This window comes from Nicotiana sylvestris, chromosome 9, assembly GCF_000393655.2.
Source record: "Nicotiana sylvestris chromosome 9, ASM39365v2, whole genome shotgun sequence".
Lineage (NCBI taxonomy): Eukaryota > Viridiplantae > Streptophyta > Magnoliopsida > Solanales > Solanaceae > Nicotiana > Nicotiana sylvestris.
Genome location: NC_091065.1, coordinates 169,266,693 through 169,338,781, shown reverse-complemented (window position 1 = coordinate 169,338,781; position 72,089 = coordinate 169,266,693). Strand labels below are relative to the sequence as shown.

The 72,089-nt window shown below is 35.1% G+C and overlaps 3 protein-coding genes and 1 long non-coding RNA gene across 6 annotated transcripts; 2 read left to right on the top strand and 2 right to left on the bottom strand.

Moving 5' to 3' along the window:
• Positions 1-22,680: 22,680 nt before the first annotated feature.
• On the bottom strand, positions 22,681-27,540 carry LOC104224670 (protein AE7-like 1). Of its 2 annotated transcripts, XM_070155837.1 has the most exons (6): positions 27,333-27,540; positions 26,830-26,935; positions 25,720-25,819; positions 25,018-25,114; positions 23,636-23,681; positions 22,681-23,088 (listed from the first exon to the last, which is right to left on the bottom strand). In XM_070155837.1, exons 1-5 carry the CDS (start codon positions 27,433-27,435, stop codon positions 23,677-23,679), a joined length of 411 nt encoding a protein of 136 aa, XP_070011938.1. In that variant the 5' UTR covers positions 27,436-27,540; the 3' UTR covers positions 22,681-23,088; positions 23,636-23,676. The 2 variants fall into 2 exon arrangements, with proteins under 2 accessions (XP_070011938.1, XP_009774657.1); XM_009776355.2 differs by lacking the exon at positions 25,018-25,114.
• Positions 27,541-51,329: 23,789 nt separating this feature from the next.
• LOC138877060 (uncharacterized) lies at positions 51,330-53,603 on the top strand. 2 transcript variants are annotated; one of them, XR_011402373.1, is made up of 3 exons: positions 51,330-51,532; positions 51,633-51,785; positions 52,976-53,603. It is a non-coding gene; the product is annotated as an uncharacterized lncRNA (long non-coding RNA). The 2 variants fall into 2 exon arrangements; XR_011402372.1 differs by having other exon boundaries at positions 52,964-53,051.
• Positions 53,604-56,415: 2,812 nt separating this feature from the next.
• On the bottom strand, positions 56,416-59,545 carry LOC104224669 (embryonic protein DC-8). The gene is made up of 4 exons (XM_009776352.2): positions 59,223-59,545; positions 58,092-58,189; positions 57,781-57,975; positions 56,416-57,550 (listed from the first exon to the last, which is right to left on the bottom strand). Exons 1-4 carry the CDS (start codon positions 59,447-59,449, stop codon positions 56,715-56,717), a joined length of 1,356 nt encoding a protein of 451 aa, XP_009774654.1. The 5' UTR covers positions 59,450-59,545; the 3' UTR covers positions 56,416-56,714.
• A 4,937-nt stretch (positions 59,546-64,482) lies between these two features.
• Positions 64,483-65,818, top strand: LOC138878572 (uncharacterized mitochondrial protein AtMg00810-like). The gene is made up of 4 exons (XM_070158262.1): positions 64,483-64,589; positions 64,659-64,896; positions 65,641-65,664; positions 65,762-65,818. The coding sequence occupies exons 1-4, from the start codon at positions 64,483-64,485 to the stop codon at positions 65,816-65,818; spliced, it is 426 nt and encodes a 141-aa protein (XP_070014363.1).
• Positions 65,819-72,089: the final 6,271 nt, after the last annotated feature.

Here is a 72,089-nt window from a genome sequence, read left to right as displayed (position 1 = left end):
AACTTTTAAGACTAGGCCCAAACTGGGTGCGCATGTCATGTCCCTAGAATCGGCATTGAACAAAAATGATAAAAGGACTAAACAAAAAGATGACTGGAAATAATAAAAGACCGGATTTTGTATTAGACTACCGGTGAAATGGTTTAAATAACAAAACAAACAAAACAATCCAGAACAAAATCCTAAAACAAACTGGACAAGACAACATCCGACTTATAACCCTAATAATCCGAACAACAGAAATGACAACAAAATGAGCCACCACAAGCTTCTCTCTTGCTGACCAAGGAACAAAACGTCCTCCCACTTTATCAAAATTGGCATTTTAGCCACTGAGCTTTGCATCAATACTGCCGAGACCATTACCAGCTTCAATCTCATCAACCTCCGTCGGCAAGTTCTCGAGGGGGTTCGAGTGCTCCATGTCACTGTTATTAATCACAACCCGCCCTTCTCGGATCATTTTCTCTACTTCCCTTCTCCAACTATGACAAGCTCTCAATGTTGTGCCCTATGACATTGGAGTGGTAGGCGCATCGCGCTGCCGGATCAAAGCTCCTTGCAAGTGGATTTGGAGTACATGCGGGGAGTGGTTCAATCGAGCCAGCATGCCTTAGCCTTTCAAACAGACTGGCATAAGATACCCCGATAGGGGTGAGAGCCTTTTCTCGTTTCAGCAACCTCTTCATTCTTGCATGTTGACAGGGCCGGAAACCTGATCCAGATGGCTTTTGGTAGGCTTGTATGGGTGGGTAAGCATTTCGTGGAGTCGGGTACCTGGGAAGTGAGGTATGGCTTTTGAGGTCACGGGGAAAGAAGTGGTGTTGGGGAGCGGAGAAACATTGAAGAGTGATGGAGCTACTCGGATAGCTGGGAAAGCTGCCATAAATGGGTTGGGATGGAGAGTATGGAGAATCTTCCATTATGGTGTTGGGTGCTTGGGAAATGACCGAGTTCAAGAGGCTTGGCGGTGGAGGGGGTGGTGCTTTTCCCGTTATCCATGCCTGATACATGTCTGCCACATGCTGTCTCAGCATTTTCACTTCTTCTACCAACCTGTTGTTCTGTTCGACCAATTGTTGTCGGTCATCAGTACCGATCCACTCGGTTCTGCGGTTCTGAGCCATTGTCCTTTGATTTTGCTTTGCAGGGAGGAGTTACCACAACCAACCACTTTCTATATATGGACACATCAAAGGGAAGCCATCACGTTAGTGTTAGGGCATTGGACAGACAATCATGTATCAGAGATACAATGTACCTAAGCAGTTAGACAATTGTGCCCCCCTGAAAATCTTCCACACTCTCTTTTATTTATTTATTATTATATTTTTTTATATTTTTTTATTTTGGTGGTGGTCGAATCTTATGGAGATTGCCTACGTATCATGACCCCGCATGAATCAGACCGAGCGTAGTTCGGACCCAATAAAAGATAAACAATGCTAAACATTTTTTTTTCAATTTTCATGTTAAAACAAACTGAGTTTCAAAGGTTTGAAGATGACCTACAAGCTGGAAAATCAAACAACCCACATATTCTAATTAAAAGATTTACAAATGGCCAATTTCTTTCCCCGTTTGACAAATGCAACCAAACGGTTATTTTTGCAAATGTGGCCCCTTCCAACTTTCACATGAATTTGAGGCCGGGGAGGATTATTTTATGACACTTTACACACTTGTCCATTCTTTTACGAAAATAACCTTTCGACAACTGACAGATACTCTAAGGTTATTTCGGCAAGAACGGTTCAAGACGCGGCCGAAGTTGGCTCGGGTTATTTTGACTAAAAAAAAATCCAAACGGTATTCACCTGACCGCTGACTCTTTTTTTTTCTTTTCAAATTATACTAAAAACCTGATGTTTCAAACACGGCCCTTCAGCGCCTCGGGGACGAAGATTTATAGGGCTGTGTGGGTCAACTAGACCAAAATCCTAAACAGGACCCAAAAAAAGTGGCTATTTATGCAAAGTCAGCCTTCCGGCGTCCCTCTCGGGAACATTCGGCTATTTTTGACAAAACAGCATCACCCGACTTATTTATGACTCTTTTTATCATTTTTCGAATTAGAAAAGTCAATATTGCAAACACGGCCTTTCAACGCCTCGGGGACGAAGATTTTTAAGGCTGTGTGGGTCAACTGGTCAAAATCTTAAAAATGACCCAAAGGTGGCTGTTTATGCAAAGTCAGCCTCCCGGCGTCCCTTTCGGGAACATTCGGCTATGTCTTCATAAAACAGCGTCACCCGACTTCTCTATGACAAAATTAAAATTTTGACATGTTTTTTTTTTTGGCTATTTTAGCAAAAGGGAAGGTTGGACACCACTAGACTTATTTATGACAAAATAAAAAATTTTGACACGTTTTTTATTTATTTTTTTGGTTTTTGACTATTTTAGCAAAAAAGGGGGTTGGACCCGATGAGGGTTGCCTACGTATCTCACATCCGGTGAGAATCAAACCCGCGTAGTTCGGGCCTCGCGAATAAGTAAATGAACTAATATATTTTTTTTATTGGAACTGTGAAAGAACTGCTCAAAGGAAGTATATTTTTTTTTTGATTGATTTCTTTTTGAAAGAAAAACTTGTAAAAATTCCTTTTCTTTTGATTTGAACTTTGAGAATTTCAAAAGTAAAAGGAAGTTTTTTTTTCGAATTTCCATTTGTTTTTTTTTATTCTAAAGAAAAAAATATTTTTGGAATTTTACTTTTGATAAAAGAAATGCTTCTAAAAAATATTTTTTGAATTTTGAATTTTCTTTTCAATTTTGAAAGAAGAATCCAAAATATTTTCGGAATTTTTTTTAAAAGATTTTTTATTTTATTTTTTGTTTTATCAACAATGGAAAATAAAGAAATTTATATTATTTTTTGCAAGACATATCTTTTGGAATTTTATTTTGAATTTTCTTGGCAAGACAAATATTCTTTGCAACAAATAAAGATATATATATCTTTTGGAAATAAAAAAAAACTTTTCGGATTTATATATATATATATATATATATATATATATATATATATATATATTTGCGACAAATAATGAAAGACTTTTTATTTTATTTTATTTTTTTTGCATTTTCATAAGCAAATAAATAATAAAAAAAAACCATTTTAAAAATAAGACTCTTTTTTATTTTCATTTTCATGGCAAGACAAACTATATATTTTTTCTATTTTTTATTTTTGAAAAACAAAAACAGAACAACGACCTTTTTTTTTCTTAGCTTTTAATAAAACAAACTAAAAAGACATTTTTTTCATTTTCTTAAAATTTCGGCAGAGTTTTGACAGTATTTGGGCATTTGTTTTCTTTTCAAAAATAAACAATCAATTCCCTAACCGCTATTTCGTTTTTTTTCAATTTCAAAATATTATTCCTGATATTCACAAGTCAGTCAGCACACAAGTCCGAATCAAATAAATGCGCAAGTAGTATCAAGTAAGATGCATCAGGATGGTCATTTTCATTTTTGGTACACCTGTCCTAGACAGACCCAACCCCTGTGTTGGGCCTCCAAAGTCAAATGCACGTGATGCAAACAAACGCTCCTACTAGGGATCCGGCATGTGGCTTTGTTATACTAGGTTCAGACCTGGCTTACCCGAGCGGACAGCTCGAGCCGAGGGGGGTAGCGTACCGGGAATACAGAAGCTTCACCGGCTTAGCAACTTGTCCGAACCTCGTTCTAAATTGGGATTTGACACTATACAGAAAAGAAGTCGTACGAAGTACACCCTTCTTCATGATTTAGAAGACTCAGAGAGGAGATGGGTTTCGGCACAGTTTATACACAGTTCACGTAATATCAAAGCGGTAAAAGCAGCATTTAGCACATTAGGCTCAAACATGTAAAAATCAGATAAAACCAAATATAACAATTTATATGAGCTCGAATTTCTAACCCTGAACCACTGGTTCTGGGTTAAGTCCCCAGCAGAGTCGCCAGAGCTGTCACACCTCCTTTTTCCGGCACCGCGAGGTGCGTAGGGAGTTTTTTCCAATTAAAGGACAGTCGAAACGGGATTGGTTTAATTATTTCAGAGTCGCCACTTGGGAGATTTAGGGTGTCCCAAGTCACCAATTTTAATCCCGAATCGAGGAAAAGAATGACTCTATATTACAGTCTGCGTACCAGAAATCCGGATAAGGAATTCTGTTAACCCGGGAGAAGGTGTTAGGCATTCCCGAGTTCCGTGGTTCTAGCACGGTCGCTCAACTGTTATATTCGGCTTATTTATCTGATTTTTAATACAATTATGAACCATGTGCAAATTTTATCTTTTACCGCTTTATTATTATAATTATTATTTTTTAGGAATGTGAACATCGCTTAAAACATATCTTTGGATTGTGTCACATGAAATGCACCCACAATACGAAACATATTTTATTTGATGTTTTAGGATTTAGATTTGGGTCGCATGAAATGCGCATCCGAGTTTAAGAAGGTAAAATTAATTAAATCGCGCCTAAAGAGTCTAGCGCGTCATTATCTTTGGGGAAGGAAGTAAAATTCACTAAACAATCCATCCCAAATTCTAAGTAATTTTTTTTAAATAATTAAATAAATAAATGAGATTGGAGAATCCTGTAAATTTGTATTATTTACATCTATTTATTTTTAGCGAAATCCTTTAAGAATATCCTTTAATGACTACCTTTTTATTATTACTAAGTTTTTTATAAATATAAAATCAATATCTACATTCTTGAAAATGACATATTAAATAGAAGAGAAAAACAAATATTAACAGAAAGTAATAAAATTATAATCATAAATACAACATGGAATTATCGAAAAGTAAAAAAAAATAAAAATAAAAAAAAACTAATTATCCCATAGTTGGATTAAAATTCAAATTGTTAGTAAGACTTAAGCTTATTGAAACTAATTATTTACAAATACTGAAAATTGAAAGAAATAAAAATAAAAACTTGAGTACTAAATCATATTTCTAAAAATTTAAACAATTTAACATTAACTAACTTTGTTTTAATTCATCATGTCCTAATACTTGTTCGCAAACTAATTCATGTTATAACTGAAATTGACTACATGATTCGGATTAACTTATCGTTGACGAAAAACCTTATGAATAAGGAACTTAGTTAATTTTTGCCAAACTGATTCAATAACGCCATTTTTACGTTATTTCTTCTATTTTTTTTATTTAAACAATTTTAATTAATAATCAGGTTTAAATATATTTCCTAATAATCTGGTAAAGACGTTATTTAATATGTCGCTATAATATGCCTAGTTATGCCGATGACAGTGATTTACGGAATAATAATACATGAATAACCTAAATACAATACAAAAAATTAAATTAAACTAAATTAAAAATTTAACACTCCATTCTTCATTTCAGCTTACAAAATGCCAAAATTACAGTTGTGTACCTGATATTGTCAATATAAGAAGAAGAAAGTCAGCAACGTAATACGTAACACAGCAACAGCAACAATAACCAGCAATAACCAGCCAACGAAAATCCCAGTGACAGCTTTGAAAAATTCAAAATAAAATCCAAGAATGCCGAAAATAACGGACAGAAACCAAGGAAAATTTTCAGATTTTTGAAAGGCTATTTAATCTTCAACCCTTAATTTCTACACCTGTATACCAGAATATTTATCAGGTGTGTACTACTTTCTCTTCTAATTTTCAACTTTTTTTTTATTTTCTCTTTGTATGTTTTTCTTTTCTTGAGAGTTTGAATGTTTTTTTTCGGAATAAATGTTCAGCTCTTTTTTTTTAATCTCTCTTTTTTCTCTGTCTGTATTTCTCCTCCCTTTCTTCTTGTGTTCAAGACTTCACATATATATATATCTCATCCCATAAATCCTTTAATCAATTAAATCAATACTTTTTCTCTACCCAACCCATTATCTTCCCACTCATCCCCATTACATTAAATAAACATATCACACCACCCCATTATATTTTGTCCCCCATGCTTTATTTAAAATAATGCAAGATTCCCCTTTAATTTAAATCTTGTCCCCCCTTTATATTAAATAATCATATCACAACCCACCCCATTTCATTTTGTCCCCCATGCTTCAAATAAACAATTTCAAAATGTACAATTCCTAAACTACCCCTTCCGACCTTACTGAAATTACCAAACTACCCCTGAACGTATTACAAATTTACCAAACTACCCATCAGCTATAACACATCAATTAATCAAACTTAACCAAAATATAGACAATATGATCAATTTCTAACAATGTTCAAACAACAATATGAACACGGATGAACATCATAACAACAATATCACATGAACATGATTTTAACAACATTTCAACAACAAATCACATGAACACAAATTGAACAACCAAGAACAACTAAAATTTGATTGAACAATATTTTTAGCAACAACAAACCTATTTTTCGGATTTAAACAACAACAACAATCAAACAAGTATATTTAGATTCTTAAATTCAATAATATTGAACTTAAAATCAACTCTAACAACATTACAACAAACAATTCTTATATTAAACTTTAAACAAGATTATGAGACCAATTCAAGAAATAATCACAAATGATAAACAAGAAATCAAACTATACAAAATTCGGATTCAAGATCATCCAAACAAAGTATGAACATGAATGAATCTATTTAACACAACAAACATGACGGATTAAACGATTAAATCAATATATTCCTTTAACACAACTAAATTCTTTAAACAAATAACAAGATCGACGAAGAAACAATTATGAACTTAAACTTGAACTTAACAATACTAACAATTTCTAACAATACATAAACACATGAAACAAATTGAAGAAATAGTTAATTAAATTTCAATTTGAATCTAACAAACAACAAACTAACAAATATTCACTTAAACAATAATACAAACATGAAATGAATATGAAAACAACTAATTAAACTTCTATTTTGAAATCTGAAAATTAATTTTAACAAAGCACATGAACATGAACAAACTAGAAAAAATGATTTCAACGATAAACAACGAACAAAACAAGAATCAAATTCTTTAACGATTTTGGATCCGAAAAATATCAAACAAAAATATGGACAAAAATAAAACTCAAAAACAACTAACCGGAGATGAATCAACGACGAACTTTGATTGTAAACAAATCTGTCCGAGAACGAATCTCGCACCAAGATAACTTGACGTCGAAGACGACTACGAACGGACGACCAAAGAAGGTGGTCGTTTGGCATCGTTTAAAACAAAGAATGGCAGCCCGCCACAAGCAGAAGGCAGCAGCAGCAACACTGCTGGAGCAGCAGCACGAAACAGTAGCAGCAGCGGTGTCGGAGAAGATGCAACGGCAGCCATGGGAGCTCGAGTTCGAGCTCGATGAAGCTCGTCCATGGCTGGACGCGGCGGGCAGCAGTTGTGGTGGTTTGTTTGGACGACACAGCAGCAACATGAAGGATGAAAAACGCAGCAGCAGCAGTGTTGGAGAAGAAGAAAACGCAACAGCAGGAGGAGAAGCAACTACGGGCAACAATGGTGGCGTAGAAGTTGCTCGACGAACTTGAAAAACGCAGCCATGGCAGCGAGGGGATGTCGTGGGGGTGAGAGTGGTTGTGTTGTGTGTGTGTTGACGTGAGGGGGGCAGGGGTGTGAGGGGGGAAGGTCTGCCATGGGAGGAAGGGATGTGAGCTTGAGGAAGAAGAAGAAGATAGGAGAGGGGGGGGGGCGGATGGTTTAGATTTTTAGGGTTTTCTTCTCTTATTTTTTTTTTTGTTTTGTTTTTGTTTTGTAAAAATGAAAGACAAATGGGGTTTGAGTCTTTTGGGTTATGGACTGGGTCGACCCAGTTCGAAATGGACTGGGTCGTAGGGAAGATTGGGCCAATTTTTGGGCCTGTGGCTTGAAATTGAAGAAGAGGCCTAATTCCGACTTTCTTTATATTTTTGCTTTCTTTTCTTCTTTTATTTCTCTAAAACTAAATTATAAAAATACTTAAACTATTATTAAGAATTAAATTAAGTTATAAAAGCGCAAATTAACTCCCAATAACAATTAACGCACAATTAAGTATTAATTAAGCATAAAATTGTATATTTGGACATTAAATGCTAAAAATGCAAACGATGCTTATTTTTGTAATTTTTTAATTTTTGTAAAACAAATTTAATTACTAACAACTATAGAATTAAATCCTACATGCAAAATGCGACATATTTTTGTATTTTTTATTAATTTATCAAATAAACACGCACAGACAAATACAAATAATTATTCAAAATATCACAAAATTGCACACCAAAGAAAAATCATTTTATTTTTGGATTTTTTGGGAGTAATTCTCATATAGGGCAAAAATCACGTGCTTACAGCTGCCCCTCTTTGCCCGGATACACGAAGGGTTTTCGTGCAAAGATAAAGCGAGCGATTTTTGCCCATCCGAGTACTCCGTGTGAAGCATTTTTTGAAAAAGATTTGACCGAACCTTTGCTTCAAAGGTTTCCTACATATCCTGGGCTAAACAGGAATCAGGTCAATGTAGTTCGGGAAGTTTTTGGTAGCTGGGACTACCGTGGGACTGCGATGTTACTGCTGTTGCATGCTGTTATCACTGCTTACCGATCTCCTTGTTACACCGTGCTTAAAAGAAAACAAGAAGCTAGGCTAGACTAAAATTTGTTCTTGTTGCCTTGCTTTCTTGTCGGCTTGTGTTTCCTCCGGTGCTTTTCTTCCGATGCTTTTCTTCCTTTTGACACATGGACTTGCAAAAAATTCAAAATAAAACGATTTTCCTTGGTGTGCAATTTTGAGAATTTTTGTTATTTTACTTGTGTTATTTGCATTTGTCTGCGCATGTTTATAAATTAATAAAAAATATAAAAAATACGTCGCATTTGTGTTTAGGATTTAAGTTTAAAATTGTTAGCAATTAAGTTTGTTTTACGAAAATGAAAATTACAAAAATAGGCATCTTTCGCATTTTTAGCATTTAATGTCCAATTGTACAATTTTATGCTTAATTATTACTTAATTGTGTGTTAATTGTTATTGGGAGTTAATTTGCGCTTTTATAAATTAATTTAGTTCTATATGATAGTTTAAGGATTTTTAGAATTTAGTTTTAGAAAAATAAAAGAAGAAAAGAGAGCAAAAAAATAAAGAAAATCGGAATTGGGCCTCTTCTTCAAATTCAAACCACTGGCCCAAAAAAATATCCAACCATCCCTACGACCCGGTCCATTCCAAACCGGGTCGACCCGGTCCATAACCCAAATACCCAACACCCCCCTATCTTACACAAAACAAAACAAAAAAACCAAAAAAAATCCTAAAAAACCAAAACCTAAAACACTACCCATCCGCCACCCCCCCTCTCTTCTTCTTCTCCAAAGCTTCACCAAAACCCAACCATGGCTACCCGTTGCTTCTGTTCCTTCGCATCCAAACAACTCTCTTCTTCTTCTTCTCCAACGCCCCTCATCAACCATGGCTGCCTCCCTCGACAAACAACCACCCCTCGCTACGTTTTCTTCTTCCTCGTCGAAGCTCCAAACGTTGTTGCTTCTTCTTCTTCGTCACTCCTCGCTACCATGGCTGCTGCGTCCAACATGGCTGCTGCCTGTTGCTTCTTCTTCGTAGATCTTCGTCACCTGCTGCTGCCATGACTGCGTCCTTTGTTGCTGCCTGATGCTTCTGCTTCTTCCAGCTTCACCATTGTTGCTGCATGTTGCTTCTTCTTTATCACTCGTCGCTGCTGCTGCTTCACTGTCGCTGCTGCTCCGTCGTGTGTTGCTTCCATAGATGCTGGCGAGTTGCCTCTGCTCGATGATTCTGCTTCGTCCAGCTTCGACGGATACCAAACGACCATCTTCTTCGATGGTCCGTTCGTGGTCGTTTTCGGCGTCGAGTTATTTTGGTGCGATAATCGTTTCCGAATGGATTTGTTTTCATTCAAGTTCTTCGTCGTTCCGATCCGGTTAGTTGGTTTAAGTTTCGTTTCTGTCCGTAATTTGTTTGATATTTTTCGGATTTAAAATCAAATATGTTTGATATTAATTTCATGTTCATCAGTTTTTTTATCTTTCATCAGTTTGTTTCATTCATTTTTCTTGTTTATTTTTAGGTAGAAAGTGATTAGTTTAATTATAATATTGTTAGATTTAAGTTGAAGATTCAATTAATTATTATTTTTCAGTTTGTTTTTATTAATTTTAAGAGGATTTAGTTTTAATATAGAAGAGTGTTAGTTTAAATCGCTTGAATCCGTTGTTTGTTGTTTAATATAGATTTAATTCGTGTTCATTTTGTTTGAAGTTCGCTTTTAATTCAGTGATTTAATGTGAAGTTATGTTTTGGTTTTTAATTTTTTGATTCAATGTATCTTTGTTATAATTTTGTTAGATTTAATTTAAAAAGATCAATTGATTATTTGAAGTTTAGTGATTTGAATATGTTTATTTGTTTTGTTTAAGCTTAATTCGAGTTTAATTCGAATTTGAATAAAACTTGCTTGTTATTGTTGTTGAATCTTTTCATTTATGTCCATACTTTGTTTGATTGTTCTTGAATCCGAAATTAGTATAAGTTTGATTTTCTTGTTTGTTGTTTATCATTTATGATTATTTCTTCAGTTTGTTTCATGATCTTGTTTAAGTTTAATATAGAAATTGTTGGTTGTAATGTTGTTAGATTTAATTTTAAGTTCAAATGATTATTGAATTTAGAAATCTTAATATACTTGTTTGTTGTTGTTGTTGTTGAATCTGAAAGTAGGTTTGTTTGTTGTTAAAAAATATTGTTCAATCAAAATAATTTTAGTTGTTTCTTTGTTGTTCATCATTTAGTTTGAATTTGTTGTTGAAAATTGTTTAGAAATTGGTCATATTTGCTGTATTTTGGTTGAAATTAATTAGGTGATTTGGTTATAGCTGATGGGGGTAGTTTGGTAATTTGCAGTACGTTCAGGGGTGAAATGGTAATTTTAGTAAGGTTAGAGGGGTATTTTTGGAATTAAAATTCTGAACAATTATTTATTTTGAGTGCTCTATCAATTAGGATTAAAATAATATTAAAATAATCAATAATGAGAGATAAGATATAATGGTGGAGAATAATAAAATTGTTTAATATAAGCATGAGGGACAAGATATAATGAGGTATTTGTTTAATGTAGTGGGGACAAAACATTAAGTAGTGGTATTAAAAGGGGGTTGAGTGGGAAGATAGTGGGTTTTATGTTTAAAAAATGCTGAAAGATGGGGATAAATAGAGAGACTTGATCAGATTTAGAAAAAAAAAGAGAAGATAGAAAAGAAGAAAAGGACGAAAAAAAAGAAAAAGAGAAGGGGAGATAGATAAAAAGAGGGAGCTGAATATTGAAGAGAGGGAAAAATTCCGAAAATATTAAGACTTGAGAAAATAAAAAGAAAAACATTCTGAAAATCAAAAGAGAGAGTAGTATACACCCGATATACAATTTAAATATTCTGATATACGGATTCAGAAATTAAGGGTTGAACATTAATTAGTCTTTCAAATCTGAAAAGATTCCTTTGGCTTCTGTCCGTTGATTGTTGTCGGTGTTTTTGAATTTTCATCTTGATTTTAAAATCTGTCACTGGTTTCTCGTTGCTGGTTGTTACTGGTTGTTGGGGTTGTTGTTGTTGTTGTATGCTACCGAATTTCTGCTGATCTCCCTTTTCTTTTGCTTCCAATATCAGGTACACGACTGTAATACTAGCTATTGCAAGCTAATAATGTGGAAGCATGAATACATATGAAGAATGGAATTTTGAAGTTTTAATTTCGCTTTTTCTTTGTTCCTTTTATTGATTGTATTTAGGCTATTTCATGTATTACTGAATAATAATTGGAATAAGAGAAAATAACATAAGTTAGTATTTAATGAATAGGTTTGGCAAAATGGGTTAATTCACTAGTTATAAAGGTTTTAAGATTATCAACAGTAGGTTAATCGTGAACAAGTAGCTAAATTTAGCTAAGGCATTAATTTAAACTGAATTTCGTGAATTAGGCATTAAGGCTGTCACACCTCCTTTTTCCGCCCTCGCGAGGGTACAGGAGTTTTTTCCAATTAAAGGACAGTCGAAACGGGATTTATTTCTTTATTTCAGAGTCGCCACTTGGGAGATTTAGGGTGTCCCAAGTCACCTATTTTAATCCCGAATCGAGGAAAAGAATGACTCTGTATTACAGTCTGCGCACCAGAAATCCGGATAAGGAATTCTGTTAACCCGGGAGAAGGTGTTAGGCATTCCCGAGTTCCGTGGTTCTAGCACGGTCGCTTAACTGTTATATTCGGCTTGATTATCTAATATAATACGTATTATAAACTTATGTGCAAATTTTATCCCTTAGCCGCTTTTATTATTCTTTTTATTTATTGTTAGTATTTTACGAAAAATTGCAACATTGTGAAAACGTATTTCAAATCACGTCGCAATCAATTGCACCCGTGGTTATCGACACATTTCGACTCCGTTGAGATTTAGATTTGGGTTACATAAATGCACACCCGTATTTAAGGAAATAACATTATTAAATACGCGTCTAGAGCGACTAGCGTGTCATTATTTTGGGTAGGGCCGTGAAATTTGCTAAAACGGCTCCTCCCTAATTCTAAGCAATTAACTGTACATTTATTGAGGGCCCCGAAATCTATACATTTCATTAAGCGGGGCTCATCTCATTTATTTTAAATGGACAAATCTTAAAGCGACTACATTTTTTCTATAAAAATTAGTCTCTAAAATAAAGAAAGAAAAATCCTAATTAATTACTAGCTTTTATAATTTTAAGAAAACATGACATGCTAATTGCTTGGTTAATACAAATATTGATGAAAAAAAATTACTCTTAATTTCGAAATTTAAAATAAAATAAAAATTCAACAACTAATATTCAAAATAAACAAATATAGCTAGATTAAAACTCAGCATTGTTATTATTATTTTTTTTAAAAAAATATTATTGAGATTAATTATTCACAATCATTTGAAACTAGATTTAACCATAATTACTAAAGCTTATTAGAAAGTTTATTAGACTTAAACGTTCTTCTAATCTTGCTTAAGCTCAAGTCATGCCTTAATGCCTAATTTACGATGTTTAATTTAAATTCATGTTTTAACTAAATTTAGCTACTTGTTCATGATCAACCTACAATCTTGAAGCCTTCATAGCTAGTGAATTAACCTGTTTTGCCGAACTGATTTATTACAGACTAACTTATGATATTATTTTCTTATTCCAGCTATTATTTAGTAATTCATGAAATAGCTTAAATACAATCAACAAAAGAAACAAAGAAAAAAAACGAAATTAAAACTTCAAATTTTCATTCTTCATATGTATTCATGCTTCATATTTCGGATTACAATAACCAGCTTTTCAGTTGTGTACCTGATATTGGAAGCAAAAGAAAATGAATATGAGTATCAGCAGCAGCAGTAAAATCAGTACAACACAGCAACAATAGCCCAGCAACAGTAACAAACCAGTGGAGTAGTAATCCAAAAAAAACAAAATCTTCCAGCTTTGATGAAACAACAATTAATTCTGATTTCAAACAACAAAAGAAAGCAGAATATTTTTTTTAGTTTTTATTTTTATTTTTTGAAAGCTTAAATATTTTTCGGAATTTTCTATCTCTTAAATGTTCAGCCCTTTTCTCTCTCTTATTTTCAGATTTGTTTCTCTCTCTCGTATTTGTGTATTTTTTCTCTATCTCTCTGTCTATATTTTTTGATTTCAAGACCTCACATATATAACCCATCCCATAAACCTTTCAATTAATTAAAATCCATACTTTTCTCTACCCAACCCATTATCTTTCCACTCATCCCCATTACATTAAATAAACATATCACACCACCCCATTTCATTTTGTCCCCCATGCTTCATTTAAAATAATGCAAGATTCCCCTTTAAATTAAATCTTGTCCCCCCTTTATATTAAATAATCATATCACAACCCACCCCATTTCATTTTGTCCCCCATGCTTCAAATAAACAATTACAAAATGTACAATTCCTAAACTACCCCTTCCGACCTTACTGAAATTACCAAACTACCCCTGAACGTATTACAAATTTACCAAACTACCCATCAGCTATAACACATCAATTAATCAAACTTAACCAAAATATAGACAATATGATCAATTTCTAACAATGTTCAAACAACAATATGAACACGGATGAACATCATAACAACAATATCACATGAACATGATTTTAACAACATTTCAACAACAAATCACATGAACACAAATTGAACAACCAAGAACAACTAAAATTTGATTGAACAATATTTTTAGCAACAACAAACCTATTTTTCGGATTTAAACAACAACAATCAAACAAGTATATTTAGATTCTTAAATTCAATAATATTGAACTTAAAATCAACTCTAACAACATTACAACAAACAATTCTTATATTAAACTTTAAACAAGATTATGAGACCAATTCAAGAAATAATCACAAATGATAAACAAGAAATAAGAAAATCAAACTATACAAATTTCGGATTCAAGATCAATCAAATAAAGTATGAACATGAATGAAAAGATTCAACCACAATAACAAACTTTATTCAAATTTCGAATTGAACTTAAACAAAACAAATAAACATATTCAAATCACTAATCTTCAAATAATCAATTAATCTTTCTTAATTAAATCCAACAAAAAAAATATAACAAAGATACATGATCATGAATGAAATCTATATTAAACAAACAACGGATTCAAGCGATTTAAACTAAATCTAACAATATTAAACCTAAACTAACAATTCCTTTTTTTTTTTTGCAAAATTAAATTAACATGAAATAAACTGAAAATCAATTAATTAAATTTTCATTTGAATCTGAAAATTAAACCAACCAAACATATAAACAAACTAAAAAAAATTATTTCAATGATGAACAAACAAAACAAGAATTGAATCATTTATCGATTTTGGATCCGAAAAATATCAAACAAATTACGGGCAAAAAATGAAACTCAAAAACCCACTAACCGGATCGAAACAATGACGAACTTGAACGGAAACAAATCTGCCCGGAAACAAATATCGCACCAAAATCATTTGACGCCGAAGACGATCACGAACGGACAAACGAAGAGCTTGAAGGAGAGGTAGCAGACAACCGTGAAAGCGATGCCGGACGGGGCAGCAACAATGCAAAACGTGAGCAGCAGTAGATGCTGGACGAAGCAGTCACGCAGCATCATGAAGTGAGGAAGAAGAAGAAGCAACGATCAACGTGAACTTGAAGAAGAAGAAACACTCGCGATCTTGAAGAAGAAGAAGAAGAAACACGGGCGGCGGGTGTGTGTGTGTTGTGTTGCCGTGGTTGTGTGTGTGTATGTGAAGGAGAAGAGGTGGGGGAAGGGCAGCCATGGATGGGGTGTTTGGATGCTTGAAGAAGAAGAAGAAAAGAGAGAAAGAGAAGGGGGGGAGGGCGGATGAGAGAGAGGGATTTTTTAGGGTTTTCTTCCTTTTCTTTTTTTTTTTGTTTTGTTTTGTTTTGTTTTGCTTTGTTTTTTTTTTTTTGAAATGCAAGATAGGGGGTGTTGGGTTATGGACCGGGTTGACCCGGTTTGAAATGGACTGGGTCGTTTGGGAAGATTGGGCCATTTTTTGGGCCTGTGGCTTGAAATCGAAGAAGAGGCCCAATTCCGACTTTCTTTATATTTTCGCTCTCTTTTCTTCTTTTTATTTCTCTAAAACTAAATTATAAAAATACTTAAATTATTATTAAGAACTAAATTAAGTTATAAAAGTGCAAATTAACTTCCAATAACAATTAACGCACAATTAAGTAATAATTAAGCATAAAATTGTATATTTGGACATTAAATGCTAAAAATGCAAACGATGCCTATTTTTGTAAATTTTTATTTTTTTGTAAACAAACTTAATTACTAACAAATTATAGAATTAAATCCTACATACAAAATGCGATATATTTTTGTATTTTTTATTAATTTAGCAAATAAACATGCACAGACAAATACAAATAATTATTCAAAATATCACAAAATATCACAAAATTGCACACCAAGGAAAATTATTTTATTTTTGAATTTTTGGGGAGTAATTCTCATATTGGGCAAAAATCACGTGCTTACAAAGGCATGATTTGAGTTCAAACTAGATTAGAAGAACGTTTAAGTTTAATAAATTTTCTTAATAAGCTTTAGTAATTATGGTTAAATCTAGTTTCAAATGGTTGTGAATAATTAATCTCAATAGTTTTTTTATAACAATGCGAATTTTAATTTAGTTATATTTGATTCTTTTGAATATTAGTTGTCGAATTTTTATTTTATTTATAATTTCGAATTTTTGAGTAAAATTCATTTTCATCAATATTTGTATTAATCTAGCAATTAGTATGTCATGCTTTCTTAAAATAATAATAAAAAAGCTAGTAATTATAGGATTTTCTTTCTTTATTTTAGAGACTAATTTTAATAGAAAAATGTAGTCGCTTTAAGATTTGTCCATTTAAAATAAATGAGATGAGCCTCGCCTAGTAAAATGTATAGATTGCGGGGCCCTAACAAATGTATGTATTAATTATTTAGATCATCGGAGTTGGCCGTCTAGTGAAATTTTACGGCCTTTCCCAAATCAACAATACGCTAGTCGCTCTAGGCGCGTCTTTAACAAATTATTTTCTTAAATATGGGTGTACATTTATGTAACCCAAATCCAAATCTCAACGGAGTCAAAAGGTGTCGATAACCACGGGTGCATTGATTGTGACGTGGTTTGAAATACGTTTTCACAATGTTGCAATTCTCCGTAAAATAATAACAATAAATAAAAATAATAAAAGCGGCTAAGGGATAAAATTTGCACATAAGTTTATAATATGTATTATATCAGATAATCAAGCCGAATATAACAGTTGAGCGACCGTGCTAGAACCACAGAACTCGGGAATGCCTAACACATTCTCCCGGGTTAACATAATTCCTTATCCGAATTTCTGGTTCGCAGACTGTAATACAGAGTCATTCTTTTCCTCGATTCGGGATTAAAATTGGTGACTTGGGACACCCTAAATCTCCCAAGTGGCGACTCTGAAATAAACAAACAAATCCCGTTTCGATTGTCCTTTAATTTGAAAAAACTCCTTCACCCCTCGCGGGGACGGAAAAAGGAGGTGTGACACTTTCCACAACTCATAAGGAGTTTTACCCGTTTTCTTATAAGGAATTCTATTTTGTAAATGATGAGCAGATAAAATGGCTTCACCCCAAAGATTATCCGGAGCACTAGAACTAACAAGCATACTATTCATCATTTCCTTTGAGGTCCTATTTTTGCTTTCGGTCTGCAGCAAGCACTGACTTTTAGGGGGCGGCAACTAAAGAGGTAGCGAGACTAAGCCCAATTTCAAGAAGAGTTGGACCCTTTCCGCTACACCATTTGATTGTGGAGAATATGACGGAGTTATCTCGTGAATTATGCCTTTTTTCTCACAATAATCATTCAACAAAATAAATTCACCACCTCTATCGGATCTAACTCTTTTGATTTTCTTATCCAATTGATTTTCTACTTTAGATTTATAAATTAAAAACTTATCAAAAGCTTCATCTTTATTTCTCAACAAATAAACTTTTGTATATCTAGAAAAATCGTCTATAAACGTCACATAATATTTTTTCCCTCCTCTAGTCATAGTTTCTTTCAAGTCTCCTAAATCAGTATGGATTAAACTTAACAATTCAGATTCTCTAAACACAGAGGCACATGATTTCTTAGTTTGTTTAGCTTCTGCACAAACTTCACACTTATCAATATTTGAAAAATTAATATTTGAAATAAGACCTTCGGAATACATTTTCTTAATATAAGATAAACTAACATGTCCTAATCTACCATGCCATAAATTAAAAGAGTCAATCAAATAAGCAGAAGTACTAGCATTTTCATTCATAACATTGAGTACAAACAATCCATGGTTATAATAACCCTTGCCAATAAAATTATTATTCTTGGTCAACACAACCTTATCAGATTCAAAAGAAACCTTCACCCCCACTTTTTCTAATAATCCCACAGAGACCAAATTGACTCGGATACTAGGAACATGCAACACGTCATTCAATGCCATAGTTTTTCCAGATATGAGTTTGAGAAGAACTTTGCTTTTTCCAAGAACTTGAGTAGTTCTTGAGTCACCAAGTTAGACAACTTTTTCTCCCTCCTCAACTTGGGTGTAAGAAAGTCTTTTTTATTAGCACATATGTGCCTAGTGGCACCCGAATCTAACACTCAATCTTTTACATTTGCCACAAGGTTCACTTGGGAAACAACCGCAACAATTATATCATCCACTTTACCTTCAGTCAAATTTATTTTAGCCTTAGTGGGATTGCCATTCCCAACCCTTTTTCGGCATTGAGCAACACAGTGGCCAGGTTTGCCACACACAAAGCAGTTGCCTTTTTTCTTGAAGGTTTGATTGTTGGTTTTGGACTTATAACTATTTCTTTTGTCATACCTGTTACTTGATTTTCTCTGACGGATGTTGTCCTCCACAAGACTACTTCTAGTAGCAATTTCTTTTCTTTTGTCAACAACAGCTTGCTTGCGGTTAAAATTATCTCCACCAAAGACCTCAATTTTCGAAACATCAGGAAAAAGTTTGACATAGATAATTGGTGATGGAACAACAACAGAAACAGTTGGTGCAGCAGGTGTAGTAGCATCAACAACAACATTAGCAGCGTTATTCTCCATAATAACTACGTGAAAATATCCTTAAGATTGTTGGAAAAATTTGATGATTATGGAGAATAAAAGGTTTAGCTTGAGGCGTGTCAAAGACACTGTCCTTAAAGATATTTCGCTCATACCGTGATGAATAAAATTAGGCGTATCCCCAGGATTCAACAAGCTCTTCTAATATAACTAGGAGCAGAAATAACAAAGATTAAGAAAAAAAACCAGCACAAAAAAAAGGGAAGAAAAGTTTTAACTTTATTTTTTCCACTCATCTCTAAAGATGGAAACCAACAAAGTATATATAATCAGAAAAACTTCACAATCTAATTGAAGAATACGTTAAATCCCAAAAATAAGCCATAAAGGCTTTTCTGTTACAAAAATAAGCCATAAAGGCCTCTGTTATAAAAATAAGCATTAAAGCCTTCTGTTACAAAAGTAAGTTTCAAAAAAATGTTCTTTCAAATGGTGAACTCAAATTTCAAAGCTACTGAACGTTTCTTTCAACAAGTAACGTTCTTAATCCATAAGAACAATACGTTAACAATTGATAATAACGTATAATAATTATCAATTAATTGTCTGATTTTGTTAGTCAAAAATTAAATTCAGAATTATCAAATTAGTGTTACAAATAACTATTATAATAATGACACATTAATATAATAGTAAGTAAATAAATCTAGTTATAATTTTAGAATATTTCTTTTCGAGATATCATAATTATTTTTTTCTATCAAATAGTACTTAAAAATGACTATATAAGAGAAGCAGAATATATGGGTTCAAGTTTTTTAAGTTGGTAAGGTGTACCTCTCAATACCAAATTACCAGTCTCGTGTTTTTTTTTTTTCAAAAAAAATGGCTTTGGTAATGACCACTAGTACGCCTGATGAGCCCGTGAACAAATGATCAGTGTGGAAATAATTGGTAGTTCTCTTCGGTAATTATAGGCGTAATGACTTCCTGCCACTTAAACTTGTAAGGCTTTTGAAAGTCGATACACAAACTTTGGACTTTTCCATTTGAACACTCAAACTCGTGAAACCCTTAACTAATAAGCACATTTGACCCTTGACCCTACGCGCGTGTATTACACATTCACAGACGTGTCCATCCAGTCAGCAAAATAACCAATGGAATTGTTACACGTCAAGGGCGCGAATAAATTTATTAATTTCTACTTTTTCTTCTATTTTCCTTAGTTTCTTCTTCACCATAGCTGTGCAACTTTTACATGACGGGGACGGAGCAAAACAACGTCACCAAACCCAGCCACCATAGCTGTGCAACTTTTATCTGAAACATTGGTTGCAGCAATTGAATGGATGGTAGAGGAAAATAAGGCTTCATTTTGCAAAGATGAACTTCCCTTAGAAGGAACGGGACACAATAATGGATTCATTTTGCAAAGATTCGTTTCACATCACTATGAAGGGTGGAGACTAAGATTATAAGGGAAATCTATCTAGCACTGCAAGTCGGGCCTAATGAGTTCCCGATCCTATTCTAAGTGACGAATATATCATCGATATAGAATTTTTTTTAGGGAGGCCGTGAGATCATATGGCAGGAGAAGTTCCCTCCACTCTGAACCAGTATGTGAAATTTGAGTGGGATTATCAGGAGGTCATGGTTCATGGAGAACTTAGTCATCCCATCTATTCTGAACACTTGATCCCTATCATTGAAGAGATTTAAAAGTTTGATGGAGCTACTTTTCATGAAACCGGCGGAATAAGGCAGAGTCAATAAACCCAGGCACCATTTTCTTCTTCTTTTTTGGTTTTCCTTATAGTTTTTGTTTATTTTTTTTAATTTTACAATCTTTTTAATGAATAATAATAAATACACGCGCCAATTGAATGTGACTTGTACGCATTATGTCCACGTAAGATAAGCTACGCCACATAAACATAGTCAATGGTCAAAGGTGTTTACTAGTTGTAGGTTTCACGAGTTTGAGTGTTTAAATGAGAAAGACGAAAGTTTGTGTATCGGCTTTCAAAAACCCTACAAATTTAAGTGGCCACGAAGCCATTTCGCCTTTAATTATAGATTGATAACTTGAACAAGGTGATGAGTATCTTGCTATAACTTTTTTACATTATTAGCGCATATAGCTTAAATTGTTTTTTTTTTCATTTTTGGCCCGACTGTCCAAAATAATTACATGTGGTAGCCCAAAACATACAAACTATATATATTAATTTTCTATATAATATGTATATTTATACTTAATATAAAAAATATATATATATATATTTGCCGGCTGTTATTTTTTTCGTCGGTCCAAGAATATAATTATCCCGCTTAAATTTCGAGACATTTTTGCTGATGGCCCTTAATTATAGCATGAGCAACCTCAATCATCATATTTAGATACCAATATGTAGAAGCTTCTGGAATATTCGCCTTGTAAAGTGTTACTGATGAGAATATTTTGTGTGCTTTTCTAAATCCTAATGATGCATGCATTTGGGATAAATATTTTTCAATTCTATAAATCTAAGACTTTTAAGGACTCATGAGATGGTGATTTGTCACTTAGCAGCACATTATATTTTAGTTGATGGATGCTTTAAACTTCTCTAAAAAAATCTCTGGCCATGCAATATTTTTTTAGTTTTTGACTTTTGCTCATTGTATTTGGGATCTCACTGATTAATTTACAAGGGGACCAAATAACGTAGTTGTAAGCTCATAGATCCATGCTTTTAATTGTCCTACCACTCCTCTCTCTCTCTCTCTCTCTCAAGTTCAAATGAGCATTTCAATAAGAATACCGCTGTTTCTTTGTCAAACCACTCAAAATTTAATAATCTTATCAATTAGAAATTACGGAATCTAAATCCAAAGATATTACATTTGATAATTAAGTCTTACATTGTATGCACTTATAATTGTATAGATATACTAAACCACTCATTGCCTGCAAATTCTTCTAATTTGCAACTATTTCAACTTATTTTGGTCAACCACAGATCATGAATTTCTATCAAAATTAAAGCTCAGAACTATTAATGTAACAACTGGATATTACACCCAAACCAACTAATTATATTAACTCAATAAACGGAACTATAATAACCAAATAGCAATACAATAGTAGAAAACAACACTAAAGGAAATAGAGAGTAGATGAGAAGAGAAATTGCAACCTAAAGCTAAAAAGAAAGGGGATGAGAAACAAGTTCAGCAGAGGAGATGAGAAGAACATATATACTGAGCCGAGGCTTCAACATAATTCGCATTCCTGTATCTCCCCCTGGATCCCAAATATAACGCCCTAGCATTCCATTCGGGTGTTTAGTCATTGGGCTTCTTCTCACTTTAACTTCTGGCCCAAATGTCCCAACTGGATCAGCGTCGTTTGACATTTCTGGCCCATAATCCCTTCCTGACTCAACTTGGTTCAGGACAATTACGCACTAAATAGTAAATACAACTACCACATGAACTATCATGTCATCTAATTTTAAACCTTTTCATTGTAAGTTCCGAGTTTTGAAGCTCCTCAATTATCGTGAGACTATATGGTATAGTTCACAATGAATGGCTATACGTTTATAAACCTATGTACCGATAAGAGATCAATATCGATCAATATAAAAAATAAGATCTAACTTCTTTGTGATATGAAGGGACCACGAGAAAAATATACATCAGATAACAAGATTGCACAAGTCAGAAGACTTGCTAATAGAACGCATAAAAGTTTCCTTCGAGAAGTTCTAAACTGGAGACTAGTTGCAAATGTTACAATTGCAGAACTTTTTTCTTAAACTAATACTACCTCCGGGGGCGGAGCTAGCTCTTGAGTTGCGGTACGGCCAACCCAAACTCAATAGCTTTGGTCAAAATCCTGATATGCCTTAAGAAATCAATGGAATATGTACAAATTATTAATACAGAACTCAGTGACTTATCCGAACCCATAAACTTCAAATTCTGGCTTCACCTTTGAGTATATCGTACATAACTGCCGATGCATTGTCATATTCTACAAATTTTGCCCAGACAAAGAACAGGCACCATTGTCACTAGGTAAATATTACAAATTTTTAAATACTATCATGAAAAGCATCTTACATACATTAGTCGGCCTCAAGGCACATTGCAAGTAGACTTGCCTGAACTACACTAATAAAGACTTCATGTCCAGATGGCATTTGTTAAAGCTAAGTAGACCTACTATACAATTTGTTAGGAAAATAGAAGGCATCGTTCTTTTAAAGCTCACTCGAATAGAGGCACTCATCAACAAGCTGGCGAAGATTTGGGTTCTCCATGGCAGCAGCAACCCGTTCTTTATCATTCAACTGCTTATTAACTGCAAGAGAATGGTAATAAAAAATGTTTTAAGATTGAAGTGTCTTACTTAAGAAGCTGTATCAATTCTAGAAGTTCCAAAGCCCAGAGAAGAATCCTATTCGGTGCTACATTGGCATACATCAGGAAACATAAATACTACTTTCCGATGCTCCAGCATTTGCTCTGTCGTCCCAGAATCAGCATGCCATAGACAACCGCACAGAGCTTATATGATTTTCCTTGGGGATTGAATAGAACTAATAGAATGCATTTTGCATGTTAACTTATCATGGCCTGTTTTGACTTCGCGAACAGACTCACTAGTCCGTGTTTTCAACTCAGCGGAGAAGGTAGTAAGTCATAACACAAGAATAGAAAGATTTGTCAACCCCCAATATCAGATCATATTACAAATTGGAAGCATCCGTGTTTAATGATTCAATGAAGCTAATAACAGATGAATTCAGTCAAGACTTGTATTGCAGCAATTAAAAGCTGAATTTCCACCAATAAAATTTAAAAAGTCAAATTCAAAAAAATAATTAGGTACTCTAAATTAACTCTACCTGAGTCTTCATCCGCATGAGATCCAGGAGCCACTTTTATATCAACCTGTCACACCACAAAAATAAGCACGTCAGAGGAAATCAAACATAGAAGTTGTACAGATCTGAATCACTACAGCGGTGCACCTTGTCATAGAAGTCAATCTTAGAATAGCTTAATTATCTTCCAGGAACTCATCGAATGCAGCGAACATAATTTGAGGAGAGCTTTTAATATATATAATAAAAGCAATCATCAACAATGACCTATCATTGTATTTTGTTTTGTTTATCATGTTTTTATTAAAAGCTGAGAGTCCTAATTATGTGAAAAGCTCTAACGAGGTTTCAGAACTCCTATTATTAGTAAGATCTTATATACTTTGTGTAGACCACTTGAAACTTGGGGATGAACTTTATGAATAGATCTCTCTATCTCCCCTTTAGCTTTCTTTATAATCTTCTTGAGAAGGTAAGAATCTCTCTTCTTCACCTGCTCACTCCCTGTCTGATTTCTTCCTCTTAACCGTCTCCAATCTTTTTTCTGATAACCGTGATGTCTGGACTAGCTTGCGCACACCTCGACTAATTCCACGAGGTGCTAGCTACCTCCCAAATCAGATACCAGGTCTCTTAACTCTCTGCAATCTCATTTTTTCGTACTACATCAACCTTTGGTGTCAATGTCCATGTTCTTTTTCCTACTCATGATCAACTCTTAAACCCATCAGCTAACCCGAAAATATAAAGTGAAATAATTCAAAAGTTTTACTAGATTAAGATTTCATCAAATTTATTATCATCTCTTTGATGTCTCAGCTCTTTATCTCCGTCTCTGTAGAACCCTGGTCAAGAATGAAGATTTCAGTATTATGCTTGCTTGCCATTGATTGTCAGATATATTCTTCCTCCTACATAGGTGGTTTGAACATATACATGAATAAGTGGAAGGATCAACCACCGTATGATAATCAACGAGGATAACTTTTACTTCATTAATCTGGATCTTTTGTGGTTGCACCAACTTTCCACTTACTGGAATTTGGAGTCGAATTTTCCTAGGGAATGATTTAGATGAAAGATATCATTATCAATATTTTGTGTTGTTATCTTTGATTCTATTTACAATCATCCTTCAACTAAAGCTAAGTTCTTATACATTAGTTAGAGATAGTTTAATCTGTTCATTAGAGACAATACGAGTTCTAAATTGTAGGTCCTCCTTATCCTATTAGGAAACAAAAGCATGTTACAACAACAACAACAACAACAACAACATACCCAGTAAAATCTCACTAGGAGAAGAAACAATTTAGACTTTTCAGAAGGTAAACATGATAAAGTACATGTACAAATTATCAGGTCAGCTAATTGATCTAGAAGGAACAACAATAACAACATACCCAGTATTATCACACACCGTAGGGTCTGGGGGAGGGTAGTGTGTACGCAGACCTTACCCCTACCTTGTGAGGAAAGAGAGGTTGTTTCCAATAGACCCTTGGCTCAGGAAAGCATAAGCACCACATTAATTAAAATATAGACAAGAAGAAACAGTACCAAAAAGCCATATAAAAGCAGAATAAAAACAACAAGATAGTAAGGTGATCAACAATGAAAGAAAACAACGGTTAGTCATAAAAATCTACTACTAACAGAAAGCGAGACTGCGTGCCAATACTACTGTTATGAACACTCTAGACTACCTACTCTACAACTAAAGTTTTGTGGGACGTCTAGACTTCTTAGGATTTATAAGGAAAATTATAATACAAATTCTTAATCACAGAAGCGAGACTTTGAAATATTTAGATGAGAGTAAAAGTAATTTTTTTGTTCTTCTTGCAAGTATTTATTGCAGGATGCTCCTTGACAGTAGAATTATACCAGTATGCTCTTTCCCAGACCATATTACCCTGCTCAATTGAATCCATACACTCCTTTACTCGTTAAAATAAGCAGTCCTCTGCTAAGCATATACGAGATGTTTCAGGAAAGTCTTTAAAAAAAAATTACTCAGACTAGTTAAGTCAAATAGACTACCGGGAACACCCAATACATGACAGAACCTTTACTGCAATCTAAGTCGGATTAAGGAACACCACCTTGAAATGAGGAGAGAAGCAATTCTTCAACTTCTCTCTCAAACAAAGGCCAATCACAGTTGCCATGCTACAGTGCTGGATGGTTGGGGTGAAAGTAATCCTATGAACAACAAAAAAAGGAAGATAAACAACTGACATGAGTAAGGAAAGTTAGGAATTATTTGTTACTAGTTTATTGCTTTTTCTTAAGGTTTTTTACAAAACATGGTAGATAGCATCCATTTAATATCCATGGAGATTAGCTGGTTCTTAACATATATCGGATTGAAAAGAGTGATGATTTCACAGGTAAAAGATGGCAAAGAATCATTGCAGACAACTCCATTGTGTCTATCTATTACGGACATTTTGCTGAAAAAGGAAAAAACAGCTTTTTAAGCGAGAGTCCAATTTATAAAGTTAAAAGTTGCTTTTCTGTTATTTCTTCTTGATTGACAAGAGTGCTCATCATAAAAGCATATTCATATAGCAAACCTTCTAGTAAATTCTTAGGTACCTAGGATATTTGCTACTCAAGTTAGTGAGCCAGGTAAGTTTTAACAGGAATGATTAAGCATGTTAGAAATCATTGCACATAAGTATGTATGTTCTGGTAAATGTGTTGTCAAATAATTCTAGATAGTGCAAAGTGAACTAGAATCGAGCAACCAAGCTTAACTCAGGATACATGGAATCAAATTACAGGCCTGCTAAAGTGAAATCAGGTAGGTGAAACTCCGTCCGAAAATGTTAACTCAATGGAGTCTGAACTCCAATCAAATATATGGCTTAATGGTTCACCTCTAAACAATGAGCCCAAAAATCTGACTCCAAAAATACACGGGATTTTCAATATTGATTAAAATATCAATCGCCATTGGCCAACCAGTGAAGATAAATTATATGACTAACTCGAATTTTACATGAGTCACCAATCAGTTAACTGAACACGATATGGATAAAATTTTCCATTTTCCCCCCTTATACATATATACAGATAAAGCAATCTATATGTCCGCCCTTACTTATCAACAAAAAGAATACACAAGCAATATGTTTTTCTTTGGATAATAATAATTAATAAACAAGCAGATTTAAGCAGATAAGGTCATAAGTCAGTATTGAACATACAGAATGCGTCCAAGCTTCTCGTCAACAGTAATGGACTCTTCGGAGAGTACACTCAGCTGCTCTAATGAATACGGATGCTCTGGATCTCTTATATCCCTCACGAAATGTATTAAAATTTTTCAAAATCAAGGATCACTTCGAATTCAACCACAGTAAATTGATAAATAATTAAATCACACGAAAATATCCGTAAATCCAAATTAAGATACTCAATCAAAAGAAAACAGAAACCTAAATCAGCTTACTGCATCAAAATACCCGATTTCTCTTTTTCTTCTTATACTCTTTCTAGAAAAACGACGTAGTTTGAAATACTAGCAGTTACAAGAGGATCATACTAAATTCAGAGACAATTGAACTATGAAAATTCATCATTTAAATTTCATATGAAAAAGTAAAATAAACATACTAAATAAAATAGCTACTTAATGTTATTTTCTTCCAAGTAGAAAATTTCAAACCAAAACGACGTAGTCAGGCAGGAGCTCGGGGGAAAAGGATATCATAAATGTCGAGAGCATCAACGGCGTGATGATCTTCAGGGCGAGCGATCCTCTCCTTTTTGGCGTGAACCACTGGATTTGCATTTATCAGTCCCAAAGTCATCTCCTTTTCTCTGAAATACTGAAGCTATACATACAGATATAGAAGAAGAGAAGAGAGTTAGTTAAATACTCCATCGCCTAACAAAGTTCACGGACTGTTTGTCTCGCTACTCGTCAAATTAGCGGTGCATTTTCTAGTCAAAAAGTTGTCCACTAGTGGCGGCACACGTAACATTCGTGCCGCTTAATCCTTGTAAAGATTATTTTAGTCCACTATAAATAAATAACTGTTTATATCATAATCCATTAAATTACATTAATAGTGGATTAACATGTAAGATTCACAAAGTAGTTATTTCTTTTCTCCTAGTTTGCCTAAAACATATTCAATCTGTTTGTGACATATTTTTTTTATTAGTTCATTCAAAAAAAATAATATATATAATCTCCACTATTATACATATCACGATATAGTATAGTTATAGATTTTTTTTCCATCTCGTTTTTTAACGAATACATCTTTACATATTCATCAATTAAAGATATATCTTTCGTTACAATAGTTATATGACAGGTCGATCTACGTCCTCGAGCTCGAGGTTTTAATTTTATATTTAAAAATAATTTAACTTTAAAATTTTCAATTTATACTTAATGTAAAGCTTTTATAGTCTGACAAATATTATTAATCCCACAAAACTTTTACACCTTAAGTTTTTAGTATCATAATTTTTTTTCTTAAACTCCATGCGAATCAAACTATCTCATATAAATTAAAACGGAAAAAATATAAGTAACAAGCGACTAAGTTTCCAATTGTGTAATCAAACTCTTCTTAAATTAAGAGAGGGTGTGACTGTGAGGAATTGTTTTAATGGTTCACTTTATTTGGTACAAATCAGGAAAATCAAGTAGACATCTCAGCAGCGACAAAATACATAACGGTAAAAATAGAATTCTATTTAAGGTGAATTTAAATATTTAGAGAGATTCTAGATATTATTAGTTGGGGCTAAGTCATTCTTTCCCTAAATAGAGGGTTCTATTCCATTGTAATTCATCCCAAAATCAATAAGAATTCTCTCTCCCTACTTTTCTTTGCAACACTGTTCTTCTTCTTTTATGTTTCATAACACGTTATCAGCACGAGACTCTAACCAATTGAGTAGAAGTTTTGGAATTAGGCATAATGATTGTCAATTGTTTCATGAACTTACTTCAGAATTAAATTCTGAATTTAAGGTAAGTATTTTATTTATTTATCTCCTTTAAATTCTTAACATTCTATAATTTGATTTTAAATACAAGCAAAGAAAATAAATTTTGATTATAACTCTAATAGAGTTAGTAAGAAATTATAATCACTCGAAGTGGTGAAACTTCTATGTCTTGTCATGATCAAATTCATATATGATTGTGGGCAAAGAATTGAAAACTCGTCCCATTGATTTGCTTCATTCTCATTCTCATTCCCTTAAAAGAATGTGATAGCAATATGTGATAAGTCAAAAAGAAGACAAAATTATTATCGTGAAGATATCAATGGATATGGACGTGGCAATAGACGAAATTATAATCGCCATCATTGTGATAATGAGAACAATAAGAATTGTCAAAATAATCATTCATTATGTGAAAGTAATATTTGTCGTCGATTTGACATGAGATTTTGTAAAGCACATATCAATGATTATGGTCCATTCATAATGTGAATGTGACAACATGTGATTTATGAATACATATTCATTTTTGGAAGAATATGAGTGTGCTAGTGGTATATACCACACTCACCTCTAGAAGGAGGTTTGAGAGAAAATAAGAAAATAATGTCATTATTATGGCATAAATAGTCATTGATCGCGTACTTATTGTAGACATGTGATTTTTGACCCTCCCCAAGATTTTACATATTTTAGCATATAAATATTTAGTATAGGTCTAATATAGTTATTTCAACTAGCTTTGACTCTTCTACTTTATTTTATCACACAACATGAAAATTACAAAAAATAGTTTCGTTAATATTTTGTAGTCATACTATTTTATTAGGATTCTTATTTTTAGTATAATCTTTGAAAAATACAAAAAAAAATTGCTAATTTTATCCCCATTTTGGTACATAAGCTAAGGTTAACTAGTAAGTTTATAGATTTTAACTTCTTAGAAAATAGAAATAATTAAGCTTGAGCTTATTGATTTGTCTCTCTTGAATTTAAGTGCTCATCTAGCCCAATTTTTAGCTAAAATTCGGATAGCCCATTCCCCTTAACCCTAAGCCCCTTCCTATAAATATATAGACAAAGCTAAAGAAAAGGGGAACAAAAATAAAAAAAATAAAAAAACCCTAGCAGCTAGACCTTTAGACCTAACGCCTAAGATCCCTAAGCATCATATCCGTTGTTACACCCAAAAGAACCCCACCCCGCCAAGCGTTACATCATCTTCTTCAGCCGCAAGAACACCAAGAGAACACCCCCTTCATCTTCAATCTCCAGACCTCCACAACAGAACACCCAAAACCAAATCCACTAGCGAACAACCAACAACGCCAACCCTCCTGATTTCGAACAACCGACAGTGGCCCCAGACAAAATTAAGAAGAAAAGGGGTCGAGAAATTTGGAACGGGGAAGACAGAAACTAGCCGGAAATACCATGAAATCCAGTGGAACTCCATGAAAATCAGTGTCCCTCTCTCTTTATAAACGTTGCTCGACCTTATCGATTTTTTGGCTGAAATACGAACAGAGACGGAAAGGAAAGGCTTAAGAAAATCACTGATCCTCTTCTCTCTTTTGGTTCTATTTCTGTGAACAATCAGAAAAGGAATTTTTTTGTTTGAGTCATAGTTAGCGACCTCCATTAATGCCGACGAAATCACGTCTTTTTTTGTCCTTCGTCGCCGGAATCACTGTTTCTGACGTCTTACACCGTCAAAAGACCCTCCAAGTAACTGATTTTTGTTCTATTATCGTTTGGCATTTTTTTTTGCCCTTTTGTTTTTTCGAGACCCTGCCGGAGATGTCAGTGTCTGAGGTTGTTGCTTGAAATCCTGTCCGAAAGTTCCATCTATTGGTTCCGGTCGAGGTGTTGTTTGTTGTTCGATGTTTCTAAGTGTGTATTTGCTATTGGATACCTAAGCAGAAAGATATTACCAAGGTCCATTTCTATTTTACCTCCTATTCATATCTAGTTGTGATCATTAAGTATTATTTAGATGACCTGGATATGAGTTTTCTTTTAATTGGAATTAGTTGTTTATTTGTGTGGTTTTGTTCCTATTGTTTTTATGTGCTGGTTCATCATCTTATTAACTACATATTATCATGTTTGTCCTCTCTTGTTTATCTAGAACTTGATAGATTCCTATGATTCTGACTCGGGCTGTTTGCAATTGAAATGCTCATTTACGGAAGATAAAAGTATGAGTTGCATTTGGTCATTTTGTTATGGCTTGGATAATAAGATTACAGACTTAGGTCCATAGTGCTCTTCTTTTATATATTCAAGCCTTACAATAATCTTAAACTAGTTTTAGAATAAACAATTTATGAACCTCGTAGTTTGCTTTAAGCGCGACTTAATCAATTATCGTGATTGTGTACATGTTCGCGTGTCATGATTACGATTTTAAAAACAAAATCGGAGTATGCATTCGTGCAACTTCGACTAAATTTTCTTAATAATAATAAAGCGTTACTAATTGTGGACATGTCCGCATGACATGATTATATAGGCGCCAAACAAATGTGTACACATACGCGTGACCTGTTTTTCAAGATAGTTTCTTAATAAAAAAAAAAAGGCAAATGCACATAGGTTCTAAGAGTAAGTAATTAGACAATTTGATTAAGCCAAGTATGATCAAAGCGACCGTGCTAGAACTACGGAACTCGAGAATGCCTAACACCTTCTTCCGGGTTAACAGAATTCCTTACTCGGATTTCTGTGTTTGCAGACCATAAATAGAGTCAAACTTCCTCGAATTCGGGATTTTAAACCGGTGACTTGGGACACCATAAATTATCCCAAGTGGCGACTCTGAATTTTAATTTAAATAATCCCGTTTCGATTGTCATTTAAATTGGAAAAAACTCCTTTAATACCCTTCCTAGGGTGTAAAAAGGAGGTGTGACAACTCAGGCGACTTTGTTGGGGATAAAAACCCGAAACTTTTGGTTCAGGGTTCAAGAATTCGAGCTTGTTAATATGATCTATGCTTGGCTTTAGTGTTTGTTGATATTATTGTATTTGTGGACCTAATGCGCTAAATGATGTTTATTTACCGCTTTCATATTACTTGAACTGTATTAAAATGTCTTCCTACGCCTCCCTTCTCAGTCTTAAAAAAAAAAATAGGTGCCACGTTCGCGTGAACTAGAAGTTACACCAAATAGAACGAGGTTGGGCCAGCAACAAGGCCGGGTAGACTTTCGTGCTCCCGGTACGTTGCCCCCTCTTCGGCTCGAGTAGTCTGCTCGGGTAAGCCAGGTCTAGAACACAACCCCAGGTTTAGACTTAGAATAACATAACCTCATGCCGAATCCCTAGTAGGAACGTTTGTTTGCATCATGTGCATTTGACTTTAGGGACTCAACATAAGGGTTGGGTCCGTCTAGGACAGGTATAACCAAAAAAATAAAAGACCATTCTGATGCATCATATGTGCTACATGTTGCATTTCTTCAAGGGTAAAAGGTTTATTTGACGGACCCAGTTATGTTTTCTTTCACATTTTTTAGAAGAAAAAGAAAAGAAAAAAAACATGAAAAATCTAAAAAAAAATTGCACTTTCACATCATTTTCCAAAAAAAATCAATCAAACAAAAAGAAAAGAAAATCCAAAAAGAGTTTACATGTTTCATCATTTTTCAAAAAAAAAAAGAAGAGACAAAAAAAATATGTTTTCTCTAAATTAGTTTTTTTTTAAATTCTCGACCGTATCCAATCTGCCCGAACTACGCATACCTAATTTTCATCTTTCGGGGCAGGATACGTAGGCAACCCACATACGGTCCGGTCTTCCTAGTAAGAAGTCTTAGGTTCTTGGCTTCACGGGGTCTTAACCAAATCTTGCATTTTAGCCACTTTTAGCCACATAGGTTAATTTTAGAAAAATAGTCATAAACATGTCTTGCATGTGTCCAACAGGAAGGGTTATTGTCTCACATAGCGTTCTAGGTCTTTAACTTTATTTTGTCTTAATTTTCTCATACAGGTATGAATCTACTTACTGGAGTGTGGGCATGATAGACGCCTTAGGACCATCCAGTCAAGATCGCTCATTCAGGAGTTTGCTTAAGGATTTTTTTTAATGTTATGTTTTGAGTCTGTTTTCTTTTTATGTCGTTTTTTACCTTCTAGTTTTGTCAATAATGCCAAGTCTTTTAGGTGATATTAGAGTCTGTCATAGGCTAGTTAAGTTTGTTGAGTTTTTTGTTATTATATTTCCTATTTTGTATTTGAAAAAGATGTGTTATAAATCAAAAATCCAAAAAAAGAGATTTTGCGTTTAATATTTCTGTTAGATGTTTTCTCTAGAATACTAACTCTAGAAGTTCAAATTTTTTTGTGTGGTTTTTCTTAGCAAATTAATATCTAGAACTCAAAATAAAAATTGCTTTTATATTACCTTTAGTTATTAAGACTAAAACTTCAAAAAAAGAAGAGAATTTTCTTTTAATACCTCTTTAGAAGTTTTATTAAGATATTAATTCCAAAAATAAAAATAAAAAACTTTCTTTTGAGGTTCTTGTTTGGCAAATATATATAAAACAAAAAAAATTCTTTTATTTTCACTAAAACTTTAGGACATTGTACATAGAAGAAAAAAACATACTTTATCTTTTGTTTATCCTTAGAATTTCTCCTTTAGGTAATCAAAAACTGAAATCCCAAAAATATTTTTTATATCTTTTTCATTTCTTGTTTCGAAATCTTTCTTCAGGATATCAAGTGAAAATTCAAAAAAAAATTCTTTGGTTCATTCTTTAGTTTTTCTTCCTAAAAAAAAGAATCAAAAAATATTTCTCTTCTATGAATTTTTCCTTAATAATTTCTCATAGAGTATTTGTTTCAAAAGAAAGAAAAAAAGAAAGAATATATATATATATGCCCGTTAAGCTTGAGTTTAGAATAGCTTATAGAACATTAAGTCTAGAAAATTCAAAAAAAAAATATTTGTTTCTTTTATTTCCCTTTTCTCGTCTGAGTAGTCATTAAGGTAAAAAAAAGGAAGAAGAGAACGTTAGTTTATTTAGTCTATTCTTGATTTTCCCGAACTAAGCAAAGATTTGATTTATGCGGCGTCATTATGCGTAGGCAACCTACATAGGGTTTGATCGAATTATTTTTAATTAAAAGAAAAAGGAAAAAAGAAGAAAAAAAATTAAAGAAAAAAAGAAAAGAAAAAGAGAGAGGTGAAATTAGGGGATGTGAGAAATGAGAGGAAAGAAAAGAGTGATAATTAGAAAAAAAAGAAGAAAGAAAATGAGCAAGCCAAGAAGTACCAGAATAGAAAAGAAAAGAGAAGATTGAAATGAACAAAATTGGGAGATGCCAAGTGACCTTGTGACCCTCGAAGTCATTCTAGAATCGTTAATTGTTGCTAGGTGCATTGCACGCAATGTGATATTTTTAGTTGTTAAATGCCCTAATGCTGACAGGATGACCCTATTTTGTTCCATTTGTTATCTTCATTGAGCAGAAGGATGGTTGGTTTGTGGTTCTTAAGTAACTCATCCATACAACACAAGGTCAAGTAGCAAGGTAGCCGTGGCTAGCAAAGAGTGGGAGCAAGGGTCATTGATCCGTCTAAGGGAATTGTTGAATCAGAATCTGAGTTGAAAGAAGAGGTCTTAAGGTTGAAAAGACAGATGACCGAAATATACCAAGCCTGGATTAGTGGGCGTCCTCCACCATCAGTTCTCACTAACTACACTAAAAGCCTTGTCACCATTCCGCCACTGTCACAAGTCCAGGATATCTCCTCACAACCTTTTCACACTCCACCCGCCAAAACCACCTCATATCCCGCTCCTTTGGCCACTCATGCTTTTGTAGCTCCTCCACCAGCTACTTTTCCTCGATCCTCCAACTAGACTGTGTTCAAAGTCCCCGATGCCCAACACTATGCTCCAGAACCAACTTTCAAGGTCTCGGATCCATACTCTCACGCTCCTCATTTTGAGCCTCCCGGTGAGACTGCAAAGCCTGCTAAGACAGTAGAGCAAGATAAGATACCCAGAAAGCTAAAAGGGTTTAGATGCCAAAGTTTAATTTGTATGATGGGCGTGGAGATTCGGTAGCCCATCTGAGGGGTTATTACAGTGAAATGAGAAGTGTTGACGGGAAAGATGAGTTGCTGATGGCGTATTTCAGTAAGAGCCCGACTGGGGCAGTTTTGGAATAACATACTCGTCAAGATGTCGGTAAGTGGAATACATGGGGTGACCTGGCTCAAGATTTTGTTCGGCACTATCAGCAAAATGTAGACATTATCCTAGACCACTTCTCCCTATCTCGGATGGAAAAGAAACCCAAGGAAGGCTTTAGGGAGTTTTGGTTCATATGGAACGAACAAGTTGCGCGGGTCAGTCCTTCGATTAGTAGAAAAGATGTTGCTAAGCCCCACCAACGACAGGATCCAGTGGGCATTCCTGCTAAACTCCTCCAGCCTCAATTCTGACCCCATGAATATCCTCGTACTCCAGATAATCCTCACCAATGCTACTTTCCTCCACAGAATCCCCAAGGTCATACCTCACCTCCCCAATACTCTATCTACAATGCACCGCCATATGCTCCACACCCACGAGACCCGTAATGGACTGCACCACCTCTACAAATATCTTACCTGCCTCCTCAAGCATATCAACCACCCACCCGAAAGAGGTTCTAACCAAGGCCGGGGTTCAAAATGAGAAGGCAGCAACAAAGAGAAAAGTCTTTCACTCCTATTGGAGAATCATATGCCAGTTTGTTCCAAAGGTTGAGGCAATTGGGCATGTTGAAGTCGATTCAGATAAAAATGTTGAACCCCCTTCCAATTTTTTTTGATTATTCTCAAAGGTGCATATATTGCTCTAATGCCCTGGGGCACAACATAGAAAAATGTTGGAATCTAAAAAGAGTAGTCCAGAAGCTTGTCGATGCAGGTGACATTACCGTGCGAAATCCAGATGCAGCAGATACTAGCCAAAGTCCATTGCCTGTTCATAATGAGACACATAATATGGGCATGGTTTGTGTTGAAAATGAATATGAAAACTCTTCTGAGTTCCTTGGAAGGCCACTTGCTGCAAAGTTTTCAGTGTTATTAGTCTCGGTTCCAGAAGTTGATCTTAAAAACGAGTTGGCAAAAGGGACCCAAAAGCAATTTGCTAAGGTCAATATGATTGAAGTTGGTGAAGATCCCAGTGATATTGATGTGGAATTCAGTGGCTAAGATGTCGAGCTTGGTAATTGGAAAGACGCTCCTTTCTTGGTTAGCCGGGAAGGAGTCTTGGTGGTTCATTTTGTTGTCATTTCTGTTGTCAGAGTTATTTCAGGGTTATAATCTGGATATTGTCTTGTGCCTCAAACCCTTCTATCCTTTTTATTTTGTCTAGTTCGTTTAGTCGTAGTAACTCATTCAGTGTTATCTAGGTTTGTTCCAGGGTTGTAACCCCAGTTTAGTTTGCTTGTTTCGTTGTTCAAACCCTTTCACCGTCTATCTAATGTAATTTTCTGTTTTCTGTTATTTCTAGTCATTTTTGTTTAGTCCACTTTTCCTTTTATAGTTCTTTTCTTGCTGATTCTAGTGACATGACATGCACGCATAATTCTCAGCCTGGTTTTAAAAGTTAGTTTAGTCATGAAGCAATGAAACAATTTTGAAGATGATAGGGGCGTTTGAGGGAAATAAGTACAGATTTGGATATTTTGAGATCATTTGAAGCCCGAACTGCGTGAAGCTGGGGTAGATAATTTGGAAAGTTAATAGGTTGACAAGAATTCATTAAAGGAGAATGAATCCCGGACAATTTGAAGCGAGAAACTTTGAGTTCAAGTGTATCTCAAGTAACAAGATACAACCAAGGAAGATTGCTTCGAACAGACAGAGGGTATCCATTATGAAGAAGAAATTACCCAACGAGAGTTCTGTACTTAACAAGGCGCTAAAGAAAAGTGGAAGGCATATCAGTGATACCAATGCCGAAGCTGTAAAAGCAATGTTGTGTGTGCTCTTTCTTTTTCATTTCAAGTTGCATGTATTGTACTTGGCATTTTCAGGGATTGGGAGGCCCTCTTTCAGCTACCCAAACACTTATACCATTCGATACTCTTTTAAGCCTGTACTAATTTCTTTGACCTCCCCTCTTTTGGAATCAAGTTAGAGTCATATGAAAAAAAAAAGAGTCCATGTCCCTATAGGTTTATTTTAGAAAGTTCATTCCAAAAGGAAAGTTAAAAAAAAAAGAAAAAAAAGAGCAAACAGAGATAAAAGAAAAAAAATAAAAAGAAAAGAAAAAGAAGGAAAAGAAAAAAAAAAGTAGCAAAAAGTAGTCTTGTGAACTACGTTTGACCTGATTCTTGTCACCACAAGATACGTAGGCAGCCTTACGGTTCGGTTTTACCAAATAAAATATTTCATAATCCCACAAAGTCGAAAGTGGGGCGGTCTTTCTTAGTAACTCCATCAAAAAAAAAAAAAAAAGAGAATCAAATTCCTTTATTTTAGAAATTGGGGCAAAGTTTTTAGAATGGATTCCAAAAGTTGTAAATAAATTAACCCCCGTTGTCTTAGTTATTTTTAGCCTTTATGATATCCTTTCTTTGTAACCCTGTCCAAAAGCTACATTACAGTCCAAAAAAGACCTCCCAGATAATCTTTGAGAGTGCTGAGTTTAGACATGCCAAGAGTATATGATGTTTTTACCATGGTTAATGCCTTGTCATCTGCAGAATCAGAAGAAATAAGAAGAAAAGAACAAAATGAGTGAGTTTTATTGGTGAAAACCTCCACATGCACCATAAGGCGATGATGAATTGAGAGAAAGAACAAAATAAGAGAGGCTAGATGGTGAAAACCCTTCGGGCACTACAAGTCGAATAAGGATTGTGAATCAGATTGGATAATCGGAGCATTGAAGCCCAGTTTCACGGTTTAGGGGGTATAACAAGAGTTGAATCAGATTTGCTTGACAGATTAGGTCACTTAATCCAAAGGTGCATGCTATGGTCATTAGAATTGGTATCCATATCTGATAAGTTTCTACTTTGTAGTTTTCTTGTTAGGAATCATCTCTTTCCATTGTCCTTTACTCTGTTCCTTTTGTCTTGTTTACTTCCTCTTTCTGAGTCTATTTGGTCAAAACAAGTGAGAAATGACTTCAAAACTTGCCACCAGCTTTCCAGTTGCACAAAACGGGATCTGGCTAGCACATCAAAGTGGCATAAGTCAGGAAAGAACAACATGTGCACTGAGTTGGTAACAATCAATGTGCTTTGGGATTCATGTGAAATACAAAGGTTCGGTATATGCCAATTCATGAACAATGCAACAGATAGAGGGTGTTGGGTTTGAACGGATCAGAGGCATTTTCTGTGATAAGGGTGACAGAGAAAGTGGTCAGTCAATAAACAAGAAAGGTCTTTCGAGTTGAAATCAAAGTTATCATGGGAAGTGAAGGAGCAATCGCCCTCAAAGTCAAGGCCACAAACCAACCACTACATTTATAAACTCACAAGTTTTATTTGTTTGAAACAGGGATGAAAATGGTGTCCAAATCAAAGCTTGGAAGCTTGAATTTTTCAAGTATCGTGCCCAAATTTTGTCAGCACAAAGTCAATTTGAGAAGGGGAAAGAAAATTTGTTCGATCTGCAGGAACCCTCCATGAGGAAAGCATGGTTCATGGGCAAGGAATTTTGTTCGCTCTGCAGAGATCCTCCAGGAAGAGAGCATGGCTCAGGTAAGTTCATTCTCGGCTTTTTAGGACCCTCCTGGATAATGAAATTTAATTTCAAGTTTTCAGGACCCTCCTGGATAATGGGACTTAGTTTTAAGACCTTTATTAGATAATGAGATTTAGCATAAGTTTCACCTTTAAGAAATAGAATTTAGCTTTCAAGTTTACACTCTTAAGATGAGATTTAATTTAAAATTTTCAAGACCCTCCTGGATAATGAGATTTAATATTTTTTTTAAAAGTTCTCAGGACCCTCTTGGATAATGGGACTTAGTTAAATTTCAAGACCTTCATAGATAACAAGATTTAGCGTAAGTTCTACCTTTAGGAAACATAATTTAGCTTTAAAGTTTTCACCCTTAAGATGAGATTTAATTTGAAATTTTAAGGACCCTCATGGATAATGGGATTTATCTTTTAAATTCGTAGAGATTTTGGGTAACATGATTCGATTAACACTCACAGATACGCCCAAATACCAAACTGGGGCAGAAAAGTTTCTTTTATTTTGTCTGTTTTGTTGTAATGTCAGGCGTCCACCTGGAGAACAAGGGAATACAGTTAAAGTTTTTGGCAATCAGGCGTCCACCTGGAGAACAAGGGAATACAGTTCAAGTTTTAGCAATCAGGCGCCCACCTGGAGAACAAGGGAACATAGTTCAAGTTTTGGCGATCAGGCGCCCGCCTGGAGAACAAGGGAATATCGTTCAAGTTTTGGCGATCAGGTGCCCACCTGGAGAACAAGGGAATACAGTTCAAGTTTCCTGGAGAATAAGGGAATACAGTTCAAGTTTTTGACAATCAAGCACCCACCTGGAGAACAAGGGAATACAGTCCGAGTTTTGGCAATTAGGCGCCCACCTAAAGAACAAGGGAATACAATTCAAGTTTTGGCAATCAGGCGCCCACCTGGAGAACAAGGGAATTCAATTCAAGTTTTGGCAATCAGGCGCCCACGTGGAGAACAAGGGAAGTCATTTTAGAATTCAATTCAAGTTAGAAGTAGCAGAAGCTCGCGGCAAGAATGTAAGTCAACAGTCCGAGATGATCAACAGAAGTTAGTCTCAATCCAGAATAAAAAAAGGAAAAAGAAAAAAGAAGTGAATTATGCAGAAGCAGAGAAAGATGTGAACTGCTCAAGACGAGGCTGAAGTCACGAGCATGGTGTGTCCGGTTTTTATCCGAATAAGCCGCAGAAGAATGAATCAACACCTGCATCTAGCAAGCATCAAGGTTCAAATCTAAAATCTGCATGAAGAACCATTCAAGACTCAAGATCAAGCTTTAGAAGGCTTATAGATAGGAATATTGTAACTCATAATTGACATGCTTAGTTAGTCTTTTTTTTTGTTTTGATTTTGATGTAATAACAGGACCGCAGACCGGAACCTCGACGGAACGACACCTCGACCGGCTCTCCACCTTAGTATACTCCATCACTGTTCCTACTTCTGAACTACACGTGGCCTGATTCCTTTATAACAAAGGATATGTAGGCAACTAAGATACCGGGGCTCGGTCACATTCTCCTTTCTTTTAGCCTTTGGTCTCCCTAAATAAGGGTCGGGTCAAAAACCTGCCTAATCGTTTTTTGTCTGAAAACTCTTCGCGTTTCCAGTCAAAGAGGGGCAGCAGTAGACATGTGATTTTTGACCCTCCCTAAGATTTTACATATTTTAACATATAAATATTTAGTTTAGGTCTAATATAGTTATTTCAACTAGCTCTTCTACTTTATTTTATCACACAAAAAAAAATTACAAAAAATAGTTTCGTTAATATTTTGTAGTCATACTATTTTACTAGGATTCTTATTTTTAGTATAATATTTAAAAAAATACAAAAAATAATTGCTAATTTTATCCCCATTTTGGTACATAAGCTAAGGTTAACTAGTAAGTTTATAGATTTTTACTTCTTAGAAAATAGAAAGAATTAAGCTTGGGCTTATTGATTTGTCTCTTTTGAATTTAAGTACTCATCTAGCTCAATTTTGAGCCCAAATTCAGATAGCTCATTCCCCTTAACCTTAAGCCCCTTCCTATAAATACATAGAAAAAGCTAAAGAAAAGGGGAACAAAAAAAAACCCTAGCAGCTAGACCCTTAGACCTAACGCCTAAGACTCCTAAACATCAGATCTGTCGTTACACCAAAAAGAACCCCACCCCCAGTGTTGCATCATCTTCTTCAGCCGCAAGAACACCAAGAGAACACCCCCTTCATCTTCAATCTCCAGACCTCCACAACAGAACACCCAAAACCAGACCCACCAGTGAACAACCAACAACACCCACCCTCCTAATTCCGAACAACCGGCAGTGGCCCTGGACAGAATTAAGAAGAAAAGAGGTCGAGAAATCTGGAACGGAGAAGACAGAAACTCGCCGGAAATACCATGAAATCCGGTGGAACTCCATGAAAATCAGTGACCCTCTCTCTTTATAAACGTTGCTCGACCTTATCGATTTTTTGGCTGAAATACGGACAGAGACTGAAAGGAAAGGCTTAAGAAAATCACTGATCCTCTTCTCTCTTTTGCTTCTGTTTCTGTGAACAATCAGAAAAGGATTTTTTTTTGTTTGAGTCATAGTTGGCGACCTTCATTAACACCGATGAAATCACGTTTTTTATTTGTCTCTCATCGCCGGAATCACTGTTTCTGGCGCCTTACACCGTCAAAAGACCATCCAAGACTAATTTCTGTTCTATTATCGTTTGGCATTTTTTTTGCCCTTTTGTTTTGATTTCGAGACCCTGCCGGAGATGTTAGTGTCTGAGGTTGTTGCTTGAAATCCTGTCCGAAAGTTCCATCTGTTGGTTCCGGTCGAGGTGTAGTTTGTTGTTCGACGTTTTTAAGTGGGTATTTGCTGTTGGATACCTAAGCCGAAAGATCTTACCAAGGTCCATTTCTATTTTACCTCTTATTCATATCTAGTTGTGATCATTAAGTATTATTTAGATGGCCTGGATATGAGTTTTCTTTTAATTGGAATTAGTTGTTTATTTGTGTGATTTTTTATCCTATTGTTTTATGCACTGGTTCATCATGTTATTAACTACATATTATCATATTTGGCCTCTCTTGTTCATCGAGCACTTGGTAGATTCCTATGATTCTGACTCGGGTTGTTTTCAATTGAAATGCTCATTTACGAAAGATAAAAGTATGCGTTGCATTTGGTCATTTTGTTATAGCTTGGATAATAAGATCACAGACTTAGGTCCATTGTGCTCTTCTTTTATATATTCAAGCCTTACAATAATCTTAAACTAGTTTTAGAATAAACAATTTATGAACCTCGTAGTTTGCTTTAGGTGCGACTTAATCTTTTATCGTGATTGTGTACACGTTCGCGTGACATAATTACGACTTTAAAAACAAAATCAGAGTATGTGTTCGCGCAAATTCGACTAAATTTTCTTAATAATAATAATAAAGCATTACTAATTGTGGACACGTTCGCGTGATATGATTTTTGACGCGCCAAACATATGGGTACACGTACGCGTGACCTGTTTTCAAGATAATTTCTTAATTAAAAAGAAAGGCAAATGCACATAGGTTCTTAGAGTAAGTAATTAGACAATTTGATTAACACAAGTATGATCAAAGCGACCATGCTAGAACCACAGAACTCGGGAATGCCTAACACTTTCTCCGGGTCAATAGAATTCCTTACCCGAATTTCTGTGTTTGTAGACCATAAATAGAGTAAAAATTCCTCGAATTTGGGATTTTAAATCGGTGACTTGGGACACCATAACTTATCCCAAGTGGCGACTCTGAATTTTAATTTAAATAATCCCATTTCTTTTGTCACTTAAATTGGAAAAAACTCCCTTAATACCCCTTTCGGGGTAGTAAAAAAGGAGATGTGACACTTATTGTATGCCAAAATATTTTGGCATTGTGATTATTAAAAGACAACGATAATGCAAGAAACATATCTTGCATATAATTTTGACCATAACCATAATGGTATAACTTTCTCTTTAGAGAAGATATTCACCATTTAGATGTTGATGAATATGTGGTACTACAAAATTAATTGAGAACTCTGCAAGAGCCAATTATATTATTTTGGAGAAACACAATTGATTACCAATAAGGTATTGTGTTGTAGTAAGTCTCAAAGAAACTTATTCAGTTTCCAAAGTATACGCGAAAGCGGTTGATTATATTGAGACTATAAATAAAGGAAAGATTTTAGTATCTTCTATTACTACAACTTGTAGCGGGATAATATGTATGTGAAAAGCTTCCGCTTTATTTTCCAGTTTGTACTACACAAATAAAAGAATACCATACTAAAGTGGATGTTTATTGATATAAAAACCCATATCATAATAAACTTGGAGTTTATTGATAATTGCATATGTCATGGTGTAAACCTGAACTTTATCATATTGATAATTTATTCAGTTAGCATAATCAGTTTAGCCATATCAATTTAAGTATGATGTGCAAAAATAATAGAGAATTCACATGGGTAAATATTAAAGAACTAGAAAGTTCTTTACGAATTCTCTTATATTGCTTGTTCTCATTAATTAATTGACAACTAAAATTGGGATTGAATCCTATGAATGCTGGAAATATCAAAATATGGGCCTATACACATGCCATGTATACAACATAAGATGCATCTATGAGATGGTTACATGTGAAATTATTATTAACCTGCAACATGGTGTTTTGCGAGGTAACTTGCTCAATAATTTAATTTCGAGCATACTTTTCAGATTTTCTATTCAAGAAGTTCATCTTGATAAGTTGGTTTATATCACAGTTGGTTTAGCAAAATAATTTATTGAATGCCTCCACTTAATAGCTAAACTATTGCTTATGAGAACAAAGTTATCTATACCAGTTTGATATAGGTTATATACGAAAATATATTATATTCTCCCCTCACAAGTGGTTCAGGGTCAGGAACCAAATAATTCCATCTTATTATTATTGATGTAAGGTGTACATTTTGATTAACACCATAACACACAAAGATGGATTCTCGAAGTTGAGGAAACAAGTTAGTTTTTCTAACATGAGGGGGAGACATGATAAACAATTGAGAAAAAGTTATGTGGAATGAATTATCATTTGTACATCTAGATCTTCGAATAAAATAATATGAACTTGAAGTTCATAAAAAGATAATTCATGTGCAATATATTGCAAAGCATGTCAGACGCATTTGCTGACCCAAAGAAAGTAATTATATTCTCACTGCAAATGCTCCTATTAGAATAAGTCCTAGAAGGACAAAGCCTATGGTACGCTTAAAGCATATAGACAAATTGATTTTAAATAACTTCTTGATAAAGAAGGTGAGAAAATGATCATAATAAAGGAGGTAAGTGATCTAGAAGGTCACATGACATAATACTTCATAAAATATCAGGAGAGGTTCAGGTACCTGAATATATGAATGAAGAGATCTCTATGTTATGTCTTTATGAAAAATTATTGGAACCGATATAAAATGTTCGTCGACGACATCTATCATAGCACTAAGTATAGATGAGGATCTTAAGGCTGTCGAGACAGACACAAAAATATTGTCCAAATAGACGATACTCAATTCAAATAGAATTGGTTTAATATGAAAGACATGTAATTTTGGACATGTAGTTCAAACACTTGAAAGTATAAAGTCAATGGTATGTGCAATCAGTTTTCGATATCTTATATGTCTAGCATGACATGTAAACTTGATATGCATCTAAAGTCTATTATATGACTTATATGACTTAACTTATATGACAATCCATGAAGGATTTAAGTTGCTTGAAGCATATACAATTCTTGATCTTGAAGTACCACTTCCTCAGTGCAATTTGTGCACAAATGTATCTTGCTATAACTATAGGCATGATAATATGATAGCAAGAGTTTTCACCTCTATGTGAAGATATTGAACTGATGATTCCAACAAGATTATATGAAGACAATACATCTATTAAGAATGATGATTTCAAGGTTCAACATATTCATTCAAGTTAATATGGCTGATTTGTTTATCGAATCTATACCAACGATCTTTTGAAGACGGTGCTTAAGATTGGGACGCGAAAGCTCAAGGATGTGAATTGATGCTCTCATCAGAGGGGAGTTAATACACGTTGTACTCTTTTTTCCTTGCAAGGTTTTGTCCTACTGGGTTTTCTTTGCAAGGTTTTTAACGAGGCAACCAAAAGGCGTATTTCTAAACATGTGTACTCTTTTTCCTTCTCTAGAATTTTTTTTCACTGGGTTTTATTTTAGTTAAAGTTTTAACGAGACACATTATCTTTGAATAAATATTCAAGGGGGAGTGTTATAAATAAAATTCTATTTAAGGTGAATGTCTATATTTAGAGAGATTCTATGGATTATTACTTGGTGGCTAAGTTACTCTTTCCCTATAAATAAAGGGTTCTATTCCATTATAGTTCATCCCAAAAATCAATAAGAATTCTCTCTCCCTACTTTTCTTTGCAACACTGTACTTCTTTTATGTTTCATAACACATTAAGTGATTTCATCTTAACTTCTTAAATTGTAATAGACAGTGTTATTAATTTTAGAGGGAGATAGCAAAAGTGCATCAAAGTCTGTCTGACACTATAGAAAAATAAAAAATAAAAAATAATAATGGTTCATTTGTCAAAAGATATTACACTCCATATCTATTAGGAAAAATATTTCCAAAATACTAGTAGGTATTTACATTGTATACTTTTAGAGCGTACAATTAAGGTATACAATAGTGTAGCCCAAATATTCTTATACCTTAATGTGAATCATACTCGAAGGTATACAACATAGATAACTGCTACAATGTACTTCCTTCGTTTTAAAGTAAATGTTATTTTTCGCTTTTCAAGCATTAATTTGATTAACTTTTGAAGATAAATTAAATTAGATCGACTCAATATTTAAAGTCACAATTTAAATAATTAAAAACTATTTTTTTTAAAAAGGATATAAGTTGCTATCTTCTGATGCCAATATGATGAAAAGAATATATTCTAATATTATTCAATATTTACATAGTTTGAATCTCGAAAAATAAAAAAGTTACACATTTTGGGAGGAAAGAATAATTTTTTAAGGAATAAATTTTGTAAATAGGTACATGCATGTTGAGGTGGATGTGCGGGCATACAAGGAAGGATAAGATTAGAAATGAAGATATTCGAGAGAAGGTGGGTGTGGCCCCCATGGAGGACAAGATGCGGGAAGCAAGACTCAGATGGTTCGGGCACATTCAGAGGAGGAACACTGATGCACCGGTGAGAAGGTGTGAACGACTGGCGGTGGTGGGTACGAGGAGAGGTAGAGGGAGACCTAAGAAGTATTGGGGAGAGGTGATCAGGCAGGATATGGCGCGACTTAGGGTTACTGAGGACATGGCCCTAAACAGGGAATTGTGGAGATCGAGCATTAAGGTTGTAGGTTAGGGGAAATTGTGATGTCTTTTTTACAGCGCACTAGAGTGAGACTAGCCAGTTAGGAATTAGTCTTAGGATGCTATTGATCAACTACTGATGATGGGCTTTATCTGTTGTGTATTAATACCTTACATCTTTCTCGTATTTCCTATATCTCTTATATTGCTGTTACTTTGTTATTTTATGGTATTTATGTTATGTTATGGATTTTATGGTATTTTATGTTGTTTTATTATGAGTCTATTGATAGTACTAATATAGTGTCTCTTGTTGCCTCTTTGAGCCGAGGGTCTCCTGGAAACAGCCTCTCTGCCCCTCGGGGTAGAGGTAAGGTCTGCGTACAGATTACCCTCCCCAGACCCCACTTGTGGGATTACACTGGGTTGTTGTTGTTGTTGTTGTTGTTGTTGTTGTTGTACATGCATGTAAATATTTTACTCCGCCTAGGTATTCATGTAAAGCCCCTATTTATTTTGCAAGATGAAAAGGTATTGGGCCTGATGAAATCCAAGTAGAAGATAATCCAAATAAGCGCCTACCCAGTCGCTTTATTAAAAATAACCGGTGAAAGTATAATATATGCATAATTTATATATATATATATATATATATATATATATATAAAATAAATATGACCGGTTATTTGTGTAATGATCCCGTGGAATAATAGGTCTTTTGGAGTAGAAATAGCGTGGGGTAGCAAGTAAATTCAGTGTTCCGAGGTCTAAAAAACCCTCATTTTTACCATACCTTGATTTGCGTGCGTGGTCCGGACCCATATCCGGAAAGCCTTTTATGTGAAAAGATGAGAAATAGAAATGTTTAGAGTTAAAAATTTAATTTTTGGTTGACTTTGGTCAATATTTTGAGCAAACAGACCTGGATCCATGTTCCGATGATCCCAGGAGGTCCGCAGTAAAATATGGGACTTAGGCGTATGCCCGAAAATGAATTCCGAGGTCCCAAGCCTTAGAAATCAATTTTTGGAAGAAATTATTTTGCGGAATTATCTAAGAAATGAAGAAAAGAATTAATGTTTGAAACCATTGGTATTGGGCCCGTATTTTGGTTAAGCCCGGTACAAACTTGTTATAGTATTTAAATGATGTAAAATTTGGTGAAAACGGAGTTTATTTGACGTAAGTTGGACTTCCGGTTGAAGAGTTATGAACTTTGAGAGTTCTTGATGAAAATGTTGAGTACCATACCAATTTTTCGGTTATTCTATTATGTATCACTAAAATTAGACTTTTCAAAACCGTCCAAATAATGTCGCTTTCTCTTCGGTATAGGTACGGTTCGGTAAATATTCGGTAATTTTTTTTACATATCATGTAAAAATCACTACTAGAAGTAGAATGCAATAACATACGTACTTTTATAGGACTTAGCAAAACTCTCTAGATATTTTTACAGTTTAAAAGGTGATAAATTAAGAAAATATAAAAGATGGCTGGAGTATAGATCCATCAACTATTCTACATCAGTGTAAAAGAAACTAAGCAAATACAAAAAAATATAAATCACACGAGTGGAAAGATATTAACCAAGCTGATCTCAAGAATAAAGTCTATAGAAGATTAAATATTCAAAAAGATAAATCTAAATCATACGAAAGGAAACATATTCAATACATTGTAGCTTTCTACTCATAATCGCTACAATACCTTGTGTTTTACTAGTGAACATGCTGGAAATAATTTAGTTTCAATAGGAGTAGCATAATAGATTTGAGAATTAGGATTTTAAGTTTAATTACTTGTTGGCTTGTAACTATTTCATAATTCCAACGTCCCGAAATTTTTTTATGCTTTATCATTTTTAAACATAATATATAAACATATTTTTTACATTGTAAATTTATTCGGTTCGGTTCGGTATTTTTTGGTTTATTTTTATAAAATAAAAAACCTACCCTAATTATCGGTTCAGTTATATATTTATATAAAAACCTATAGTTTTATTAAAAGAAACCTAAAAATTGGTTCGGTACGGTACGGTTCGATCGGTTTAGTCGGTTTTTGAATATCCATTGACACCCCTACCTTCCAGTGCTGACCGCATTGATTTTGTGCTGACCACGGAGGGGCCTTTGCAGCCGCGCTCCTTTTTGTGTAGTCCGCGGTGAGTAAGAATTTCACTAGTCTGACTTCAGAAGCCTATATCTTTTGATCTACAAGGAATTTTGAGATGATTCAAAAATAAAAGTTGTAGCTCTTCGTGTCTATTCCAGAAATGTAAAGAAAACACAATTTGGACATCTGTAGAGGAAGTTATGGCCAAAATACTAAATGATACCACTACAGTCAACATTGTGAGCTCCGCGGCTGCACTCCTTTTTGTGCAGTCCGCACAGGGGGTCTGAGAGGGGTATATTTAAACGAGATTTTCAGTTATTTTTTATTTTTCAAAATCCCAAAAACATAAGAGGCGATTTTTCAAACAACCTTTCTTCTCCAAAACATTAGTAAGTGATTTCTAACTCCTTTTCTTTACTCCTTAACTTCTTTTTACAAGATTTCATCCTAGAATCTAGGGTTTTCATGGTGGAATTGGGGAATTTGGGTAAAACCTAAGAATACTGAAATTTGGGGATTTAGACCTCAAATTGAGGTCGGATTCCAAAACTAATTATATATTCGGGCTCGGGGGTGAATGGGTAATCGGGTTTTGGTCCGAATTTCGGGTTTGGACCAAGCGGGCCCGGGGTTGATTTTTGACTTTTTGGAAAAAACTTTAGAAAACTTATTTTCATACATTAGAAATGTTTCATTGAGCATTTATTAATAGTATTAAGTAACTTGTGGCTAGATACGAGCGAGTTGGTGGTGGAATCAAGAGGGAAAATGATAGTTGAGGCTTGAGTTGTGTTCGTGGCATTGAGGTAAGTGTTTGGTCTAACCTTAGCTTGAGGGATTAGGAGTTGTGTCTTATTTGCTATGTGCTAATTGTGGAGTACGAAGTATAGGCATGGTGACGAGTATCTATACGTCGGTGTCAAGCATTCCCGTGAGTCTTGTATTGTAATTGTTGTGACTCCGTTGAGATTTATTGTGTTTCACATGAGGATTATCATTATTGTTCCCTTGCCGGAATGTTGTTGTCATATTTTTGTTCCCTTGCCGGATGTTGTTGTTATATTATTGTTCCCTTGCCCATATTCTGCTATGATTGGTATTGATAAATGAAAAGGGAGCGGGTTGCATGCCTGCAATAGTAACATATGAAATGGGAGAGGGTTTCCTGCCTGCAACGGTAACATATGAAATGGGAGCGGGTTGCATGCCTGCAATGGAAATATATGAAATGGGAGGAGGTTGCACGCCTGAAACGGCAATATTATGAAATGGGAGCGGGTTGCATGCCTGCAATGGTAATATATGAAATAGGAGCGGGTTGCACACTTACAACGGTATAATATGAAATGCGAGTGCAATGCAACGGTACTGTATGAGATGGGATCGGGTTGAACGCCTGCAACGGTATTACATGTGTACTCGTTCTTCTTATTTCCTTATCTTTGCTTGTATTTGATGTATAACATTCCTTACATTTCTCTACTATTGTTCTGTTGTTATCAGTATGTTTCCCCCGCCCAACTTTAGTCATAATTATCTGCTTCAATTTCTGATGTATATGATTTAACTGCACAAGTTTATTTGGTAGTCTGGTCCTAGCCTCGTCACTACTTCGCCGAGGTTAGGCTCGGCACTTACCAGCACATGGGGTCAGTTGTGCTGATACTACACTATGCACTCTTTTATGAAGATCCCAATGTTGTAGATTTCGGACCGGAGATTGCTGTTTCTTGTTCATCATGCGACCCGAGGTAGTCTTGCAGGCGTCTCCTTCTATCTACTATTTCCGTTTCTTTCATGTATTCCCAGAGATAGTGTTGTATTTATTTCTTTCAGACCTTTATTTGTAGTACTCCTAGACAGTCTGTGAAGTTGTGACACCAGTCTTGGGTAGATTTGTTATGGAGTGATATTTGCAATATTATTAAACTTGAAATTTAATCTTCCGCTTAGTAAATTTTGTTGATTGATAACTGTTGGTTCTTAATTGTTAATGGATTTAGAATGGAAACAAGGTAAATAATTCAATTGGTTGACTTGCCTAACTTTCACTAGTAGGTGCCATCACGACTCCCAACGGTGGGAAGTCCGGGTCGTGACAGGTATTTACTTTTTATCCAATATTTTTAATGCTGAGCAAAAGTAGCCACTACTCTATTAAAATTAATATAAAAAGACGATGTTACCCTTTCTCCTATCTCTTTTCCTTCCCAAACATTGTACTACAAACTGAAAAACGAAGAAGCAGAATGACACACAAAAAGTTTATAGGGAAAAATTCTAGATCGCGAAGTGCTAAGTGAAAAAGAGAGAAGGAGAGATGGAATACGCTGACACCATTCTTTGTCGAGTTGAATGAGCTGATCGAGGAGACCGACGTCGGGAAAACGACGACGTTGAGATTCACGAATGATCTCGGGATCATGTCCCTTGTCTTCTCTGAACAGATTGAATCAAATTAGCTATTGACATGTGTTTGTACTGCTATTGGAAAGCTGTATTCCTTACTTGAGTTTGTTTTGTGGGGATTAAACGAGAATCAAATTCAGTTTTTGAAATATCCTTAACTTCTGGACATTAAGCGAAATAAGTAAACGTTAGGACATTATTTTCTAAATGTCCTGAAATATTGAACTAGGAATCTGATATTGAGGACAAAAGTTTTTGAAATGTCCTTAACTTTTGGATAAAAGTTAAAGGACAATAAGTCCTAAACTTACAGTTACAAGATCAAAAGTTAAGCACAATAGGTCCTGAAGTCCCGAACTTAGACTGACAAGCTCAAAAGTTAAGGACAATATGTCCTGAACTTGGGCTAAGATGTCCAAAAGTTAAGGACAATAGGTCCTGAACTTAGACTAACAAGCTCAAAAGTTAAGGACACTTGGTCCTCAACTTACAGTTACAAGTTCAAAAGTTAAGGACACTTGGTCCTGAACTTAGACTAACAAGCTCAAAAGTTAAAGACAATAGGTCCTAAACTTAGACTTACAAGTTCAAAAGTTAAGGACAAGTAGTCCTTAACTTAGGGTTACAAGCACAGAAATTAAGGATAGGTGGTCGTGAAATTCGAGTTCCAAGTTCAAAAGTTAAGGACATTTATAGTCATGAAGTCTTGAACTTACAGTTACAAGTTCAAAAGTTAAAGACTTCAGGACTACAGTTAACTTTTGAACTTGTAACTGTAAGTTCAGGACTACATGTCCTTAACTTTTGGGCTTCTTAGCCTAAGTTCAAGACCTATTGTCCTTAACTTTTAAGCTTGTTAGTCTAACCTATTGTCCTTAACTTTTGATCTTGTAACCGTAAATTCATGACCTATTGTCCTTAACTTTTGTCCAGAAGTTAAAGGACATTTCAAAAACGTTTGTCCTCAATATCAAATTCCTAGTTCAATATTTCAGCACATTTAGAAAATAATGTCCTACCGTATACTTATTTCGCTTAATGTCCAAAAGTTAAGTATATTTCAGAAATTGAATTTGATTTTCGTTTAATCCCCACAAAACAAACTCAAGTAAGGAATACAGCTTCCCAATAGCAGTACAAACACATCCCAATAGCTAATTTGATTCAATATGTTCAGAGAAGACAAGGGACATAATCCCGAGATCATTCGTGAATCTCAACGTCGCATTTTTGCCGACGTCGGTCTCGTCGATCAGCTCATTCAACTCGACAAAGAATGGCGTCAGCGTAACCCATCTCTCCTTCTCTCTTTTTCACTTAGCACTTCGCGATCTAGAATTTTTCCTTGTAAACTTTTTGTGTGTCATTCTGCTTCTTCGTTTTTCAGTTTGTAGTACAATGTTTGGGAAGGAAAAGAGATAGAAGTAATGATTACCCACGCCATTTCTACTTATCTAGCCTGGTTCAGGAATGATTCCAAATTTCCGGCTGAAGTTAACACCAGTTTTTCCCATTTCCAATCGGCGACGAAATCCGAACTGTGAGTTCCTTCTCCAATTCTTTGTTATATTTGCAATAATTTGTATTCGTGTTTGCTTCCCATTACTTGTCGTCGTTGTTAGTTGTAATAATCAATTTTATGGAAACTTCTATTATCGAAATTACTTAATTGCGAGGGGGATTGAGCGATGAAATAGAGAAGTGATTACTGGTTTCCTTTATTTCCTCTAGAAGTGATCATTTATCTATTAGTTGGCATTTTCAGCAACACACGAATTTCACATCTTTTGCCAGGGATGCCAAGATTTGATCCTGAATCATACTTTGGGGAGTAGTTTGATAATTTCGTGCAACTGCAATGTTAGAAGTCCGAAATCTCCCATTGATGGCGGTGCCGTGCGGTGCGGGTTTGTCTTAACCCGCCCGGCCCGCATAGCTATTTTTTCAGTTTTCTTTTTCACCCATCCCGCCCCGCATAGCTATGTTTTCAGTTTTTAACCCGTCCCCGTCCCGCTTAAGTTTTCTTGTTTTTTTTTCTAAATCAAACTAATTTGACATTTTATTATTATTAAAAAATGAATAATTTATTATTATTCAAGCAATATTATACTTGCAAATAGGTAAACTTGCTATATGCATAATACATTCTTTTTTAGTTTTGCTTTCATCCTTAATCAGAAATATTTACTCCACCCGTTCCGGTTTATGTGAACCTATTTTCTTTTTGGTTCGTTCAAAAAAGAATGACCCCTTTCTAAATTTGGAAACAATTTAGCTTAAACTTACAATTCTCCGTTAATGAGAAGCTTTTATAACCACACAAATACTCTGGGCCCCTTTTTGACTTGTTTAGGACCACAAATTCCAAAAGTCTTCATTTTTTCTTAAACTCCGTGCCCGGTCAAACATGTTCACATAAATTAGAACGAAGGGAGTAATTATTATTCCCATGGTCTTGTCCATGCTAAAACTCCCACCAAAGGAAATAATGTCCTTTCTTTTGTTGGCCTTCAACTTTTACTCTATTGATGTGGCTTTTGATGCCAGTAGAAAATGTAGAGAATTTCTAGTGCCTTCTAATTTTATTTTATCTAATATGGATGTAGACGAGCTTAAATAGAATGATATGGATTCATCTTGCCGACTCAACTTGCTTGAATTTGAGGCGTAGTAATAGTTGTTACTGTTGTTGTCGATGTCGTTCTTATGGTGTTGCAGTTGTTGTTGCAGGTCTCATATTGATGTAGCTTTCTGCATATTACCTCCCATTTCAGCTGATTGATAATTTTTAGTCGTATGGAAGCTAAATTCTTTCGCTTTCTCAAGACTGTCGGAGTTGGTTTCAAGGCTAGGGCAGAATCCGAAGGTCGTCTCTTATACCTAAAGCTGGGTAATAGCCATGAGGTTGAACTGACTGTTCCTCCTGCAGTTCGTGTGTTCTGTTTCAAACCTAATGTCATCTGCTGTGCTGGGATTGACGAAGAGAGGGTACATCAATTTGCTGCTTCTATAAGGAGTTGTAAACCTCCTGAAGTTTATAAAGGCAAAGGTATAATGTACGTTGATGAAATCATAAAAAAGCCGCAGGGGAAGAAATCAAAATAAAGTTTAAGTTCAAATCTTGCTAGCTGTGTCCTTCTTCATTTAGGTGCACTAGTTACTTTTTTTTTTTTTTGGTTATACATAACAGGGGAGCCTTGGCGTAACTGGTAAAGTTAGTTGCCTTCATGTGACCAGGAGGTCAGGGGTTCGAACCGTGAAAATAGTCTCTTGCAAAAATACAGGGTAAGACTGTGTACAATAGACCTTTATGCTCCGGACCTTTTCCGGACCTCACGCATAATAAGAACTTAATGTACCAGGTTGCCTTTTTATTTTTATTTTTTATTTATTTATTTATTTTTTATGATCATAGGGGGAAGGAGAGTGGGAAATGGGGCAGGGCGCAGCGGAGTAAATATGCCCTCACCTACACATAGTGGCGAAGCTACCTTGAGTGGCTAATTCAATCGAGTCTTGTACAATAGCCGGTGGAAATATATATATATATATATATATATATATATATATATATATATACTAGACTTTACGTTCGTGCGATGCATGAATATCCTATGTCAAATATTATTATAAAACGCATATAAAAAATAATAAGCTTTCAATTGCATAATATTCTAAAATTAATTGCAACTGAATATGTACGAAATTCAATATGTACAAAGTTTAATAATTTGTTTCCTTAGAACAGAAAAGATATAAAATACAATCCAAACGAACAAATTAATAATGTTTTGGCACAATGAAATGATAACATAGAACTAAATATTATGGAATTATATAATTATGCAATTAAAGTTGTAAAATCACTTAAAAAATACAACAATATTTAACATTATTTTTCTGATTCAATAATTTTCTTTGATTTAACTAAGCCTTAATAATTCATATACATGAAAATCATACTCACTCAAGATACATTAGTAACAAAGAAACCAAAAATAGGAAGGTCATCTAGTCATTCATACCTTTTGTTGGTATCATTTTTTTCTGTGTTGCACATTATTCTATATTAATTATTACAAAAGCCATATTTAATAAAATATAAATTCTTAACTATACAAATATTCAAAATAAATATCGATAGAAAATAATTTAACTCCAATCATGATCAATCCAATCTGTAAATTCATCTCCAGTTCTGATTAATTTAATCTCTAGTTAAAATGCACGTGAATTTTATATTCTATAAGTTCTTAACTAAATAAATAAAAGATATCGAAGAACTTCCCAAATATCCTATCGTGAAAGGAAAAAATACCTATTCAAGAAGGAATCATGATATTTTATTCGAAGAAAAAATATTAATATTTATAGAAGATTTCCTAACACATAAATAAAACGAAATCACTTTCCAGGAATGAATGAAATTTATATGAAGTTTCTTGCACAATAAAAAGGTAAAAAGGAGTTCTTAAAATTCCTAATGTAAATAAGAAAGAAAAAAGCTCTCCAACAAGGATTCTCCTATTCTCCCACAAAATTACGTATTTGTTGTGATTAGGAACAACACTTTTTTTTTAAAAGAAAATTATGGACATGCCTTTCTAATTCAAGTAGGATCAACTTTGTAGGGTCGGTGTATTTATAGTTTAAATTGGATAAGAATTCCATCATTTGATAATTTGTAATTAGATCCTTAAATTATTACAAATACTTAAGGGCATAAAAGTCGATCAACATTTCGGTGATATATTAGTCGTTCAATATTTAGCATAAATTATTCTTACTTTTATAATAATATAGATAGATAATCTCTATGCTCGTGCATTACACAAATACCTTATGTCAAATATTACAAACGCATACCATAAATAAATGTTAGAGTTAGATAATGAGTTGCTTAAAATAAAAGTTATATATTTTTAATGCAAACCAAATCATAATAACGTTGTGATAATCATCACAAAATGGAACAAAATATTTTAAAATTACAGAATGATACGAATAAATTTATACATTGGTTAAAGAATGCAACAATTTTTTTATGCAAGTTGTTTATCAAATGACAAGTATAGTATAAATATATTAGGAGTTTATTGAAATTCATAAATATATTAGAATTCTATTCTTGAGGTAATATTTGAATATTACAATTACATCCATCTTTTACTCAAAATTTTAAGGGCAGAAAAGTCTATCAATGTTTCGAGAATATTTTAGTCGTTCAACATTTAACATAAATTATTCGTGCTTTTATAATTAATATATATATATATATATATATATATATATATATATATATATATATATATGGAGCTAGAGCGTGAAAAACGAGTTCGACAGAATTCAATAATTTTTGTTCTAACCCTGTATTTGTTTTAAGAAACTCATTTAATATGTATAAATTATTAATTTAGAAGCCAACAACTTATAAGGATTAAAATTCCGAACTCATAAGCTTTAGATCCCGGCCTTGCCTCTAAATATAAATTATTGAATACTCTTAGTTAGGTTCGTATATTAGGCGTGATTTTTGCATTTTTTTTTGAATTCCCTTAAATTCTTGACTTCGCTACTTCCTACACGTCGGATGTTTGAATAGTTCACCGAGAGAGCTACCCAACTCCCTGGTGCAGTACTTACTAGAGTTAGAGCATTCTTCCATTGTTACTGTAATAATATTTTACACTGATAAAGTAGTTTAAATGAAATGCTGGTCTGTATTCTTAATATAATCTTTCTGTGCCTTTCATGCGTATGTTTGTTTGGTCATGGTTTATATTTTGTAATACACTAACAATAGATGTAATGAGATTTATCCTCCCATCCAATAAAATTGGAACGATGAGAAAATTAGTATGGTACCTATGCAAGGATGAGTAATTTTTTTTAAACAATGAAATATATCGTGCGAGGGAACAACTCGTGTTTTCCCCTAGTTGTTTCAGCCCAACTTTATATTTTACTCATAATCCTCCATAAGCCTTAACATTCTTAAGATGCCATAAGCCAACCCAATTCTATATATAGATCTCTCTCTTCTTTTATTGAAAGATTTCGTTCTTACAAAAGGCCCTTTTATCACAATATACTAGTTTAGATTTGGTTAAATATGTGTCAAACAGACGTTCTGGTAATACATCAATGCTCCAAACTAAACAAGGGAAGGCTCAAGCAAACAACAACAACACATAGCCAATATAATCTCACACAGCGTGTACGCAAAGACGGAATTTAGAAAAAACCCATCGTCATGCTACACTAGAGCATAATTATTTATGACAACCTAAGCAAAAAACGAACAGAACTTAGTTGGGTTAGCGACTTCCCTAACCTACAAAGTCTACATACAAAAGACAGTTACAGAAAACAAAAGAAACATAGCAGTACTATCTCAGCTACTCACAAGAAGACCCTGACGGCTTCAAAAGATTTCTGTGCGTGAAGATTTCTTATTTCTAGTAATTTTTCATAATTCTGTAGTGCGAGTTCTCATCTTGTTTCCAAGGTTGCCTGCAGCATCTGAAGCCTTCTCTTTGGCAGCTTCATACTTTTCCTTGGCTTTTTCATTCATGGTATCCTTGGCGGACTTGTAAGTTTCGCGAACATTTGATTTTGCATCTTCATATTTGCCAAAAGCATTATCTTTCCCATCGGCCAATACTTCCGTGGTTGTGTTTTTTGCATCTTTGGCCTTGTCAGTAGCCATTTTTATGGTTTGGTCAGTCTTACTCGGGGCGACATCATAGGCATCGGATGCTTTATCTTTCATTGTATCTTTTGCATTAACAGCACTATTAGAGGCCATGTCCTTTGCTTGATTCATCTTATCAGACGCATATCCGTAAGCATTATAGGCGTTATCTTTTCCCATCTCTTTGGCATCGCCCGCCATTTCTGAAGCCTTGTCCATTGCTTGACCTGTCTTATCCTGCATTTTTCCCTTGGCGTCACTGCCCATTTGGGAAGCTGCGTTCATGGCATCGCCCACTTTCTGAGAGGCAAAATCATAGGCCTCAGAAGCTTTATGTTTGGTTCCTTCTTTGGCGTCGGCTGCGATGTCCGAGGCTGTGTTCATCGCATGCCCTGCCTTATCCGAGGCAGAGTCATAAACATCATGAGCTTTTCCTTTTGCGTCATCCACCTTTTGAGAGGCGAATTCATAGGCCTCAGAAGCTTTATGTTTGGTTCCTTCTTTGGCATCGGCTGCCATGTCCGAGGCCGTGTTCATCGCATTCCCTACCTTATCCGAGTCAGAGATATAAGCATCATGAGCTTTTTCTTTGGCTTTATCGCTGGCGTCACCTGCCAAACCAGAAGCCATGGACATGTCAGTGGCAAAGCCAATAATTTTAATAATGGAACTTAAAAATCATGCTAGAATATCACACCTACGATAATGCTAGAATGTCACACCCAAGATTTGACCCGAACATGTGGTTTAACATAATCACTATGTTTTGCCACTACACTAGCATCCCTCGTATCAAGGAAATTCAACAATTTATATACAATCAACCATTGTATGGCATTACCTGCTTTCTCCGATGCAAATTCATATGCACCATATGCACCATGTTTCCCTCTCTCCGTTGCACGATGAGCAATATCAGCTGCTGCATCCATTGCTTCATTCCCCTTCTCCGAAGCAAGATTCTTCGCATCACCTAATTTGTCAGATGCCACGCCTGCCATCCTGCTAGCTTTTTGAGAAGCTTCTCTTTGGGTTCCTGCAAGCAAAACCAATTAGTATACAACTCTTTCAAAATGTTTAGAAGTATCCGAGGGAAAATTCCTTTGGCGTTCTGCTACATCTTCGTCTTTGTAGAGGAAAGGAAAAAATTACCATATGCGGTTGAACTGATAGAATCTTTAGCGTCTGCTACTGCATCTCTTGCTCTATCCATCAATCCGTGGGCTTCATCTCTTGCATCTTCTTGATACCTAAAATTAAAGTAATTAAAATCCCATATAGATTTTGAGACTCGAATACAATACGTTAATTAGAATGCCATCAGGCAACAATCAACATGTTAAATACTGCTTTGAGTAGCTGAATATATGTTGTTCTATCAAGATATCATAAAAGAGGGAACCTTTTATAGTAAACAAGCAAACTACATTTACTTGGTAAAACCTACAACTCCACTGAGCATTGCATTATCAACCGAAATAATTTCTACACCTTTTCTCACCAAATCCGAAGTAGTTTATAACTTTAAACATATTCAGAATTTAATATCATTCATATTGTCCAATGGATATCTAGAAAATGGAACTCAAAAAAAGTTGTTTCCTAATTTTTCCATAAGCAGGTAATTTAAATTTAGATCCACATAACACCTTGGCAGGAGCTTCTTTTTCCTATTTTAAAGAGAAAAGCCAATATAACAGAGTTAGTAAATTAGATCCTTACATTAATTTAAAGAAGGGAATAACAACATATTGGCTATGCATGGAGCTTCCATTCGTTTCCCTCCTAGATATCGCATACTCCCTCCTTACCAAATTGTTCGCAAAATTTAAGAAGAGAACTTTTAAAACTTATAATCTTAAACCTACATTGCACATTTTGAAAATTAAACTCAAGTTAAACTTGTAGTCTTAAACTTGATGGTATAAATTAATGTTTGCAGTTAGTGCGTTAAAATTAAACTCTATAGCATTTAACAAAAAGGCTGCAATATAGTACTGGTAATCAATTAAAAGGCTAAGCGAAATTTAGCGATATCACTACCACGAGTAGGAGGTAGCGTATACGCAGACCTTAGCCCACCTAAAAAGCTATTTCCTATAAAGCTATTTCCTATAGACTCCCGGCTCAAGAAAAGATAATAACAACGAGCTATAACTACATCAAGAAAAGATAAAGAAATAGTAACAACAAGCAATAACTACATCAAGAAAAGATAACCAAAACGAAAGAAACAACAAATAGTGAGTACTGGTAATCAATTAGTAATATGAAATATCTTACTGGGAGAATTTGCCAGAGGCCCAATCACCCAAAGAATCAGCCTTCTCTTTAGCATTATGCATTACTTCTTCGGCACTTTGCTTAAACTTTTCCCCTTCTATCTTCATTTCTCCAGTTGCCAAATTTGTTCTCTGTTTGGCATTTTCCACAGCTTCCTCCCCCCAACACCAACATAAACATAACATCGCCGCCACCCATAGTATAAACAACGCTGTCCTCTTCGCCATTTCTATTGATCCTCAGAAATACTACTAAGTTTGAAACACTTTTTTTTCCCCTTTTTGTGTTGTGTAATGAATTGCGAAAGAGTTGGAGTGAAAGAAGAAGATATAAAGGTCGAGGTTTGTGGGGTTTCAAACTTGAAAATTGAAAGAGCGGTTTATTTGGAAAGGTAAAATAAGAAACGTGGCCGTATTTTGGAAGGTATATGTAACGAGGTGTTCTCTTTTTCTGCCACGTATTGTCAATTTGCAATGACCGACTGACCGAGTCACTGCTACTGGATATTTTTGTTTCACCTTTTTTATGTAGATTTTTTTTTTTTTGCAGTTTACACATGATGTAGTTTATTTATTTATTTACGTGTTGGAAAAGGTTAAAATTACGTGTTGGAAAAGGTTAAAATTTTTTTGGCGTGGTACTCACATTGAAACCTGATTAAATTTGGATTTATGCTGAAGAATCTCACATTAAAAGTAATGTAGTCTAATAAAAGCAATTTTATATCCAAAATTCGAATCCACAACTTCTTATTAAAGATAAGGAAGTATTTGTTATTGAGATATAGTTAGTTAGTTAAAAGATAAATTAATTATAATATGCTGAGTCAACATGTAGTTATAGCTTTTATATAGTGAGTTAGTTGTTTTGTATTTTAGATACTTGTATTTTCAAATACACACATGTACATATATACACATGATAATAATGAGAATAGTAGTAGAGTTGCATTTTACAACTTTTCATTTTCTCTACTCTCAGATATTTTCTTTACTCAGAACCTTTTAGAACCTCCATTGGAGCTCCTCTGTGAGCTCCAATTCTTCTTCAATATGATAATCTTGATATGGTATCAGAGTCAGCAGAACGCGTTTGCTCGAAATTTGCCGGATTTTTTTGTCTCAAGACCTCTCTTTCCCCGTCATCTGCTAGGGTTTGGTTTCGTGACTCCAATCTGCAATTGTTGTACGAAGTGACGATATCTTCCACAAAATCGGTCTGTTTATTCACTAAATCGTTTGGAACATTCATCAATTTCATTGTTTAGAGCTTTTCCATGGCTATCGATCAAACCGAAGAACTCACCCCCAATACGAGTAGAAATGATCAACCAATCATCGAATGTGAGCAGTCCTCTATACATTCATCCTTCGGATAGTCCCGGAGTGACGCTAGTGCCGGTTCCATTTGGCGGAATTGGGTATAGGTCGTGGAGGAGGAGTGTGTTGCGATCCCTATCAATCAAAAACAAATTAGGGTTCGTAAATGGAGATTGTAGGAAACTTGCCCCCAATTCACCTTAATTTTGTTAATGGGAGAGATGCGACGATATGGTAACTTCCCGAATTCTTAATTCCCTCGCAAAGGAGATTTTTGACAGTGTTGAGTATGTCAATGATTCAGTAGAGCTATGAAGGGAACTGGAAGATCAATATGATCAAACAAATTGTGCGAAGTTGTATTAGATCCAAAAGGAGATTAACGATCTTGTTCAAGGCTCCTTGGACATCACTGCCCATTACACACGAATGAAAATGTTATGGGAAGAACTGAGCAATCTGAGTGCCAAATCTCAGTGCACATGTGTTTGTGCGTGTGGATCAAAGGAAACTATGCATAAGGCAGAACAGGATAGACGACTTATCCAATGTTTGATGGGCTTAAATGAAGTTTACACAACAATGCGAGGAAGCATGCATTTTGATGATGAAACCTTTACCATCCTTGGCACAGACTTTCTCCCTGTTAGTACAAAAGGAAAAGCAGAGGGAATTAAGACCAAGGAATCAGCTGAACCTCGAGTCTACTTCAATGCTTGTGAATACTGCACCTTAACAACATCAAAATCCCTTTGGAGCTAGGAATTTTAAAACATATTACACTGCCAATAATAAGGGTCGACCATTCTGCGACTACTGCAAAAAGGACAGGTCATACAAAGGAAAAATGCTACAAGCTACATGGGTATCCCCAGAGCAATTCATACAATAGTCAAAACTTAAATCGCACCAACACTCAACAATTCAACCAGGGTTATAATTCGAGTTAGACACAAGGTCACAAATTCAATAGAAGAAAGGGAGCTATGGCAAATGTACATGGAGTCCCAGCTGATCTACTCCAGGAGAAGGAAGATGATCCAACTATGCATGATAAGAATCAAATTATCAGCTTGACAAAAGAACAATACTGGCAGATAGTGAATTTGCTGCAACAATTCCAGACAGGAGGATCTCCCAGCAATGCCAATATTACCAGTGGTGCTGTCAACTTTGCAGGTATTGTAGTCTGCACTTCTTCTATGGATTTTGACAAACCATCATGCAAATGTTTCGAATCTAAGACTGACTTTTGGATCATAGACTCATGAGTTTCTAACCATATGACCTTTAATAAAACTGCACTTAGTAATATCACAACACTACCACACCCTCTATTGATAAGCTTACCAAATGGATATAGGGTGAAAGTGCTTGAATTTGGAGATGCGATACTCAGTTCTGAAATTACTCTACATAAAGTCCTTTATGTTCCATCCTTTAAGTACAACCTGATTTCTGTCCATTCTCATGCAACACATCTCAAGTGTATTGTGTTCTTTACTGATGCACTGTGTCTGTTGCAGGCCCCTTCAGTGAAGAGGCCTCAGGTGATTGGTAGTAGCAAGGAGGGACTATACTACCTATGTTCCAAGTGTCTGAAGGATAAAAGTACTGTTTCAAATGCTAATGTGTCAATTTCTTGTTACAACTGTTTTTATTCTACTAGTGTAAATAGTGGAGTCTTCAGAAGTCCTACTCATTCACATCCTTATTTAGTAGATGTAAATACTTCCATTCACAATAATAAGAATGAGTCTTCAACTATGTTAGATAAACATGATGTAAATGTCTTGTGGCATAATAGGCTTGTCCAAGTTCCCTTTGTCAAAATGATAGGAATATCCTCCATACCTGTAAATTTCTCACCTAAACAACCATTCATTTGTTCCATTTGCCCCATGGCTAGACAAGCCAGACTTCCATTTTCACAAAGAACTAGTACCACTAGTCAAAATTTTCAATTACTATATGTTGACATATGGGGCCCTACCATGTCACTACACATGATAATTACAATTACTTCCTTACATTAATGGGTAATTTTAGTAGGTCCACTTGGACCTATTTGTTAAGCAACAAAATCAATGTCCTACAAACCCTTAAAGTTTTTGTAAACATGATTGAGAATCAATTCAATACCTCTGTGAAAATCAGATCTGATAATGGACTGGAGTTTACCAGTCATGAAGCCACTACATTTTATCAATCCAAAGGCATTTTTCACCAAAAAACCTGCCTTATACTCCACAACAAAATGGGGTAGTGGAGAGAAAATACAATATCTTCTTGAAACTGCCAGGGCACTCATGTTTCAATCCAAATTACCAACTAGATACTGGGGAGAATGTATTTTGATAGCCACTTACCTAATTAATAGATTACCTACCACCAACCTAAACAACAAATGCCCTTTTGAACTCCTATATCACAAGAAACCCAATTATTCTCACTTGAGGAGTTTTGGTTGTCTTTCCTATCCCACTGTGACTAAGGTGAACAAAGACAAATGTGAGCCTATGACAACACCTCATATCTTTGTGGGCTATCCCTTTGGGACAAAGGATTAAAAAGTGCTAAGCCTAGCAACTAGAAAGATTCATGTTTCTAGAGATGTAGCGTTCTATAAAGATGTCTCTACTTTTCTCTAGTCTCTAAGAATGTTTCCCTGTACAATGTCCTCAAATCAGGTTCCTTTCCTACTTACATTAGAAGTAGCAGTCCACATTCTAATGTTCAAAGTCCTACAAGTATCACATCTCCAGATGTGCATCAACACCCTAAATCCTCACCTGCTAATGATACCTTAATGCATACATCAGACACCTTATCCCCTTATGCTCATGTCCTTACAACTTCACATGAAGCTACCAGTCACTATTTACCAACATCTACCCAATTAGAAATACCTACACTAAGAAAGTCCAAGAGAACACATAAAACTCCTACGTATCTCAAGGATTATATTTATAACTTACCTAACACATCTCATCTTGCTGCTCCTCAAGGTCTACCTTCCTTAAGTGCACTCTTTTCCAATCACAATCATGTCACCCCTGATGCCCTATGTTCTGAGAGTCAGCACTTAGTGACAAATGTTTATCATGATAGTGAGACATCATCATATGGAGAGACAACACTCAGTCCTGCATGGAAAGCATCCATGACACAGGAATTTGAGGCTCTTTATACCAACCATACTTGGGACTTAGTACCCTTGACAGCCGGAAAACAGGTAATAAGCTGCAAATGGCTCTATACGATAAAGCATAAAGTAGATGGTAGTATAGAGAGATTTAAGGATAGATTGGTAGTGAAAGTTATACTCAACAAGCAGGGGTTGATTATACAAAAACCATTTCTCCTGTTGTCAAGATGACAACAGTTAGAGTCTTAGTTACTGTTGCTATGAAGAAATGCTGGGATATATTTCAACTTGATATAAATAATGCATTCCTCCATGGTGACCTATATGAAGAGGTGTACATGGAGGTGCCACCAGGTCTTCTGATTGATCAAACTGGCCCACACAAGGTAGTTTACAAACTAAACAAATTTTTGTATGGGCTGAAACAAGCCAGCAGACAGTGGTATGCCAAGCTGACTGAAACCCTATCATCAATGGGGTACAAATATTCTGAAAATGATTATTCACTCTTCTCCAAGAAAACTTCATCCTCCACTATCTTTTTACCTATGTATGTTGATGATGTTATCATTACTGGTACTGATTCAGTGGAGATAGACAACTTGAAGTCATTCCTTGACAATCAGTTAAGAATCAAGGACTTGGGGAGACTACACTACTTCTTGGGTTTGGAGGTTCTTTACAAGCCAGATGATGTTATCATATCTCAAAGGAAGTTTACCTTAAACTTATTAAAGGAATATGACTGCTTTGCTTATAGCAATTTGTCTTCCCCTCTTGATCCTGCTATGAAATGAAGGCTGATGTAGGCACTCTTCTCCTAGATCCTACATATTACAGAAAATTAGTGGGCAAACTAAACTTCCTAACCAATACCAGATTGGATATAGCATACAATATGTAGATCCTCAGCTAGTTCATGTAGGCACCTAGAGATACACACTTAACTCTAGCTTTCCATCTTCTTAGGTACCTTAAGACAGACCCTACACTTGGAATATTTTTCTCAAATAGCACTTACTGCTCCATATATGCCTACTGTGACTCTGACTGGGCATTCTACCCTGACTCTAGAAGATCTGTCACTAGTTACATTGTTCTAGTTGGAGATAGTCCCATTAGCTGGAAGCCTAAGAAACAAGAGACCATTTCCCTATCCTCAGCTAATGCTGAATACAGGTCCCTCAGAAAAGTTGTTGGGGAACTGGTATGGTTAAGCAGATTGTTTGAAGAGTTCACTATCCCACGATCCAGTCCTATTGTTGTTTTCTGTGACAACCAATCTTCTATTCACATTGCTCACAATCCTGTGTTCCATGAGCGGACAAAGCACATTGAGGTCGACTGTCATTTTGTAAGAAACAAACTTCAGGAAGGCCTGATCTCTACACCTTGTAGCCACTACTGACCAATTTGCTAACATTCTTACTAAATCCCTCACACGAGTTGAACATAATACTGTTCTTGGAAAGTTTGTTGTGAGGCCCTCCCATCCAACTTGGGAGGGGGGAGGGGTATTGAGATATAGTTAGTTAGTTAAAAGATAAATTAATTGTAATATGCCGAGTCAACAAATAGTTATATCTTTTATATAGTGAGTTAGTTGTATTTTGTATTTTAGATACTTGTATTTTCAAATACACACGTGTACATATATACACATGGTAATAATGAGAATTGTAGTAGAGTTGCATTTTACAATTCCTTTTCATTTTCTCTACTCTCAGATATTTTTTTAACTCAGAACCTTCTAGAACCTCCATTGAAGCTCCTCTGTGAGCTCCATTTCTTCTTCAATGTGATAATCTCGATATTTACCGCTCTACCATAATTCTTATTCAATATCAGAGTGCTGTCACGAGCAATCTCAAATTAGAGGTAGGTGCCTTGGTTGGGAATTAGTTTCCCAAAGTTATTCTTATATTTAAGTTCTGACTCTTATATGAATCAGCTGGCCAATTTTTCATATGCTCAGGTTCCTTTTCTCTTTTATTTTGTATCCCCATCTTTTGCCCTTTTTGTGTCATGCTCATCTATGTTATAAATATATTATATTATGGATGTTTATTTAGTACTCTGCTGTAAATAAGTTTCTTGAAGAAGCTTATCCATATGGGACTCCAGCATAAATATGTTTATCTATTTAGTACTCTATTGGAAATAAGCCACCCGAAGAAGCTTATCATTTTGGCACTCCGTTATGGATAAACGTTACCCCAAGTAGAAGATTATCTATATCTAGTACATTAGCAGCTTAAAAGCAACATACAAGCAACTTACACGGCAGCTTGCTGTAGCATCTTACAAGTAGCTTACACAACAGCTTGTAGTAGCAACTTACAAGCAGCTTACACAATAGCTTGCAGTAGTAGCTTAACAACAACTTCCTTTTTCCTATAAATAGAGGAGTTTTTAGTTTATTATGTACATCAGTTTGAAGTTGAATAATATATCAGTTTCTCTGTATACTTATCTTTACCTTACAGTCTTTATTTTATAACACTTTATCAACACGAGACTCTGCCATCTCGAGCAAATACTTTGAAAGTATCAGAGGTACAAATATTATTTTTCTAAATAATGTCAAATCTTTCTAAACTTGAATTTGTAGCCCTGGATATATCGGGCAAAAACTACATGTCTTGGGTGCTTGATGCTGAAATTCATCTTGATGCGATGGGTCTGGAAGACACCATCAAGGACAAAAATCAGGCATCAAACTAAGACCGTGCCAAAGCAATGATATTCCTACGCCATCACCTTGATGATGGACTGAAAATGGAATATCTTACTGTTAAATATCCAGTCATATTGTGGAATAATTTGAAAGATAGATATGACAACCTGAAGATGGTCGTTCTTCCACAAGCACGATATGATTGGACTCATTTAAGGCTAAAAGATTTTAAATCTATCAGTGAGTATAATTCTGCTATGTTTAGAATTATTTCCCAATTGAAATTATATGGTGATAATATTACTGATCATGATATGTTCGAGAAAACTTTCACCACTTTTCATTCCTTGAATATGCTCCTGCAACAACAATATCGAGAGATGGGATTCAAAAAGTATTCTGAACTTATCTCATATCTTCTTGTAGCCGAGAAACATAATGGGCTATTAATAAAAAAACCATGAAAGCCGACCTACTGGTTCTTGTCCATTCCCTGAAGTGAATGAGACGAACTTCCACCAAGCTAAGCGTGGAAGAGGTCGTGGCCCCAATCGTGGTCATGGCCGTGGTCGGGGAAGAAACTCTAATCATGGTAATAATAATGCACCAAAGAACCCTCCTCACCACAAGTAGTGGAAAAGGAAGGAACAAAAGCATGAAGCGGTGATCAACAAATGCAGAAAATGCATGCTATAGATGTGGAGGAAAAGGGCACTGGTCACGTACCTGTCGTACGCCAAAGCACTTGGTTGATCTTTATCAAGCCTCCCTGAAGAAGACAGAGAAAAATGCTGAATCAAATTTTATTTCTGAAGATAATTTAGACTTCATGCATGTAGCTGATTACTTTGCACTCTCGGAAGGAGAAACAAGTCATGTGATCGGTGATAAATTTGTAGAAATATAAATATTTTAATTTTGTTGTTTGTAGTAGATAGTATGGTTATGTAATTGTTGTACATAAATAAAAATTGTGCTTTGATAATGATGTTTACTATCATATTTATTTTGTTTATGTCATTTCCAAGAATATGGATAATCCTCAAATTATGTTTGGATCAAAGACCAATCATGAAGATATTTGTATAATTGATAGTGGAACAACTCATGCCATATTCAAAGATGAGAAATACTTTTCTTATTTGCATAAGGAAAAAGTAAATTCTTCAATAATTTCTGGTAATATAAATTTGATTGAAGGCTCCGGAAGAGCCACTATATTTTTGTCTAAGGAAACAAAACTTATAATAGACAATGCATTATTCTCCTCCAAGCCCCGAAGAAACTTGTTGAGTTTTATAGATATCCGTCAAAATGGGTATCATGTGAGACAATAGATGAAATGAACGTGGAATATCTTTGTATTACAAAGAATATTTCTGGCCAGATATGCATTGTAAAAAGGTTACCAACTTTATCTTCTGGCTTATACTACTCAAAAATTTATACAGTTGAAGCACACTCTATCGTAAACTAGAAGTTTATGGATTCAAATACTTTTGTGCTTTGGCATGGCCGTTTGGGCTATCTTGGATCAATAATGATGAGACAAATTATTGAAAATTCGAGTATACATCCATTAAAGAACTGAAGATTCTTACAAATGATGAATTTTCTTGTGATGCATATTATCAAGGCAAAATGATCACTAGACCATCACCAATGAAGGTTGGCATTGAATCCCCTACCTTTTCAGAGCGTATACATGGGGATATATATGGACCTATTCACCCACCAAGTGGGTTGTTTAGATATTTTATGGTCCTAATAGATTCATCTTCAAGATAGTCTCATGTGTGCCTACTATCATCTCGTAACCTGGCGTTTGCAAAGCTGCTAGCCCAAATAATTCGATTAAGGGTGCAATTCCCAGATTATCCAATAAAGGCTATTCGCCTTGATAATGCTGGAGAATTCTCATGATGATTATTGTCTATCATTTAGGATAAAAGTTGAACATCCTATAGCTTATGTTCATACTCAAAATGGCCTTTCAAAGTCATTTATTAAACGCCTGCAATTGATAGCAAGGACACTACTTATAAAAAACAAAATTGCCCACTAATGTTTGGAGCCATGCTATCTTGCATGCAACCTCACTTATTCGTCTCAAACCGACACATTGTAATAAATATTTTCTATCACAATTAGTTTTTGGTCATAAACAAATATTGCTCATCTACAAATTTTTGGATGCGCTGTATATGTGCCAGTAGCACCACCACAACGTAGTAAGATAGGCCCACAGATAAGGTTAGGAATATATATTGGGTTTGAATTACCCTATATTATTTACTATATTGAACCACTGACAGGAGATTTATTTCCTGCTTGATTTACAGATTGTCAATTTGATGAAATAAATTTCCCACAATTAGGGGGAGAGAAAAAGAAAATCAAAAGAGAAATTGTGTGGAAAGTTTCATCATTATCTTACTTTGATCCACATACCCTATATGTAATCAGAAGGTCCAGAAGATCATCCATTTACAAAATATAGCAAATCAAATTCCAGACGCATTTAATAATTTGAAAAGGATAACTAAGTCACATATCCCTGCTAAGAATGTGCCTATCTGAATTGATGTCCCAGCAGGACCATCTACTAGCATGAGAGCTAATAAACCCAAAGCACGCCTGAAGCGTGGTAGGCCTTTGAGTTCTAAGGATCGAAATCCTAGAAAAAGAAGATTGAAAAATGATCAAAATAATACTATGAAGGGATCTCCTGAAGAGACCCAAGATCTGATTAGTTCTAAGATTCCTAAAGAAATTAATGAACCCGAGACTCAAGTGAGTGAAAAACTTTTAATAAGTTCTACTGGTGATGGGGTTAATTTAAATTGATCTGAAATAGTGGTGGATAATATTTTTGCATATAATATTGCACTTAACATTATGCAAGATAGGGAGAATCTTGAACCCCGATCTATCGAAGAATGTCGATAAAGATCTGATTCGTCAAAATGTCTCGAGGCAATTCAATCGGAATTGAAGTCACGTGCTAAAAGAGAGGTCTTTGGACCAGTAGTCCAAACACATACTGGTATAAAGCCAGATGGTCATAAATGGGTTTTGTGCAAAAAAGGAATGACAAAAATGAAGTAGAAAGATACAAGGCTCGCCTTGTCACACAAGGATTTTTACAACGACCCGGAGTCGATTGTGAAGAAACATATTCACCCGTTATGGATGCCATAACATTTCGATATCTCATAAATTTAGCCTTACATGAAAGGCTTGAAATACATGTAATGGATGTGGTTACAACTTATTTGTATGGGTCAATTGATAATGAAATTTACATGAAAATCCCTGAAGGACTTAAAATGCCTGAAGTATATTCAAAATCTCGGAAAATGTACTCAATCAGATTACAAAGATCTTTGTACGGTTTAAAGCAATTTGGGTGCATGTGGTATAATTGCCTCAGTGTATATTTGCTGAAAGAAGGTTATATAAATGATGTTATTTGTCTATGTATTTTTATAAAGAAAATGACATCAAAATTTATTATACTTGCTGTTTATGTTGATGACATATGTAACAATCCGGCCGGCCGTTTCACGAGTTACCGCTCCGTTTCCCCCATTTATGCTTCTTTAAGTGTTGTTTAGCTACAATTCATCGTATCATGTGGGTTGGTTTGGGTTCGGAGTGGTTTTGTAGATAAATAAGACATTAGCCTCTTATTTGGAAGCCATAGTTGGAAAAGTCAACCGAAGTTGACTTCTGAGTAAATGATCTCAGAAATGGTTTTTATGGTTTGGATAGCTTAAGTGATTTGGGACTTGGGAGCGTGTTCGGAATGTATTTTGGAGGTCCATGCTAGATTTAGGCTTGAGTTGGCGAAACTGGGAATTTGGAGTTTTTGGTCGGTAGTGAAAATTTTGATATCGGGGTCAGAATGGAATTCCGGGAATTTTAGTAGGTCTGTAGTGTCATTTGTGACGTGTGTGAAAAATTTTAGGTCATCCAGGTGAGGTTTGATAGGTTCTTGGATCGGTTGCGGAATTTGGAAGTTTGGAAATCCTTAGGCTTGAATCCGAGGGTGATTTGGTCATTGGTGTTGTTTTGAGTGTTCGAAGGTTGGTACAAGTTTGAATGATGATATGCGACTTGTTAGTATGTTTGGTTGAGGTCTCGAGGGCCTCGGGATGGTTTTGAGTGGTTGACGGAAAGTTTAGAGTTGAATTGTTGCTGCAGATTTTACACCTTCTGTTGTTTCCTTACCTGCGGATTAGGGACCGCATGTGCGATGATCGCATAAGCGGAGAGCAACCACAGATGCGGATTTTGTCGCAACAGCGGAGTGATTTACCGCACCTACAAGCCTGCAGGTGCGAGGCCTGGGGCGCAGGTGCGGAAGCTGGTGACTTAAGTTAAAACCGCAGGTGCGGTTATTTGGGCCGTAGGTGCGACAATGCTGGGCAGAATGTATAAAAAGGCCCCTTCCCGATTTTCAGTCATTATTCCACCATTTTTGTGCGATTTTGGAGCTCCAAGCAGTGATTTCAAGAGGGAATCAAGGGGGTTCAATAAGGTAAGCTACTTGGGTGTTATTTATTGTATTTGTAATGATTTTTCCACTACCTAATCATGAAATTAGTGGAGAATTTGGGGTGAAGTTAAAGGATTAGGGCTTGAGTTTTGGAGAGCTTTGATTGAGGATTTGAGGGGTCATTCGAGATCCGATTTTAATGATTTTGGTATGTATAGACTCGGGAGTGAAAGAAGTTTCTAGTTTTGCAATTTTTGTTAGATTCCGAGATGTGGGATCGGGGGTCGGGTTTGAACAATTTTGGGATTTTTTAGTTAATTTAATTATTTTCGCTTAGGCTTTGTTCTTTTAGCGTGTATTAATGATGTGATGCTGATTTTGGTTAGATTCATGTATTTGGAGGCCGATTCGAGATGCAAGGGCATCGCGGGCTAGAGTTTTGTCCGGTTTGAGGTAAGTAATGATCGTAAATGTTGTCCTAACGGTATGAAACCCCTGATTTCACATCGTTTCACTACTTGAGGTAACGCACATGCTAGATGATGAGCATAGGGGGCGTTCACTATCGGGGATTGTGACTTGGTCCATCCCGTACGACTATTAAGTCACGTATTTGATTGAAAATTATTTGATATCATTGTATTTTGGAAAGTATTACTATATTTTGGGCTGAATGCTATATTTGGGCCTAGTGCCAACTGTTTGGACCCTTAGGGGATTTTCACTACTGTTTACTCACTATTTCGGTTTGATATCTACACTCAGCCATGCTATATTTTGCTGATTTCAAAATTCAGTCTTATTTACTCCGTTTTGATACTATAAATGATATTTTGGGCTGAGCACCGTGTTTTACTATTGGCGCGAGTGGCCTGAGAGGTTTCTGACTAAGTGAAGCCGAGGGACTGTGTTGTGAGGATATCGTGGGATTGGGATGCGTGCCGTAACATGTATTACTAATTTGTGATATATGAGAGGTCGAGGGCCTGATTATTATGCCACGAGATGGCTTGTGATAGAGCTTGGACTGTAGGAGCCCCTCCGGAGTCTGCACACCCCTAGTGAGCGTGGGTACCCAGTGTGAGTGATACGTTGATGCCCGAGGGGTTGTTTCTGATATATGTTATGCTCGAGGGGCTGATTGTGAGAGATTGTGAGGTAGCCCGAGGGGCTAGTTCTGTTGATATTATGCTCGAGGGACGGTTTATGATACATCTCTTGC

What these genes read in the sequence shown, in the direction of transcription:
- LOC104224670 (XM_009776355.2), bottom strand. Translation starts at nt 27,435, where the DNA reads ATGACTTTGGGACTGATAAATGCAAATCCAGTGGTTCACGCCAAAAAG. An exon ending in GCTTCTCTCCTCATTTCAAG is followed by an intron (nt 23,682 to 25,719) that starts GTGGTGTTCCTT and finishes GTGGTGTGACAG; the next exon opens with GTTGATATAAAAGTGGCTCC. An exon ending in TCATGCGGATGAAGACTCAG is followed by an intron (nt 23,089 to 23,635) that starts GTAGAGTTAATT and finishes ATTCTCTTGCAG; the next exon opens with TTAATAAGCAGTTGAATGAT.
- LOC138878572 (XM_070158262.1), top strand. Translation starts at nt 64,483, where the DNA reads ATGAAGGCTGATGTAGGCACTCTTCTCCTAGATCCTACATATTACAGA. An exon ending in TTGGATATAGCATACAATAT is followed by an intron (nt 64,590 to 64,658) that starts GTAGATCCTCAG and finishes CCATCTTCTTAG; the next exon opens with GTACCTTAAGACAGACCCTA. An exon ending in CCAATTTTTCATATGCTCAG is followed by an intron (nt 65,665 to 65,761) that starts GTTCCTTTTCTC and finishes ATGTTTATTTAG; the next exon opens with TACTCTGCTGTAAATAAGTT.
- LOC104224669 (XM_009776352.2), bottom strand. Translation starts at nt 59,449, where the DNA reads ATGGCGAAGAGGACAGCGTTGTTTATACTATGGGTGGCGGCGATGTTA. An exon ending in TATCAGTTCAACCGCATATG is followed by an intron (nt 57,976 to 58,091) that starts GTAATTTTTTCC and finishes TTTTGCTTGCAG; the next exon opens with GAACCCAAAGAGAAGCTTCT. An exon ending in ATTTGCATCGGAGAAAGCAG is followed by an intron (nt 57,551 to 57,780) that starts GTAATGCCATAC and finishes CTGGTTTGGCAG; the next exon opens with GTGACGCCAGCGATAAAGCC.